Source organism: Haliotis cracherodii, unplaced genomic scaffold (assembly GCF_022045235.1).
Source record: "Haliotis cracherodii isolate W230 unplaced genomic scaffold, xgHalCrac1.p SCAF_2, whole genome shotgun sequence".
Taxonomy (NCBI): Eukaryota; Metazoa; Mollusca; class Gastropoda; order Lepetellida; family Haliotidae; genus Haliotis; species Haliotis cracherodii.
The window spans coordinates 11,536,538-11,592,695 of NW_027266275.1; the positions used below are offsets into that span (position 1 = coordinate 11,536,538).

General features: G+C 39.6%; 1 protein-coding gene and 5 pseudogenes across 1 annotated transcript; 1 reads left to right on the forward strand and 5 right to left on the reverse strand.

Annotated features, from left to right (window-relative positions):
- Positions 1-1,938: 1,938 nt before the first annotated feature.
- Positions 1,939-13,203, reverse strand: LOC139467436 (toll-like receptor 4). The gene is made up of 4 exons (XM_071248993.1): positions 13,159-13,203; positions 12,763-12,829; positions 2,739-3,632; positions 1,939-1,991 (listed from the first exon to the last, which is right to left on the reverse strand). The coding sequence occupies exons 1-4, from the start codon at positions 13,201-13,203 to the stop codon at positions 1,939-1,941; spliced, it is 1,059 nt and encodes a 352-aa protein (XP_071105094.1).
- A 794-nt stretch (positions 13,204-13,997) lies between these two features.
- Positions 13,998-26,895, reverse strand: LOC139467437 (E3 ubiquitin-protein ligase Midline-1-like; annotated as a pseudogene).
- A 1,265-nt stretch (positions 26,896-28,160) lies between these two features.
- LOC139469773 (toll-like receptor 4) lies at positions 28,161-34,451 on the forward strand (annotated as a pseudogene).
- A 5,721-nt stretch (positions 34,452-40,172) lies between these two features.
- On the reverse strand, positions 40,173-42,043 carry LOC139467438 (toll-like receptor 4; annotated as a pseudogene).
- Positions 42,044-48,946: 6,903 nt separating this feature from the next.
- Positions 48,947-49,892, reverse strand: LOC139467419 (uncharacterized; annotated as a pseudogene).
- Positions 49,893-51,002: 1,110 nt separating this feature from the next.
- Positions 51,003-53,240, reverse strand: LOC139467439 (uncharacterized; annotated as a pseudogene).
- Between the last annotated feature and the right edge of the window lie 2,918 nt (positions 53,241-56,158).

A 56,158-nucleotide genomic window follows, 5' to 3' on the forward strand; every position in this document is an offset into this window, starting at 1 on the left:
TCCTGTGACTGATATCATGAGCATCGATCCACGCAATTGGTATCGATGTCATGCACCAACCAAGTCAGCGAGCCTGACCACCCGATCCCGTTAGTCGCCTTTTAAGACAAGCATAAAGTGCAAGAATTGGTAACGAATGGCCTGCATTGTTTAATCTAAAGGGTTTTTCTCAACGATTAATTATAAAAAAATAAATTATTGTATACAATGTTTATCAAAATTTGGATCAATGTATCCGTAAACAAAGTAACATTTAAATTAAATCGATATAGCTAACGCCTGATACCAGCACCATGTAAAACAAACAACCTTCCTGACATGCATTTGAGAGTTTTGTAATGATATATCGACACACAAAGCTTGAAAGGAGTCGTTGGGTAGCCTAGGGTAGCCAGGGGTCACCAAAGCTGACAATTCTGATTCGTATACCCCAAATGTGTACAATGTGTAAAGGGGGGCACGGGTGACCCAGTCGTCTAAGGCGCCGCGATTCGCTGTGCAGAGTTGCGTCCCTTGGGCACGCCAGAAACCTATGATTGTGGGTTCGAATCCCGGTTCGCCCCGATTATGTTTCTAGGTTTTGTCAGCACCATACCCGTGCTCGTGGGTCTGAGACCATCACTTCGGGCTTTCCTCCCACATTAAGCTGACACGCCGTGATATAACTGGAATAATGTTAAAAACGGTGTTAAACCCAAGTCACTCACTCAATCAATGTTTAAAGTCAAATTTCCCGTACTCCGTCATAATATTTCTGGAATATTGCTCATCGATGTGATAATCTCACAACCTCTTTAACTCAAGGCGGAGTTTAAAATTAACACATGGCCGTGTTAAGGCATGTCGCATGTGCTTTAGTATACTTGGTGTCGATATACGTCTGTGATGGTGACTCGGTGATGAAAATTCATGTCGTACATCTTCCGTTGGGTAATTATTAACTATTCTGTGTTGCAATTTATCCATTATTAGGTACATACAATAATATCGATCAGTTGTGAAATTTTAATGACTCATAATCAGTTTGAAATGAAATACAATTCATAACAGCGACGAAAATGCTTTGATATAACCTGCAGGGCAAAAGAAAGTAAACACATGACAATTGGATTTGACATAAACAAATGTAATGGTTACAAGTCTAAAACACTTATGTTGTGAGATACGCCATAATATGATGCATGTAATATCTCATTTTATACCTGTATCAAATGCATCACCATCGAATAACCATTTCATGTTTGTTTTTTAGCCACCATTAGGCATGAGGGTGAGGTGAGATTTTGTTTTACGCCGCTGTTAGCACTATTCCAGCGATATCACGGCGGGGAACACCAGAAATGGGCTTCACACATTGTACCCATGTCGGGAATCAACCCCTGTCTTCGGCGTGACGAGCGAACGCTTAAACCACTGGGCTACCCGACCGCCCCCCATTAGGCATGAGTGAATACTTTCTTTTGTCGGGAAGTAGCATACAACTAATACAAATACAAAGAAATAGTTATATACAACAGTTGTGTATATTAAACATCGGAGTACATGGTAGAATCTTTACATGCACATAATTCAAACTTCACATGGTACGACAAGTACTAGCCTTCCCAACAATCTATTGCTGATTATAAGTGGCGACTAAACTAAATCCCATGGTCAGGATCCTTGACTTGGCGGATGCACGGTAGGCCCAGTAGCCAAAGTCGCCGTAATTTGCTGTGCACATTTGCGTCCTCTGGGCACTCCAGAAACCTTTGATAGTCGGTTCGTATCCCGGTTCCCGTCCTCGTGGGTTTCACCAAAGTGGAAAACGTCTGAGACCTGCATCACCTCGGGTTTTCCCCCACATTAAGCTGACACACGATGATATGACTGGAATACTGTTTAAAGCGACATTAAACCCAACTCACTCACACAGTCCTTGACTTGACTAAACATCCGTCATGTAATGCTGAGAGCCTGGGCGGGGTTCATTCTTTCAGCCCGTTGTTTTCCTGCCAACATTTACAGGTCACAAACAAAACAGCCGCATGAACATAATTGATTAAACCTGCTCATAGTGAATCGTATAGCCAATTCAAGCAAACGTCAAGTACATATATATCGTGGCGTTGTCATCTATTACTTACATATATATAATGCACTGTATAATTCCACAAATTAAACTTATAAAGTTAACACACAAGAGCATACTAAATTCCAATCATTGTTACATGTATCACGGCGTTATCATATATTAATATAAAATCTATATACTGCATTTTATATACACTATAATATTTCACAAATGTACAAAGGTAACATTCAAGAGTATAAACAAAGCTCATCACTGACAAGAGGTTCCCAAATATAAGGTACATACTTATATAGCACCTTTTCACAAAGGAAATTCCAAAGTACTTCTAATAGTTGTTACACTTGGCTGAATATGCCATAACTGTGACTCAGTGCATGGTCTTGTTGACTTCTGTTTCCAATGACATTTTGAGGATATTAGAGGATTTCCGCTTCTGTGTGTACCTGCTATATCTACACGTGCACTCAATAAACAATAATGTAAATAGTACCATATCCGTTCCATTATTCCTTGAGGGAATCAATGAGTCTTCTCCAGAACATGTCTTTCTGCCCTTCCAATGGATATTCTAAATAAGAATCCGATTGTATATGATACAATATTTCAACTGGAATTTTGTTTGTCGGAATGTGCTCCATCATCACAATCAGCAACACATCCCTACCTGTAGACACACTCTCCATGTGAGCCATCAGAAGCTCATGGACACACCAGTGGCTCTTTAAGAACTCTCTTGACAAGATAACCAGCGTTCGTTTGCTGGTTTTGACAGCTTTGATGATGTTGTGAGCTATAGGACGGCCAGGGGTGAAGTCCCTCTGATGGAAGTTCAGTCTCATGTCTGACTCATCCTCTAGCTTCACCAGGAGCTCATTGACAACAAAATCACGGTCTTCTTCTGCGAAGGAAACAAAGGCATCGAACACAAACTCATGGCTTGATGGGCCCTCTGTACTGTATCTGTGTCTTGCTGCATAGTATACATATCTTAACTTCCAACGAAATCTATACATAAGTGAACACGCTAACAAACCCAGACAAACAAATGCAACTGACGAGATACCAATAAAGAACCCGGAATAATTATAGCATGATATCTCTAGTTCTCTCACAACTTCCTCAAGATTATCAAGTTTCACACTATGATCGTCCTCATGAACACAGTCATACTCTGAAAGGTTTCCAAATGATATTTTCCCGTTTAAAGTTGATGTTTTCATCCAAGATAGAAACAGCAGGTTATGGCACGTACAGGCAATAGGGTTCTGAGATAAGTCCACTGTTATATTATGGTCATTCGAGATTTCGTCAAGGTTTGCGCGGAAGCTTTGCGCTAACCATTGTATTTGATTCTTTGAACATCGTAGAAGTTGGAGGTTTTTCAAATGAGTGATGTCAAATGACAAATTTTCAATGCTATTCCTCGAAAGGTCTAGCTCGGTCAATGATGATAAATTCGTAAAGACTCTAGTTGACAATTTAGTTATGAAGTTTTCTGACATCTTCAATGTCTGAAGTTGATCCAAGTGGCTGAATATGTTCCCATTTGTTCCATTGGCTAAAACAACCCCCAAGAGGTTACGTGAAATGTCAAGATATTTTAGATTTTTAAACGACTGAAAGAAAACCAAACTGACATCATTTGCAATGTTTCTTGAAATGTCTAAATGTTCAAGTTTTTCAAATCCAGAAATAGTGCCCATCCATTTTGTCAAAAGATTCCTTGAAATATCAATTGTTTTAATGCTATTGTTGCTTACTCTAAGATTGGAGATGTGGGCATAAATTTGTGAAGATGTAAACGTTACGTTCTTCAGGTTTGGGGGTATACTGATTTTGGCGGCATTATGCTGGGCCTCAGATGAATATTGCGATGAATGTTCATCAGGCGCATATACATAATCTAACATTTTACAACCATCACATGCTGCCATTTGCATAAGCTCCGATGTGTGTGGAAATGGCATAATCGGGCTGTATGGGCCACCTAAGTGAACCTCTTCTAATCCTGTTAAAGATGCAATAGACCCGATGTAAGTATTATATTGAAACCTGTTTCCCCTCATAAATACCCTTCTAAGTGACTTCGGAAAGAATGGTAGGGCAGTGGCAGTGAAAATAATCACCCTGTTGTTCTCCGCGTGCAGTTCAGTAAGATTGGTGTGTTGGAGATTTTTGCAAAATTTATCGTCAATTATAACACAAAGCGCATATGATGGAACTACTTCATTAATAATTAATTTCTCAAGTGACGGAGATATCCCCTGTGTTGCATTTGTGACACCTTCAAACTGTAGGTAATAGTTGTTTGAAAGATCTAAAATCTTAACTTTCCGTTGGAGAGCAAATGCCCCTTGCTCAACTGAATTTACGTTGCAATTGACTACCTCGATATGGTCAAGAAATAGTAAGTATCTAAATGTAGCATTACTTATAGAGTTAATGTTGCACGCGTTACTGCTACTACTTACTGTTAGTCTTTTAAGATTTTTTAGTTTGGAAAACCCTTTACCAAATACCTGATTTCTCAGACCATCAATCCACAAACATTTGAGAGATTCAAGCTTCTCTATTGCTTCAACTGGGTACTTTGTTATATCATCAGGTGAATCCATATTGTTATCATTGATTTTCAAGATGACTAGATGTGTCAGATTTTGAAACACGGACGATGGAAATGTTGTTTTTGTGTATCTTAGGTTATTTTGTCTTAAATCTAAAATCTTTAAATAAGTGAGGTTTTTAAAAGTCGTTTCCTTGAGTTTGCCCAAATTGTTTCCACAAAATAGCAACACACTCGTCAAACGTGGGATCGATGAAGGGATTTCTGTCAAGTTTCGATTCATACATTCTGCTGTAATGTTTCCATTCACAGAAGAACACTTGCAAGGTGGGCAGTCAAGAGACTCCAAAACCACACCCGGAGAAGCAAACATTGTAATCAATATCATCAACACCTTGGTCAATAGATCCATGATTGAACCAGTGTTAATTTTCAATTGAAATATTTGCTAATAATCGTCAGCATGTTAGAGAAGAAACTGGACAACTGAAAGGAAAGAAAAAGAGGTGATTAATGTTAATATAAATAACCACATTTGACGATTCCACTTTAAATTAACAAAAGATTAATTATTCAAAATGTTTGTTTCCAGGTCAAATGTTAAAAAATATTGATAGGCATCCGCTCCCTGGAAGCATGAACAATGTAAATATTTAATATCACATAATGTTAAGGTTTATAGGCATATACTCCAAACATAACGACACAAGTTAGCTAAGTAACTACAATATCAAATGCATTTTTTAGAATAGTTGCAATTAAAAGAATCAGAAAGGTGAGGTGAAAGTGGGGTTAACGTTCAAAATAACTGCACTTTTATCGTGATGTGCATGCATGCTGTGCATTGCGGCTTGTACTAGCCCTCACTGAAACCGGTTTTACAGTGCTTACCCACTAACATTATACTGCACTAATCAGTCGTTGTTTTATCCCTTTAATGCCGAGCGCCAGGCAGGAAAACAAAAACTACCATATTTGATCTTGTTTGGCATGACACGGTCATGTGACTCACTTTCCGCTTTCACGGCAGACATTTCCCATGTCAAAATGGAGACGAGAAAATGTGAGAATACTTCTCAGCTAACAATCAACTTCAGACAAGTTATTTGCAAAAGTATGGAAATGCACATGTGAGTGTCCATAACCACAGCATTGCAACAAAGGTTCATCAACAGATCCCGCTGTGCGCGCTCTTGGATCTATCAGCAGCCTTTAAAACGGGATGACAGCTAACTATGTTAATTTAAATATTAGCAAAGCTGAATGCTTCACTATAGGATCAAAAGTGCATCTGGACATTCTGTCAAAAGAGGCAATTATGAAGTTTCTGCCTGAGTGAAGGGGGCACAGGTGGCCCAGTTGTCTAAGTCACCGCCATTCGCTGTGCAGAGTTGGGTCCTTTGGGCACTCCAGGAACCTGTGATTGTGAGTTCGAATCCCAGTTCGCCCCGATTATGTTTCTAGATTTGCAAGAACTAGACCCGTGCTCGTTGGTTTCATCGAAGTGGTAAACGTCTGAGACCCGTATCACGTCGGGCTTTCCTCCCACATCAGGCGGACAAGCCACGATTTATCTTGAATACTGTTAAAAACAGCGTCAAAACCCACTTCACTCGCTCACTCACTGTTTTTGTGAGACTCCATGGAGTTATCTTTCAATCAAGCATTTCACTTGAAGAATGCGTCAGCAAATCAATCTGGAAATCTTGTTTCGTTCACATTCGCATAATCAGAAAAATCCGTTGCATGCTGGACAGGCAGATAACCAAACCTCTCAAAACGAGATGACAATTTATTCACTCTTTATCAACATTTCTGGGTCACTGCTGACCAACAGCAATTCGTTGTGAATCCCCAAATCCGCCAAACTGAACATATCTCACCCGTTTCACAATCCCTTCACTGGCTCAGACTACTATTTGTGGCACATACGTCAATACTTGATGATAAAGCATAAGATTATCTCTGAAACTCACACTGGTCTATGGAGCCTGCTTGCTCAGCTGAGCACCAGAACCATAACGGGACACATTTCCCAGGATAGAAGCCTCAACTAAATGGCAATCGCGTCACTTGCATCTTTCAAGAGAGCACAAACGACACAACTCTTCAATAATGCTTGAAAGATATATCATCGCATTTAACTCTAATGCACATCGGTTGACGTGTCCCCCCTTTCTGTGTATATATTGCATATATTGTTAGCGCAATTGAGTACCAAACGATATAAAAATCGATTCATATCATATTATTTAGTATGCATTGCACGATGGTAGCTAATGTGTTCAAACATACAATACGTATACAAAATCGGGATATTAGCAAAGACAGAAAGTTGCTTGGATATATTCTTTTCAGACTACCTCTATTCAGCAGCTTTGTCGGTCGAATGATTCCATTGGTATCTTTAATAAAATATAAGGTGGTATAAACCGCTACTGTCCTTCAGGAAAGGAAGGTTTTAATGCATGTAAAAGTTGAGCAATACTTACCAATGACACGTTTTTTTGGTCTATTTGTGATCCAAATGGATAGTTGTTCTGCTGCCACAGTGACACACGCTGCTAGGGTGGACATCGTATGTTGGTGCTAGAAATCCTCTCCCGTTAAGTCTCAAGTTCAGACAGGAGCAAGCCAATCAAAAGTCAGCACGCCATCTATAACAACGCATTGAACTTCCTTATCGTTATTTTACCTGGTCGATTTAAATTTTAGATGAACAGATTGAACTACTCTACTACTCTTCCTCCAACTATCGATTGCTAGATAAGCTAATAAGGAAACCCTTTGCGTTTGTTCAATGGATTATTGTAGAACGCCTTGTCGATAGTTAGACTCTTACAGACACAAGTTATAGTTATCCATGTTACACCGGCGTATGTTATATTCGCAATCCTTGTCATCGTGCCCCAGTTGCGAAGATCGATGCTCATGATTTCAGTCACTGGGTTGTCTGATCCAGACGCGAATGTTTACAGCCCGCCGTCATATAGCGGACAACAAACAAATAAACCCGTAGCTGTGTGTTTAACAAGCTAGCATTGACGCAGTGGTAATAATTATGCATTATGCAGCATTTACCTACAAACCATTGTTGTAATGTTTAGTGACCGAATACAAGTTTGGATGCAGTATTGCGGAAAATTCGATTTTACTCTGCGTTTTGTAAAATGTCATTGCATCAGTTCTTCCACTGATAAATCACCAATACATATGTACATTTATATAGGGTATCCACATATACGGTACCTGTCAACGCTCCATGTCCGACATGTGAAACGGGAAAATTGGAAATAAGATTTAAAAAATGATATTTACAGTGATGGATATATCTGTGATATTGTTACGCAGTCTGTAGCCTCAGACTGCTTTTGATTGAACATATCAACTCAAGTCCAAAATTCTTGAGTGTGCGAAAGCAACAGGATGGCCAGAAATACCACGAGTAAATAACTATTGAAGCAGCATTGGGGCAAAGCCATGTCAATGTATGCACACCAGAATATTCGCGACCAGCTCCGGTGACTGAAATCATTTGCGCAATGGGCCTGATTGGCTTACTGTCAACATTCGTCAGGCACCTTTGCATGAACCCTCCGTTCCAACAGTAGACATTGTAGACCAGACATTGCAAATGAACGTCTCCATTAATATTGTTATCCTTAAATTACCTGCAGTTGTCACTGATGATCCACAAATTGGGCTCACAAAATGAAATCCCTGATGTTAGCCTCGAAGATTTTGAGTTTCCTTTCGATTCTGGCCCCTCTTCTGTCAATGATCTTTCTGATGACCCGTTGTATATTTTGTTAGTTAATGATCAAAGCTGTGATTTACCGATTACCGAGGCCAATTAAATAATGTAACCAATCATTTCCACAGAATGACTTTGATAAGTAAATGACATTATTTCTGTCACTCTCAATGCGGACTTTGCGTTATGCTGCTGCTGAAACACTGGATGAACTCCATACAATTTCCTAAGATGAACAATGAACCCAAAAGGGGAAAAAACAAAATCACCAAAGGAAATCCAGGTTCAATCAAAGGGGCAATCAAAGTCAAAACATCAAAAATCAATTTTTGAAAAAACGGAAAACAAAATGTAGGACAACAAAAGAAACAAATCTCAATCAAATTCCCGATTCCCCGAAAACAAAGATAAACATTTAAACAGAAAGGAAGAGAAAGTGAGACAAGAAAAATAATTTTATAAAACAAAATAAGTTTTTTAAAACTGAAGCTGAAGTTTTAAAGGCAATTAAATGCAACCAATGCCATTGGTGAAAAAGGACCCACCATGGATTCCAGTGAAAGATTTCGGAAACAGTTGTGGTCTATACCCAGCAACTGTTACCTCGAGGAATAATGGGTAGAGGATTACAAAGACAAGGCTTATGATTCTGTACCCCATGAATGGTCTTTAAAGTCACTGGACTCCCTGAGCACAGATCCTCAACAACTCTTACTCACCTCCTATGTGGGATGACCTTGAACTTCTTGGCGAAGGGTAACCCACACCGAAAAAACAGATTCTCCTTTTCGAGTCCTTTTCTAATAATACTGACATAAATGAAACATTCTTCATCTGAAACCTGGAAAGGTAGAAGAGAGAGGATCGGTCAGCTTACTTTGGAGAGTAGTTGTTGACCATAAGTACATACTTATAGATTCCGCGACCGGTTAAAGACAAACTCAAGAATACCCATATCGAATACTAACTTCCGATAGAATGCAAATGTAAACTAAAGAAAATATAGAGTTGAGAGCTGAACGCTCGCAATAAAGTCAAAGCCACAAATTCTTATGCTGTACACGTCCTTTCGTATTCTCAATCGCTTATATACTAAACAACAAAAGTTCCTGTGACATTGAATAAGATTTAATGCATAGTTATGTTTTTTACCAAATCTGAAACAATTTCGGTTTGCAACAGATAAAAGACTCCTGTAAGTGTTCAAACGGTATCATTTGCCATACTGACTTCAGAAAATGCGTGATTTAATAAAAAAAACATGAACATGCCAAAATGTCAATTTACAAATCAATAATGTGTGTGTCCACCTCTGGTTGCGATGCAAGCAACACATCTTCGTCTCATGGAATGGGGGAGGGTCGGGTAGCCTAGTGGTTAAAGCGTTCGCTCATCACGCCGATGACCCGGGTTCGATTCCCGACATGGGTACAATGTGTGAAGCCCATTTCGGGTGTCCCCCGCCGTGATATTGCTGGAATATTGCTAAAAGCGGCGTAAAACCATACTCACTCTCATGGAATGGACCAGGCGTCGCACAAAGTCCTGTGGGATATCTGTCCATATCTCGAAATTCCTGGAGTGTCTGTGGAACAAGTGGTTGACGTCGAAGGCGCCGATCCATCTCGTCCCACATGTGCTCGATTGGGGAGAGATCAGGGGCGCGAGCCGGCCAGGGGGGTGACATTTATGTTGTTTTGTTGAAGAGAATCCTGAACAAACCGAGCAATATAAGGGCGGGCGTTGTCATGTTGAAAGGTAACGCCTGGGCCATGACGACGCAAAAACGGTAGAACAATCTCGTAGAATGATCTCGTCGCGGTAGCGCTGTCCATTGAGATTTCCCTCTACCACTATCAAACGGGTCCTCTGTCTTGCTGTAATCCTACCCCATACCATAACGCTGCCGCCCCCGAACTAATCTTCTTCAATGACACAATGATTGACGTAACGTTCACCTCGACGTCGGTACATTCGAATCCGCTGAGGTGAAAACGAGACTCGTCAGTGAATAGAACTTGTCCCCACTGCATGGTCGTCCAGCGTAGACGCTGTCTGCACCACTGAAGACGTGCTTGCCGGTGGTTTCCTGTCAAAATGGGACGTCTGGCTGGTCTTCTGGCGACAGTCCCTGCATATCTGAGGCGGCGACGTACGGTTTGTGAAGATATTCGCCGAAGGCCAGGGATCCTTCTTGCAGTCACTGTTGCTGGCTGGAATCGATTTCTTAGGTGTGTTGTTCGAGTCCAGTTGTCTTGTTGATTATTGGTTACTCGTGGCCTGCCACTCCGAGGATAGTCTTTGACTGCATTCGTCTGTTGCCAACGTTGCCATAAACACCAAATGGTGTTTCTGTGGACGTTAAATTGTCTTTCAACATCACGTTGACTCGATCCTGCTTGAAGCATACCAATGGCTCGCAGACGCTCATTTTCGGACAAGCGTGGCATTTCGTAATGTTGAATAATTGGGTAATTTTGTTGTTTTTCTGAGTGGTCGTTGTCAGCACGATGCTAAACAATGCATGTGGATTCCCATTAACGCACATGTTTTTTATGCCCATTCTTGGGTAATGAAATGCATGGGGCTTGCATAAAAGTCAACTTTTGCATGGAATGCATGCTTTTCTGTAGCAGTTGATTCCATACATGTACTACAATATTGAAAACCAAACTTGTTTGAAAAAAACACTAAAATATTGGTGTCACAGAAACTTTTGTTGTTGAGTATTTTCCTTCCAGTTGATCGCGAGTACCAGACACTATACAATGTTGACTACGAGGTACTCGCAGCAGATCAAATGGAAAAAAATCAGCAATCTTATCAAATTGATCAATATTTTATAAAACCTGTTAATAGAAAGTGCTGGCCATTTAACACACAATACGTAATTTTTCTAAATATTCTTTTGCGAAAACGGAGAAAGATTTTATTTCGCTCAAGTATCACCTAGTTTTCTTTTAACTGCGGTACACCTTGTGGAGAATGGACTTCTACTGGGTCATAGTGGGTTGCATGTGTAGGTCAGGGGCCAAAATTATCCGGCTGTGTTACATTGTGGAAAAGGTAAGGGATCCAGATCGACGTATTCGTATTAATTGTATGAGCCACACGGAGTCGGCAAACACTTCCTCCTATCTTTAAATGAGATGTCAATTGTCCCAGTAGGACTTTCGGCGTCTGGTGTAAACCTGATGTCATCTATTCGGCGTGTTTCTGTTGTGTCTGTGTCACTGACATCCCCCAACTCTTCAGCTCCCGACATATACCAGATACCAATGCCTGGTCAGTGAACTCACAGTGTTGTCTGTACATCTGCATCTCAATGTCTTCAAGCTTTGTGTCAGCATGGGTACCAATCACGTTTTTGAACATTTCTTGCTTTGGTTGTTAACATATATACAGTTGCGTTTCAACAATTGCTGATACCTGCCATGCAAAGGATTCCAGGATGTCAGTCAGCACCTGTAATATTATCCTGCTGGGTGTGATGATGATTGAAGTTGATAAATATAGCCGAAAGCGAGGGTGTCGCCTTTCCAAAACCTGAACCTGTTTTACGTTTTCGTCTCTTTTTAAAGTTCACTTTATTATTTTATTTGTTTCTTGTTTAACGCCGCACTCAGCAATATGCCAGCTTTATGACGGCGGTCTGAGAATAATCGAGTCTGAACCAGAAAATCCAGTGAGTGATATCATAAACATCCATCCACGCAATTTGGATCGATGACATGCATCAACCAAGTCAGCGAGTCTGACCACCCAGTCCTGTTAATCGCCTCTTACGACAAGCATAGTCGCCTTTAATGGCAAGCTTGGGTTGTTGAAGACCTATTCTATCCCGGATCTTCACGGGTCTAAGTTCACTTTAGATGAAATAAAGCATATGCGCTCGGTGGTACGTGATTACGGAAGTGATAGTATATAGTTTATAAAATCATTACCAGCCAGACGGAGATGTAGATGTGTGTTGTAAATCCATCAGTAGCCCTCAGCAGTTACATACAGGAGCTCATGACAATCGACGGCTGAAAGGGTTCACGGTTATCGCAACTACCCAACGCACTATTGCATACCGATTTTGTTTCATAACTGTATCCAGGGAGGTAACCAATACCAATAATGCTTTGCTTGAAATGAAACACAAGTGGTAAATGAATCCGATCTGTAGTTTATTGTTCACAATGTGCACCAAGCACACTTAACGCTATGACAGACCTACCATAGAGACTTACGATATTTTTGAACATGTGTATCACGTGAAATTGTGCCAATGTTCATGATCATTGTGGGGAAGGATAGGTTCCCGGAATTCCATACTTGCAATCTAAAGAGAATCGGATTGGCAGACTCTATGAAATGGCTGCTTGCTTGTTATGGAGTGCTTCTCAGGCTTCCTGATACTGATACTGATACTGATACTGATACTGATATGAAACTTGACGTTAAAGATATAATTATGAATTCTTTTGATGGGTTGTTTCGGAAACGTCGCCAAAATCTGGGAATCATGCATGCCATTTCCTACTGCACATTTGATAACGTGTAAAATGAATACGACATCACGACGATAAACCTGAACCATTTCCAGAGTTGGTAAATATATATCAAACACGCCAATATCGGGTTATTCGCTCGTCAGACATGGAGCTTCAAATGTAGGCACTGGATGTTATACTAAGGAAGGGAGGACCCATTCTCCGATGTGAAAATGGAGGTGATTTATCTTGAAAGTCACACAGGCAAGTGTTATCATTTAACAATTACTGTTTTTAGTTGTGACTGGTCAATGCGTAGTTTAGCACTCAGCATTATTCCAGCTACATTTATATGACGGCGGTCTGTAAATAATCGAACCTGGATCAGACAAACCAGTGAGTGATATTATGAGCCCGAAGTGGACCTTTGCTAACTCGAAATCTCTACAACCGGGATGATTCAGATACTCTGGCGATCATTTCACTGGGAATGGCAACGGCCTGAAATGAATTACATGCATACACAACAGGATTTCCTTAAACATAAACTTTAATTGATTTTTGGGGGAGAAATTAAGAAAAATACATAAAACAAATATGAAGAAGAAATGCTTTGTACATTGTGAATCTGTATAGTGAATTGATGATAATCACAAAACTGTCAGTCATCAATATATTGTTTTCAAAACAAATGATTAAAGTTACATTACATACTGGATACAAACAAATAAAACAACATTGAACACGTCTGGAAATGAGAAACCAACCTTGTGAAGGGGCAATTGGATCTGTCTGTACATGGTCATAAATATTAAAAGTGAAGTCAATTCCCACTTTTGTTCACATGTTCACATGTCTTAGTATTGACGAGTATCTCCACCATATATCATAAGACCCGTGAAGATCCGAGGTAGAATAGGTCTTCAGCAACCCATGCATGCCGTAAAAGGCGACTATGCCGTAAGAGGCGATTAAAGGGATTGGGTGGTCAGGTCGCTGACTTGGTTGATGCACTGGATTGTCTGGTCCAGACTCGATCATGTACAGACCGCCGTCATATAACTGTAATATTGATGAGTACGGCGTTAACCAGTAACAAACAGATATCATAATTATAATATGACATGGTTATTCAACGTGTTGTTGATCAGATGAACTGTTTATTGTACTTCCATCACAAACATAAACGGAATCATTTCTATCGGCATACACCCCAACAGGGTCGTTGTTTCTATCCTCTGTTCTCGTACAAACTGGACAGGTGCGGCAAGCTGAATTATGGTGGTTGTGTCCCTGTCTGCAAGGAGGATATCGCCTTCGTTGGTAGTTGTAATACCACTAGGGTAACTGAGAGATCGATCCCCCTTGGGAACGTATCTCCACACAACATCCCCCTCTGACGTCAGACAAGTTACTGATCCCTTGTCCCAGTCAGAAACAAGAACCTGGCCGCTGTTGTTCACACAGATGTAGTTTGGGTAACTGAACAGGTCCACGTCATTGTGGTACAAATCTGACGCTATGTATTTGTTTTCGTTCTGATTTGCCTGTTTCTTGTACCCTGTCCTCTTCCGCCCCTGACTCCCAGGCCTGACAAGCTTCATACAGGTCCATCTCACTGTCCGAGACAAGGGTCTGGTCAATGAACTCGCCATGTTGTTTGTACATCTGCAACTCAAGCTCTGCCTGTTTCACATCAGCCTGTAACTCAGTGATCTGTGTGTCTGCAATGTAATCCAGTTCTTTTATGAGTGCCGTTTCCTTCTCCTCCAAACGGGCGATGATCTTCTCTGTTGATGACTGAATCTTTTTTGTTGCCAATACTTTTCATCTTGTTAATTTTCGATTTGCATTTGTCGATCTGTTTCGATATGTCATTAAGATCACTTTGTATGGTGAGGCCTTTGGTGCGCAGAGATGACTTCATCCGTGACATCTCAGATTCTAGTGTGACAACAGAATCGCACTGCCTGTGGTAGACCACGGAGCAGGACTGACACAGTGGCTTGTTGCAGTCTTTACAGAGATATTTCACTTGCTCATCTCTGTGCTCTTGACACATAAGCACGCGTTTCTTTTTCTTCACTTCCACCTCACTAGACCGATCACGCAGTTCATGGCTCCGAGAAGCTGGATTTGCACGATGCATCTTGACACATCTGTCACAGAGAGCTACCTCACACTTATGGCACCAGAAGGTCACCGGAGTTGTCTCCCCAAGCTGTTCACACACAGGACAATTCTGGGAGTTTGTATCTGTATCTGTCAAGAGAATATTGTCTGTAATTATAGAGGGGTTTAACAATCTGTACCATGTCTTTGCTAAACGTATGTATAAACACCTTTCGAGTTACAAAAGGGACATTGGGTGGCTCGGGACAAGGTTTTTGTTATATCGTGGGTTCGAATCCCAGATTAATCTGATTAGTTGTTTGGTCAGCACCATAGCCTTTCTGGTGGGTTCTGCCAAATTTAATTAGTAAATGTCCAAGACATGCATCATACAAAGCCAGACAATCCGGAATGAAATAGAAATACTGTTCAAAACGGAGTTACACACAAATCACTCAGTTAATAAACCCTCGCCGCTCTTCATTGTTTTAAGCAAAAGCATACCGATCAAACATGACACACGTTTGATTTCACACATGGGGTGTGAGATGTGTTTATGACAGTGATATTACTGCGAAACAGATGTAAGCAGCACATCCCCACTCACTCATTATCACGAGTTCATGTTGATCACTCTGTGCCGTCATGTGGACGGTTAGGTTATCCGGTGGCTAACACGTTCCATCACTCGGTAAACCTCCGGGTTCAAATCTCCAGAAGACCGCCTCCGTGGTCTAGAGGTAAAGCGTCCGCCCGCAGAGCGGAAGGTCCGGGGTTCGATCCCCGGCCGCGTCATACCAAAAGACATTGAAATATGGTACTTGTTGTTACCCTGCCTGGTGCCCGGCATAAAGGGGCTAAAACAAGGACAGGTCAGCTCTGAGTCAGTATACTGTGTCTGAGTGAGGTAATTATGTGAAACTGCGGCAGTTCACTAGCACTATGAAATCAGCATTAGCCCGGACTAGTACAAACAGCCACATACACACACGTAAATGCACATTGATTTATAAGAGCATCGTTAAACCCCATTTCACCTCACCTCTCGTTTTGTATCGAGCGTAAAATATTCTTATCTGTCATATTTTTCCTCTCTCAAAACGAAGTTCGTGATGAGGAAGTTAATATTAATTCAAAAGCCCACATCAAATACATTTAACTTCCTTAATTTCTTAACAGTATAAACTTCAACATTGGCAAAACTAAGGCTATGGATATGGTGCACAAAAGACGCTGTGTGAAGCAAACACGCTCCTAAACTGCCTCTATGTGAAAACAACAGGGTAAGTTTAATGATAAACGCACTTAAGATTGTTCATTACTCCTCAAGCGAACTATGTGATAAGTAGGCTTGCAGTTGGTTGGCATCAACGTACGTCCTTGGACACCAGTGTTGCTGAATGTCTGCTTGTTATGTTATTGTATTTTTTATTACTTGTCTATACTTAATTTTAAACTACTTCGGGTTTTAGTTACCTCATTATTAGTACTGAAGCATAATATTTAATACTGGATTTTCCTTTGTATGGAACACACAATACACTTGTGATGAAAAACTATTTTTCCATACATTTAAACAAAGATTATTTGATATATTTCAGCAAAACTAGCACCAACAAGTTTCATCTTCACATTTTCTCAAGCATTATGCTAGCATCAAATCAGTATTACAACTAGAAACATATTTAAGTATATTACAAGATAAAGCTCTATTGAGAGCTCTTTGTAAATTTAGAATATTTCTCCATGAATTCCTTGTCAATAAATATCGTAGAACCAAGGATAGTGATTTTGTAAATTGTATATGTACTAACTGTACCAACCAGGACATTATCGACGAGTTTCTGCCTGTATTAGTACGGACAAGTTAGAACCAGTCCTGCTAGCTTGCTTCTATTCGCCTGTTTAGACGCATTCACACTGTGAGTTCTACTTCCAACTGTTTACGAAATAATTAATGATTTAGCGTTGCTGAATTTCATCCAGTGTTAAGTTAATAAATCCTTATATATGTCAATGCGCCTAAATGCAATATATATTATACATAGAATGTATTCCTGTAACCAGGTTTGAATCATCTGTCTTTGATGTCATTGGTCACAAAAACGTTTTGAGCAATGAGGATCTGTTAAGGCTGTGTGCATAACTTGTCGCAGCTACAGTGGTGTGTGCATTTCGGAACTATGCCTGTCGCTCACATCATTACCACGTCAAGTCTTCGAGCTGGAGATTAAGTTATTTTAAGCAGTTGCTTGATGATGTTCCTGGATACGACGAGTCCTGACATGCCTTTGTAGCTGGACCTCACATATATGAACCGGTAGGCATAGTAGGTTGGTATTTGAACTATTGCAGTAAATCCGTAAGATGGGTATAGCCGAAATGAGAAATTCAAACTTATTTGACACTAACCTTTCAGTTTTTGTATGGTGTCAACTCTAAATGTCCTACAAATATATTAACAATATCAGTTAGTTTGAGGTCTCTTGATCAGAGATATTAGAAATCATTTTAAACATATATAGTGTTTAAACCATGATGAACGACGTGACATAACTGAATTACTGTTCAAAGAGGTGTTATATCCAACTCATTCACCCACTTATGCCATTATGACTTCGAGTTTGGACCCGTTCCACACAGTGACCTCTGCCCTAACACTTTTGTACGTCATTGTTGGGAGCTGTGGTTGAGGTAGATTTGGGTAACACTTTAATGTAAATATACTAGTCTCTCTTTTGTCTTTTGTACATTTCTTTTGTTATCTTTACACTCATTTTCTTTACTGTTTTCCCTGTACATGTGTACATGCTTTTGTAAATACCATGGAGAGGGACTTCTAATTTGGATAACTTGTTCCCAATCCATTTCAATCTGAATAAAATATGTTTCAACTAAATGAAGGAACAAAATTAATGTGTTTAGCACTCAGCATTATTCCAGCAACATTTGTATGACGGCGGTCTGTAAATAATCGAACCTGGATCAGACAAACCAGTGAGTGATATTATGAGCCCCAAGTGAACCTTTGCTAACTCGAAATCTCTACAACCGGGGGGATTCAGATACTCTGGCGATCATTTCACTGGGAATGGCAACGGCCTGAAATGAATTACATGCATACACAACAGGATTTCCATAAACATAAACTTTAATTGAATTTTTGGGGAGAAATTAAGAAAAATACATAAAACAAATATGAAGAAGAAATGCTTTGTACATTGTGAATCTGCATAATGAATTGACTATAATCACAAAAAACCTGTCAGTCATAATATAATTTTTTTTAAAACAAATGATTAAAGTTACATAATTTTGGTTTGGTTTGTTGTTTAACGCTGCACTCAGCAATATTCCAGCTATATGACGGAGGTCTGCAAAATAATCGAGTCTGCACCAGACAATCCAGTGATTAATATCATGATCATCGATCCACGCAATTGGGATCGATCACATGCAGCAACCAAGTCAGGGAGCCTTATCACCCGATCCCGTTTTACGACAAGCATAGTTGCCTTTTACGACAATCATGGGTTCGCAGAGATGACTTCATCCGTGACATCTCAGATTCTAGTGTGACAACAGAATCGCATTTCCTGTGGTAGACCACGCAGCATGACTGACACAGTGGCTTGTTGCAGTCTTTACAGAGATATTTCACTTGCTCATCTCTGTGCTCTTGACACATAAGCACGCGTTTCTTTTTCTTCACTTCCACCTCACCAGACCGATCACGCAGTTCATGGCTCCGAGAAGCTGGATTTGCACGATGCATCTTGACACATCTGTCACAGAGAGCTACCTCACACTTATGGCACCAGAAGGTCACCGGAGTTGTCTCCCCAAGCTGTTCACACACAGGACAATTCTGGGAGTTTGTATCTGTATCTGTCAAGAGAATATTGTCTGTAATTATAGAGGGGTTTAACAATCTGTACCATGTCTTTGCTAAACGTATGTATAAACACCTTTCGAGTTACAAAAGGGACATTGGGTGGCTCGGGACAAGGTTTTTGTTATATCGTGGGTTCGAATCCCAGATTAATCTGATTAGTTGTTTGGTCAGCACCATAGCCTTTCTGGTGGGTTCTGCCAAATTTAATTAGTAAATGTCCAAGACATGCATCATACAAAGCCAGACAATCCGGAATGAAATAGAAATACTGTTCAAAACGGAGTTACACACAAATCACTCAGTTAATAAACCCTCGCCGCTCTTCATTGTTTTAAGCAAAAGCATACCGATCAAACATGACACACGTTTGATTTCACACATGGGGTGTGAGATGTGTTTATGACAGTGATATTACTGCGAAACAGATGTAAGCAGCACATCCCCACTCACTCATTATCACGAGTTCATGTTGATCACTCTGTGCCGTCATGTGGACGGTTAGGTTATCCGGTGGCTAACACGTTCCATCACTCGGTAAACCTCCGGGTTCAAATCTCCAGAAGACCGCCTCCGTGGTCTAGAGGTAAAGCGTCCGCCCGCAGAGCGGAAGGTCCGGGGTTCGATCCCCGGCCGCGTCATACCAAAAGACATTGAAATATGGTACTTGTTGTTACCCTGCCTGGTGCCCGGCATAAAGGGGCTAAAACAAGGACAGGTCAGCTCTGAGTCAGTATACTGTGTCTGAGTGAGGTAATTATGTGAAACTGCGGCAGTTCACTAGCACTATGAAATCAGCATTAGCCCGGACTAGTACAAACAGCCACATACACACACGTAAATGCACATTGATTTATAAGAGCATCGTTAAACCCCATTTCACCTCACCTCTCGTTTTGTATCGAGCGTAAAATATTCTTATCTGTCATATTTTTCCTCTCTCAAAACGAAGTTCGTGATGAGGAAGTTAATATTAATTCAAAAGCCCACATCAAATACATTTAACTTCCTTAATTTCTTAACAGTATAAACTTCAACATTGGCAAAACTAAGGCTATGGATATGGTGCACAAAAGACGCTGTGTGAAGCAAACACGCTCCTAAACTGCCTCTATGTGAAAACAACAGGGTAAGTTTAATGATAAACGCACTTAAGATTGTTCATTACTCCTCAAGCGAACTATGTGATAAGTAGGCTTGCAGTTGGTTTGCATCAACGTACGTCCTTGGACACCAGTGTTGCTGAATGTCTGCTTGTTATGTTATTGTATTTTTTATTACTTGTCTATACTTAATTTTAAACTACTTCGGGTTTTGTTACCTCATTATTAGTACTGAAGCATAATATTTAATACTGGATTTTCCTTTGTATGGAACACACAATACACTTGTGATGAAAAACTATTTTTCCATACATTTAAACAAAGATTATTTGATATATTTCAGCAAAACTAGCACCAACAAGTTTCATCTTCACACTTTCTCAAGCATTATGCTAGCATCAAATCAGTATTACAACTAGAAACATATTTAAGTATATTACAAGATAAAGCTCTATTGAGAGCTCTTTGTAAATTTAGAATATTTCTCCATGAATTCCTTGTCAATAAATATCGTAGAACCAAGGATAGTGATTTTGTAAATTGTATATGTACTAACTGTACCAACCAGGACATTATCGACGAGTTTCTGCCTGTATTAGTACGGACAAGTTAGAACCAGTCCTGCTAGCTTGCTTCTATTCGCCTGTTTAGACGCATTCACACTGTGAGTTCTACTTCCAACTGTTTACGAAATAATTAATGATTTAGCGTTGCTGAATTTCATCCAGTGTTAAGTTAATAAATCCTTATATATGTCAATGCGCCTAAATGCAATATATATTATACATAGAATGTATTCCTGTAACCAGGTTTGAATCATCTGTCTTTGATGTCATTGGTCACAAAAACGTTTTGAGCAATTAGGATCTGTTAAGGCTGTGTGCATAACTTGTCGCAGCTACAGTGGTGTGTGCATTTCGGAACTATGCCTGTCGCTCACATCATTACCACGTCAAGTCTTCGAACTGGAGATTAAGTTATTTTAAGCAGTTGCTTGATGATGTTCCTGGATACGACGAGTCCTGACATGCCTTTGTAGCTGGACCTCACATATATGAACCGGTAGGCATAGTAGGTTGGTATTTGAACTATTGCAGTAAATCCGTAAGATGGGTATAGCCGAAATGAGAAATTCAAACTTATTTGACACTAACCTTTCAGTTTTTGTATGGTGTCAACTCTAAATGTCCTACAAATATATTAACAATATCAGTTAGTTTGAGGTCTCTTGATCAGAGATATTAGAAATCATTTTAAACATATATAGTGTTTAAACCATGATGAACGACGTGACATAACTGAATTACTGTTCAAAGAGGTGTTATATCCAACTCATTCACCCACTTATGCCATTATGACTTCGAGTTTGGACCCGTTCCACACAGTGACCTCTGCCCTAACACTTTTGTACGTCATTGTTGGGAGCTGTGGTTGAGGTAGATTTGGGTAACACTTTAATGTAAATATACTAGTCTCTCTTTTGTCTTTTGTACATTTCTTTTGTTATCTTTACACTCATTTTCTTTACTGTTTTCCCTGTACATGTGTACATGCTTTTGTAAATACCATGGAGAGGGACTTCTAATTTGGATAACTTGTTCCCAATCCATTTCAATCTGAATAAAATATGTTTCAACTAAATGAAGGAACAAAATTAATGTGTTTAGCACTCAGCATTATTCCAGCAACATTTGTATGACGGCGGTCTGTAAATAATCGAACCTGGATCAGACAAACCAGTGAGTGATATTATGAGCCCCAAGTGAACCTTTGCTAACTCGAAATCTCTACAACCGGGGGGATTCAGATACTCTGGCGATCATTTCACTGGGAATGGCAACGGCCTGAAATGAATTACATGCATACACAACAGGATTTCCATAAACATAAACTTTAATTGAATTTTTGGGGAGAAATTAAGAAAAATACATAAAACAAATATGAAGAAGAAATGCTTTGTACATTGTGAATCTGCATAATGAATTGACTATAATCACAAAAAACCTGTCAGTCATAATATAATTTTTTTTAAAACAAATGATTAAAGTTACATAATTTTGGTTTGGTTTGTTGTTTAACGCTGCACTCAGCAATATTCCAGCTATATGACGGAGGTCTGCAAAATAATCGAGTCTGCACCAGACAATCCAGTGATTAATATCATGATCATCGATCCACGCAATTGGGATCGATCACATGCAGCAACCAAGTCAGGGAGCCTTATCACCCGATCCCGTTTTACGACAAGCATAGTTGCCTTTTACGACAATCATGGGTTCGCAGAGATGACTTCATCCGTGACATCTGGCATTCTAGTGTGACAACAGAATCGCATTTCCTGTGGTAGACCACGCAGCATGACTGACACAGTGGCTTGTTGCAGTCTTTACAGAGATATTTCACTTGCTCATCTCTGTGCTCTTGACACATAAGCACGCGTTTCTTTTTCTTCACTTCCACCTCACCAGACCGATCACGCAGTTCATGGCTCCGAGAAGCTGGATTTGCACGATGCATCTTGACACATCTGTCACAGAGAGCTACCTCACACTTATGGCACCAGAAGGTCACCGGAGTTGTCTCCCCAAGCTGTTCACACACAGGTCAATTCTGGGAGTTTGTATCTGTATCTGTCAAGAGAATATTGTCTGTAATTATAGAGGGGTTTAACAATCTGTACCATGTCTTTGCTAAACGTATGTATAAACACCTTTCGAGTTACAAAAGGGACATTGGGTGGCTCGGGACAAGGTTTTTGTTATATCGTGGGTTCGAATCCCAGATTAATCTGATTAGTTGTTTGGTCAGCACCATAGCCTTTCTGGTGGGTTCTGCCAAATTTAATTAGTAAATGTCCAAGACATGCATCATACAAAGCCAGACAATCCGGAATGAAATAGAAATACTGTTCAAAACGGAGTTACACACAAATCACTCAGTTAATAAACCCTCGCCGCTCTTCATTGTTTTAAGCAAAAGCATACCGATCAAACATGACACACGTTTGATTTCACACATGGGGTGTGAGATGTGTTTATGACAGTGATATTACTGCGAAACAGATGTAAGCAGCACATCCCCACTCACTCATTATCACGAGTTCATGTTGATCACTCTGTGCCGTCATGTGGACGGTTAGGTTATCCGGTGGCTAACACGTTCCATCACTCGGTAAACCTCCGGGTTCAAATCTCCAGAAGACCGCCTCCGTGGTCTAGAGGTAAAGCGTCCGCCCGCAGAGCGGAAGGTCCGGGGTTCGATCCCCGGCCGCGTCATACCAAAATACATTGAAATATGGTACTTGTTGTTACCCTGCCTGGTGCCCGGCATAAAGGGGCTAAAACAAGGACAGGTCAGCTCTGAGTCAGTATACTGTGTCTGAGTGAGGTAATTATGTGAAACTGCGGCAGTTCACTAGCACTATGAAATCAGCATTAGCCCGGACTAGTACAAACAGCCACATACACACACGTAAATGCACATTGATTTATAAGAGCATCGTTAAACCCCATTTCACCTCACCTCTCGTTTTGTATCGAGCGTAAAATATTCTTATCTGTCATATTTTTCCTCTCTCAAAACGAAGTTCGTGATGAGGAAGTTAATATTAATTCAAAAGCCCACATCAAATACATTTAACTTCCTTAATTTCTTAACAGTATAAACTTCAACATTGGCAAAACTAAGGCTATGGATATGGTGCACAAAAGACGCTCTGTGAAGCAAACACGCTCCTAAACTGCCTCTATGTGAAAACAACAGGGTAAGTTTAATGATAAACGCACTTAAGATTGTTCATTACTCCTCAAGCGAACTATGTGATAAGTAGGCTTGCAGTTGGTTTGCATCAACGTACGTCCTTGGACACCAGTGTTGCTGAATGTCTGCTTGTTATGTTATTGTATTTTTTATTACTTGTCTATACTTAATTTTAAACTACTTCGGGTTTTAGTTACCTCATTATTAGTACTGAAGCATAATATTTAATACTGGATTTTCCTTTGTATGGAACACACAATACACTTGTGATAAAAAACTATTTTTCCATACATTTAAACAAAGATTATTTGATATATTTCAGCAAAACTAGCACCAACAAGTTTCATCTTCACATTTTCTCAAGCATTATGCTAGCATCAAATCAGTATTACAACTAGAAACATATTTAAGTATATTACAAGATAAAGCTCTATTGAGAGCTCTTTGTAAATTTAGAATATTTCTCCATGAATTCCTTGTCAATAAATATCGTAGAACCAAGGATAGTGATTTTGTAAATTGTATATGTACTAACTGTACCAACCAGGACATTATCGACGAGTTTCTGCCTGTATTAGTACGGACAAGTTAGAACCAGTCCTGCTAGCTTGCTTCTATTCGCCTGTTTAGACGCATTCACACTGTGAGTTCTACTTCCAACTGTTTACGAAATAATTAATGATTTAGCGTTGCTGAATTTCATCCAGTGTTAAGTTAATAAATCCTTATATATGTCAATGCGCCTAAATGCAATATATATTATACATAGAATGTATTCCTGTAACCAGGTTTGAATCATCTGTCTTTGATGTCATTGGTCACAAAAACGTTTTGAGCAATTAGGATCTGTTAAGGCTGTGTGCATAACTTGTCGCAGCTACAGCGGTGTGTGCATTTCGGAACTATGCCTGTCGCTCACATCATTACCACGTCAAGTCTTCGAGCTGGAGATTAAGTTATTTTAAGCAGTTGCTTGATGATGTTCCTGGATACGACGAGTCCTGACATGCCTTTGTAGCTGGACCTCACATATATGAACCGGTAGGCATAGTAGGTTGGTATTTGAACTATTGCAGTAAATCCGTAAGATGGGTATAGCCGAAATGAGAAATTCAAACTTATTTGACACTAACCTTTCAGTTTTTGTATGGTGTCAACTCTAAATGTCCTACAAATATATTAACAATATCAGTTAGTTTGAGGTCTCTTGATCAGAGATATTAGAAATCATTTTAAACATATATAGTGTTTAAACCATGATGAACGACGTGACATAACTGAATTACTGTTCAAAGAGGTGTTATATCCAACTCATTCACCCACTTATGCCATTATGACTTCGAGTTTGGACCCGTTCCACACAGTGACCTCTGCCCTAACACTTTTGTACGTCATTGTTGGGAGCTGTGGTTGAGGTAGATTTGGGTAACACTTTAATGTAAATATACTAGTCTCTCTTTTGTCTTTTGTACATTTCTTTTGTTATCTTTACACTCATTTTCTTTACTGTTTTCCCTGTACATGTGTACATGCTTTTGTAAATACCATGGAGAGGGACTTCTAATTTGGATAACTTGTTCCCAATCCATTTCAATCTGAATAAAATATGTTTAAACTAAATGAAGGAACAAAATTAATGTGTTTAGCACTCAGCATTAGTCCAGCTACATTTATATGACGGCGGTCTGTAAATAATCGAACCTGGATCAGACAAACCAGTAAGTGATATTATGAGCCCCAAGTGAACCTTTGCTAACCCGAAATCTCTACAACCGGGGGGATTCAGACACTCTGGCGATCATTTCACTTTCGAGTTACAAAAGGGACATTGGGTGGCTCGGGACAGTTTTACAAGGTTTTTGATTATCGTGGGTTCGAATCCCAGATTAATCTGATTAGTTGTTTGGTCAGCACCATGGGTTCTGCCAAATTTAATAAGTAAATGTCTAAGACCTGCATCATACAAACCCAGACAATCCGGAATGAAACAGAAATACTGTTCACAACGGAGTTACACACAAATCACTCAGTTACAAAACCCTCGCCGCTCTTCACTTTTTCAAAACAAAAGCATACCTATCAAACATGACACATGTTTGATTTCACACATGGGGTGTGAGATGTGTTTATGACAGTGATTATGCTGCGAAACAGATGTAAGCAGCAGAACCCCACTCACTCATTATCACGAGTTCATGTTGATCACTCTGTGCCGTCATGTGAACGGTTAGGTTATCTGGTGGCTAACACGTTCCGTCACTCGATAAACCTTCGGGTTCAAATCTCCAGAAGACCGCCTCCGTGGTCTAGTGGTAGAGCGTCCGCCCGCAGAGCGGAAGGTCCGGGATTCGATGCCCGGCCGCGTCATACCAAATTACGTTAAAATATGGTACTTGTTGTTACCCTGCCTGGTGCTCGGCATTAAGGGGCTCAAACAAGAACAGGTCGGCTCTGAGTCCGTATACTGTGTCTGAATGGGATATTCATGTTAAACTGTGGCATGGTATCTCAGTGGGTTTGCACTATAAATCGGCATCAGTCCGGACTAGTACAAGCAGCCACACACACACACACACACACACACACACACGTTCATGCACGTCGCTATATAAGTGCAATAATCTTGGTAGCGACGTTAAACCCCATTTCACCTCACCACACCTCAAATCCCCAGAATGATTCTACGATATGCGAAGCACATTATCAACCTTTTCAAAAACACGTCACAAACTGTACAGAAAACTCAATATAAAAGTATATAAATAAATGCAAAAACAAAAGTCCCCGTCAGAGTAGAACGAATGTGTTCACATCGCCTTAACTCGTCTGTTTGTTCTGCAGTTACTGGTGATAATTAACTACCTGGTATTTTTTCATGTTTGAGTGTGTCTGTTAGTCCCTGTATAATGATGCTGGGTTTGATCTGCCCCACCCACTCCTCAGCCGGTAAGCTTGGGTTAGGGACCTTGGTATCTTGTCGACAGCAGGGACAGGGGATCGTCTTGGACTGTACAGCATCTGGTCTGGTTTTGATGTATGCAGTGACACATTTCCTGCAGAATGTGTGATCACACCTCAGTGTACATGGGTCTGTGTACAGTTCTTGGCAGATCCCGCATGTCAGAAATTCTCTCACCTTCTCCATCCCAGCTGTCGCCATCTGTGAATTAAAGATTTAAGGTGTAACAAGATATGTCGATTATGTCCCATTAATTCTACATTCTTCACTAAAAACTAGTAAATATGAGCTTCATTATGTTAACATACACTATATCTGGGTATCCGGAATGTAAGATAAGGGGGACAGTGAAATATGAAGTACAGCTTCTGTGTTTTAGTTATGAGCTCTAGAATTGTGATGCGCCATGAAATAAACTCACTGATATATGATGGACAGTTAAAGCTGCTTCATTTGTTACATCCAAACACGTTGGAATAATTATCCTTCTCTGTGGAATAACTGAAAACAAATATCAGTCCTAACTGATCAGGGATACCCGCCAGTAACTAGGATATTGAATCGATTAGTTTCAATCTTGTCTCCAAATTCAAAAATGTGTAAGTGGGAATTTTAACTGAGTGGACGAGAAACATTCGATCCTACTGTAAAATATGTGCCTCCTGACACTCATCGTTTCTTATCTCATCCATGAATAAAGAACAATCTAGTATGTGTTCAACTGCGATCACTCATGTACCGATCTTTACATGCAATATTTGAAATTTCACGATGACGCAACCGTTTGAGATGACATATACATAGACAGGAATCTTGTCTCATGTTTTCGTTTGAAACCTCTGAAACCTGATACATTTTGGTTCTAGTAGAGATTTAAAGCATGAATGAATAATGATATGTTTCACTTTTCATTTGGATTGTATACTTTTGGCAGACTGATATGCGATTAAAAACACCATTCATATATTGCTATGGAAGACTTTAACTCAGTTTCACAATTAATAAGAATATAGTACAAATTAATATTCCACAATAATTATATTGTTTTAAACTATGTCCAAATACGACGTACAGTTGATCCAGTATACACCCTGTCGATAATGCTGTGACACCGCGATTGCAATGGACTGGTGAACGCGGCTACCGTGATAAGAATGTAGCACAAGTGGATCAGAAACGTCCGCCTATCTCACACTGAATGTAACGGGTCTTTCGCTTGATAAATAAAATACATAATCTTCTTGGCTGATCTTAATATTGTTATATCGAACCTTCAACTCCATAATCTCGTTGGTCCTCTTCCTTATGCCCGAAATAGTGTCTTCCGGGTATGATTATTTTATTTTTATTTTCACATTAAGCCTTATCGGCATGTTACAGATATAAACAGCCCTTCAACCAACTCAGCAAACAACCTAATCTACCGATAGTTACAACTTACTGTTATTTTGAACAAGACCTGTGTTTATCGTGCCTAACGAATGTGTGATTGACGCCTCCTCGCAGCCATATTTGAAGAGAGGTAACTACTATATGACTGCTGTGAGATATACATTGGTGACAGGGGAGATTTGTACCCACCTTTAGGTACACAGATCGAACCGCCGGCGTTAACAATAAACCAACCATCCAACCAATTACGTATATCGGTGCATATATATTGTATGTCAATCACTGTATTGTCTCGTCCAGACTCGATCATTTGCAGACCGCCGTCATGTAGCTGGAATATTGCTGAGTACGGCGTTAAAAAACAAACAAATTTAAGTAGCCTTGTATATACCTTATTATGTTAGAAATATTCTCCGGACTGACAAACGCTTCAATGTAGCTCTGTGTTCCACTCAAGTATGAGTGTATGTTGGATGGTTAGTGGAGGGGTGGATGTGTATCACTATTGATGTTAAAATGACGATATGTCGACTTTATAAGTACATTTCTTAGAACTGAATCCAGAATGTTACATAACTTTTTACAGTACTGGCTACACATGTGCAACAAGGAACATAGACGTTTAATGAAATCCTTCCTGCTTTTAAACCTTTCCTCGTGACACAGGGGGTGGGGGTGGGGGTGTGTGTGTGGGGTGTGTGGGGGGTGGGGGGGGGTGGGGGTGGGGGGGGGGGGGTGGGGGTGGGGTGGCATTTTGAAACTGAACGTCTTCTTTACAGTACTGGCTACACATGTGCAACAAGGAACATAGACGTTTAATGAAATCCTTCCTGCTTTTAAACCTTTCCTCGTGACACAGGGGGTGGGGGTGGGGGTGTGTGTGTGGGGTGGGTGGGGGTGGAGGGGGGGGGGGGGGTGGAGGGGGGGTGGGGTGGGGGTGGGGTGGCATTTTGAAACTGAACGTCTTCTTAACAGTATGTAAATAATGCATATCTGGCTATATCTGCATTTTCTTTAGCAGATATATACGGACTCTACTTTTGGAACTAGTCCTGTGACGAACAACATACTTCTGAAGGTAAGACCTATGTTTGCCGCAGGTAACAATGCAAAGGAGAGTCAAATTTATCTGAAGTTTGTTTTCATGAAGTGACAGCATTGGATGTAGAATGTTTCTGTACGTATTACAGTAAACTACGTTTATAACGAACACGCTTATAACGAACTGGCCGATATAGCGAACTTATGGTTTAGTCCCGGCCATGTGTTGCATATAAGCTGTATACATGTATAATTCTTATAACGAACTACGGTTATTACACAAATATAATGAGGATCGATCTACGCATTTGGGATAAGATGACATGCATCAACCAAGTCAGCGAGCCTGACCACCCAATCTTGTTAGTCGCCTCTTACGACAAGAATAGTCCCCTCTTACGGCTGGCATGGGTTGCCGGAGACCTGTTCTACCACGAATCTTATATGAGATGTTAGGCCATGTATTGAATGTACGCATACAGCAACGGTTACCTCATTTACATACCGCAACTCACATGGCTCCGAATACAAAAGTGTAGACCTATTCTTACCCGGATCTTCACAGATCCCCAGCAGTGAATGTGTACCCGAGAGGGTGAGATGGCAATATGACTGTTGACATTCTTGACGTGCATACTCCGTACAGGGAGCTGTGAATAACATCGAGTGCACACTGAACCACTGTCCTTGGTAATAATAATGTAACACATTGAACATACTCTGTATTGTGTTGAAATATGGCGCAATATTAATATATATGGCCCATTATCATTAGTTTGGGTGATGACTCGTTTCGAAATTATGAAAGTGATAGGACAATTGTTATGTGTCACTGTGCGGAGTGTCAGGGATGTACTCTATCGTATTCTCTAGTGTACTATAGTATACCTAAGAGTATGGGAGGGCAATACACCCGCGAAGTTTCTGCGTTCTTGGTTGACGCAGCAAATGAGAACTATGAAATGGTGACTGGAACAAGCATGAGTTTAAATTTCAATGAGTGAGTGAGTATGGTTTTACACCGCTTTTATCACAGCTGGGGACACCAAACATGGGCTTCACATAATTTACCCATGTTGGGAATCGAACCCAGGTGTTCGGCGTGACGAGCGAACGCTTTAACCACCAGGCTACCCGACCGCCCCTAAAATTCAACGAGAAGTTCCTATGGATATTATCACAGTTAACAAGTGACTATAATACTAATTTATGTGAGTGAGTTGGTTTCAACGCCGCTTCTAACAGTATGCCAGTTAAATCACGGCGTGTCAGCTTAATGTGGGAGGAAAGCCCGAAGTGATGCAGGTTTTAGACGTTTACCACTTCGGTGAAACCCACGAGCACGGTTATGGTGCTGACAAAAAGAGATACATAATCGGGGCGAACCGTGATTCGAACCCACAATCATAGGTTTCTGGCGCGCCAAAGGGACGCAACTGTGCATAGCGAATCGCGGCGCCTTAGACGACTGGGCCACCCGTGCCCCCTTCCTGATTTATGAAACTCGTCGGACGTGAGATATCATTTTTTTGTGTAGACACAGTCAATCTATATACGCTGTTAAAAAAAGTCATTCGTAATATTTTAGTTCATTTTTTCAACATCAAAAGTGAATGTATTTACAAATTCATATTACTGTAAAATAAGTCCGTCTTAGGAAAACGAAACTGGAGGAATCTGTCTGTGTCGCTGGCGTGATCAACACGAATGTTGTTTTGCCTAAAACCCGGATGTAACTGTAGTCTGGGGCAAGTAAGAGCACGGATGCGAGGCTAGGGGAATCTATTTTGAGAATGTAGTTTCGATTTGCAAACAATAACATAATGAATTAGCCAATCTGACTCGCGGAAAGTAGGATAACACACACACTTTGTAATTATATTTTACTTTGTAGATACATACGTGAATGTGAAACCCCTGGAACTATTTTAATTGAATGATGTGTTTCAAATAAAACACACATCTGAGATGTGTTCACATTGTGCGCCATAACGAACATGACGCCAGATATTTCGCGCGAAATCCGAGCTTTTTGTACCCTCCACTGCCTCTATGTTTTGGTTTGGTTTGGTTTGTTGTTCAACGCCGCACTCAGTAATATTACAGCTATATGACGGTGGTCTGTAAATAATCGAGTCTGGACCAGACAATCCAGTGATTAATATCATGAGCATCGATCCACGCAATTGGGATACGATGACATGCATCAACCAAGTCAGCGAGCCTGACCACCCGATCCCGTTAGTCGCCTTTTACGACAAGCATAGTCAACTTTTACGGCAAGCATGGGTTGCTGAAGACCTATTCTACCCCGGAATCATCACTGGTCGCCTCTATGTAGAAATATCGAGGCTACACGTCGGATACATTCCCATGTGTACTGTTTCCATCCGTCCCGATGATCATTGCTAATGGTATAACAAATTGAAAAACACGCCAGTGAGAGGTTAGAAAGCTTCAGTTCCAATCGTGTTTATGCCTTCTGAACTAGAATGTTTGCGTACTTTGAAACATAGTGAAACAAGTAGGTATTTGGGATGAATGAAATGTTAAAGAAATTTATTGCACACAATGATACAAATTATTCCAGATGTATTACATTTTGTCGCTGATAGCACATTAACTGTCAAAGTGTACTTTTCATACAGGTAATATGAATACATTTACGAGTACAACTTTTGAAAGATGACTTAATGATGAAACTTCATTTGCAGGAAATGGAGGGACTCCTAGTATTCACAATGACAATGACGATTTGGTCAGTGATGATGCATAACATCAGTGAAGACGAAGGATGCAGAAAGGTAAACGTTACAATGAGAAGGTGCCCAGTATTCGACTGCTCACACAGGCATCTGAAGACAATACCACAGTCTCTTCCCAATGACACATGTGGACTTCTTCTCCGACGGAACGGGATAAAATTGTTCCGCTCAGGTTGCATCAAACGATACCGAATGTTAACCCTCTTGGATTTATCACAGAACAAGATTCAGGAAATTCAGGAAGGAGCTTTTGACGGAGCTGATGAGCTAGTGACACTGTTTTTACATGACAATGCTCTGCATTTTTCAAATTCTTGTGCCAAGATATTTAAACCCCTTAGAAAACTAGAAAAACTAACTCTTCATAAGAACAAGTTGTTGGACTATGCTGATCAAGTGTTACGCGAACTAATTTCTTTGCAACATTTAGAAATGGATGGAATAAAAAACGGATCCTTTGGCACTGGATATTTGAATCTCTCACTACTCCGTCACCTGACGTTATCTGGTACCTCTGGTAGATGCAACATTCAATGGTTAACCAATGACACTTTCAGGAATGTAATATATTTACGAAAACTTGACGTTTCATTTTGCAACATAACCACAGTTGCAGCGGGTGCACTCACACCCTTGAGGGACCTAACAACGTTCGACATATCTGGAAATGATGCCTTAAAACAAGCAGGTCTTGAAAACATCACATATGGCTTAAAGGACTCATTCATTCGACGTCTTTTTATCAATAACATATTGGATTCCTGAACGACTTGCAACTTGATTCAAACAAAACACATAAGGTATCTTCAAAATACATCATTATTGGAAATCCATGCAAAAAGTAATGGTCTTTCAGGATTTGGTGACAAAACGCTTGAAGTATTGCCAACATCACTTAAACGTGCTTTCCTGCAATATAATCGTTTTTCCTATGGCCCTTACGTTCATGACCTTCAAAATCTGACTGGGCTTCAAGTGTTGATATTGAATGGTAAACCTGTAAACTATCACATAATTCCCTACAGCAGATTTTCGGCGCATAGAGCAATGTACAAGAATTATATGCTTAGCGTATCCAATGTGAATACGATACAACAAGAATGTGCTAATACCTCTGACAGTGCCCATCGTCATGAGGACGGGTTTCTTCAAACCTTGCCCTCAGGATTTCAACGTTTAAGAACCGGTCATACGTGTTCCCTTCCTGTCCCACCAAATTTGACAAAAGTTGAATACACATATTCCGAACTGTCATTCTGTATTTCAGAGATTCACTTTGGAGAAAATAACTTAAATTTGATCGACATGTCAAGTAATGTCCTGACAATATGGCAGGGCCCCTTATATGGCCTCCATAAATTAACTCATTTGAACCTTTCAAACAACATTGCTCATTTTGTCTCTAAATACTTTTTTTCAGAATTATACCAACTCACACACCTAGATATATCTTTAAATTACTTAGAAAACAGTATTTCGACGGATTCTGAAGGAGAATTGTTTGAAAATTTAACCAACTTGCAATTCCTGAATTTGAGCCGTAACAAAATTAGTTTTGTACCAAAGCAATTGTTTCGAGGACTGCAGTCATTGAGAATTTTAGATCTGTCTCAGAATAGAATCAGCAATGTGTCATTTACATGTTGTTCTGTTGTTACTGTGCCGCTTAGTGACCTCTTCTTAAGCCAAAACGAAATAAGAGTAATAAACTCTCATGATTTGGCATTAATTGACAGAATAGCCACAAATCACAAGTTTAGCATAGACCTATCACAGAACCCATTTTCATGTGTTTGTGAACTGATTCCCTTCCTTAATTGGCTTGGTACTACGTCAGTGCATAAAAATAATTATGCCAGTTATAATTGTACATTTAAAGGCTCCAACCTGAACATAGAAATGCATCGAGTTGACATTGTACACACATTAACTGAGACATGTGGGAAATATTTCAGTCTTGTAATTAGTGTCCTTCTGTTTTTCTTTTTAAGCTTAATAATAATATTTTCAGCAGTAGTATATCGTTATCGGTGGAAACTTTCTTATTTGTATTATGCAACCAGATTACGGTTCAAAGCTGATAAAACCGTTCAACTTCATTATGACTATGATGCATTTGTATCGTTTGCTGAGGAGGACAGATCTTTTGTTCTTGAGGAATTAGTGCCAACGCTGGAGACAGAGAAGGGATTACATTTGAACATTCACTGTAGGGATTTTCTACCAGGACATCCTATTGCCGAGAATATCATTGATGCCATCCAGAGAAGCCGGAAGACAGTTCTGGTACTGACCCCGGAGTTCCTGGCGAGCACCTGGTGTAGGTATGAGCTGCGGATGGCCAATATGGAAAGTGTTACAGTTGGTAGAGATGTGACGGTGATTCTTCTGATAAGACACATTCCAAAAAGTGACATTCCACCTGAAATCCTCTACCATTTACACAATAACACGTACCTAGAATACCCGGACGATGGACAGACTGACATATTCTGGACGACTTTGGCACATTCGATCTCAACCACCTGAAGTGGTTTAAGCACACAATGCATGCTGATCACTTACATTATATGGTGCAGCAGTGTCACTCAATGTACATGTTAGCGCGTAACACCATCTGTACCCCTAGTGATACTGCTACAATGAATCTATCTTGTCGACATGTTTCAATCTACCATTGTAAACATATTAAAATGATGGAAAAACAGCTGTTCGATTGAGCTGAGATTAAGTTTGTCACGTGCCTTTCAATGACTCGTAGTGAAAGAAATGCATTGTCCCGCTCAGAAATCCACGTGCAGTCTGTTTTCTTCGTGGCCTGGTATAGGGTATTTATTCACACGCTCAGAAATCCACGTGCAGTCTATATTCTTCGTGGTGGGGTATATGTTATTTATTCTCCCTCTCAGAAATCCACATTCAGTCTGTTTTGGGCATAATGTATTTACTCGCAGCTCAGAAATAAATTTCCCTCCCATCGGGATACGTAATCCTATTTTATCAAGTTCACGTGAACCAATCGATCTCGACATTCTAACATGAGTGTAAGATAAGGTTAGCTTTTGCATATCGAATTTAACAAGTGTTATTTCTTTACTTCATTTCATATATATATATTTTTTCCATATATATGTGTGTGTGTGTGTGTGTGTGTGTACAACCTATCTAGTTCCATTTCCCTATGTGCATGTATGTATATATATGTGTGTGTGTGTTTGTGTGTGTGTGTGTTTGTTTTTGTGTTAATATGCACTGCATGTGTATAATCAGCCTTTTAACAAGTAGTTACGTGTATATAGCTTGAAAGTCTTCATACTGAAATAAATAACTATCTTTTTATTTCATGTACTTGTCGTTCTTGTTTTCCTTCCATTGAATGAATTATTGATACTTTTTACAGAGAGAGACGTATATTTCATGACGACTAACGGGATCGGGAGGGTTTGTTGATGCATGTCATCGTATCCCAATTGCGTGGATCGATTTTCATGATGTCAATCATTGGATTGTCTGGCCCAGTCAAATAGCTGGAATATTGCTGAATGCCGCGCTAAACAACAAACAAACACACAAACAAACTACACTACCACAACACCAGTGGCAACACTTACTAACAAATGTCCATGTCACTTTGTTAGTATCTGTTTCCGGTTTCAGCTATTTAATACATATTTCATATCCTATACACGTGTCTAGTTCTTTGGTACTTTGTACACTGACTGATCTTCCCAGCAAACAGAGAATGTTAGTTAGTGTAACCCTAAAGGCTACCCCAACAAAATTCGGGGAGGTTACACATATATTGTACAGTGTCGATCATGTAACCCTCGTCTTGTAAGGTCCTGTGGTAAAGTTTGTTTGTTGTTTAACGCCGCACTCAACATTCCAGCTATGTGACGGCGGTCTGTAAATAATCGATACTGGACGAGACCATGTTGTTGACAATGTGTGTTGTTCAGTTCTTTGAGAGAACGAAGTCCATGCATTTGAAATCCTAATTCGCTGAGCGAACTGTTTTCAGCTCCCTATGAGACACGGTAACTCTATACACGATTTGTGTTTACTTTCTCCATCTTTAAATAACTAGGTGTTCGCAATGGTTAACGGGATTAATAGACAAATACAAGAGACAAAACTCTTTCCATAAACATAAGAAATGTCTGCTGAAACAATATAAGCGACGACGTGTCTATGCAAAACTACCAAATAGTGATGATACCAGGTGTTCGCGAAAAGGTGAGCGTACATACCCCTCCGTGAGTACCCTTCGCACAGACATGCAAAGGCAAGTTCATTGTTCACCTGAATAAACACGGGAAGACGTTCTCCATACGTCTACCACAAAACGCTTTGAGTGAGTGAGTGAGTGAGTTGGGTTTAACGCCGCTTTTAACAGTATTCCAATAATATCACGGCGTGTCAGCTTAATGTGGGAGGAAAGCACGAAGTGATGCAGGTCTCAGACGTTTACCACTTCGGTGAAACCCACGAGCACGGGTGTGGTGCTGACAAACCTAGAAACATAATCGGAGCGAACCGGGATTCGACAAAACGCTTTGAAAGTTTACAAAGTGCTTGAATGTGAAATGTAGACACCAAAGGATGGTGCTGTTGGAATACTGTTCGACATAAAGGGAATGTTTACTATTGGAAAGATTTGAAGTAATCTCTCTTTTCATGCAGTCTTGTGGATAGTTTTTAGGTAATATGAATATTCATGCATAGATCTAAATATAAAACAGATAGGTGGTTTCACTGGTCTTTTTATTCTTAGCTCAGGTAGATAAATCAGTGAAAGAGAATTAGCTATTTGACAATTATTGAACAATATCAGATCATCGTTTTTCCCTGAATGCTGAAGAAATCTTGATGTATGGTTAACTCTCATTACGTTATTGTTGGCGATGGGGTAGTTTAGCCTGGGTTCGATTCTGTAAAAACACACACCAAGTACTTCAGGTTATCCATACAGGCACATTGTTTAGTAAATATAAATACAGGCTTGTTGATCTCTTTAACCCTCTGTGCATCAATGAAACATTGCTACGAATGTCCTATATATTTACCTCAAGCATGACTCTTTTGAACCCTTTTTATTTGAAATAAGAATATGCATGATAATCTTAAAGATGTATTTACGTTTTTCAAATTCAAAAGGTACCAATATCTGTTTTACTCTCTTTAAGTATATGTTCTTGAATTCACCAGTCCATACATACTACACTATTTCCCAACATCTTCCAGGTTTTGACCCAGCGTTGTATTTAATCACTTGCAACAAGGGCCAACTAATTCCTAGTTGAAAGCTGTGTTGTATGTGAAATCCCTTTCCATAGTCATAAGAAATCTCTGGCAAGACAGGGTCGACTGTACCATTCCTGCTATATTATGAGCATGTGTTTATTAATCACTATAAAATATTGATGATACCAGGTATTCCCGAAAAGGTGGGCGTATTATCCCCCACCGGGGGAGCAGCCAGAAACACAAATAAATGCAAGTCAACTGTCTGTGTAAGTCAAAACAGAGAATTGTATCGGACATCATGTTTGGCAGTAATGCGTAAGATTTGGAAATGTCCTCAACATGCCTAACATAAAACATTCAGTAACCTTGATCAAACACCTCGAAAGGTGTGATATTTGGACATCAAAGGCTACAGCAGCTGGAATATTGCTCGACATAAAGTGGAAGCTGACTGTTGGGAGGTAGAAGATATCCCTCTTGTCATAGGGGAGCACAATTGGTGCACATAGGGGTGCCAACTTCATGCCAAAATGTCTTAAATACCATCTTATAGTAAAAAATATACTTTTAGATTTAAAATGTCAGCTGAATCAGGAGATCAGTTGCATGCAGACGATTAGAAATCGTCTGCTCAGTAAAGTGAATTTCAATGGCCTGGCACAAGAAAACAGCTGTGCCACTGCATTAAAGCAAGAGTAAAGAGCTTATGTATTATTGTGGAAAAGGAAAATCATTCAAGAATACGACTGGCACAGACATATTTGACTTGGCCAAGACCTGATTATTAACAGGGCGTTATGATATAGCGTGAATAGTGCAGATTGTGGCTTTTGAACCGTAATTTCCTTTTCTCGCTCTCGAAACAACTCGACTGAACTTCCTCATCACATGTTTCACATTTGCACAAATTACTCTTTGTTACAGCTACACTGTACGGATTTTCATTCTCCTGTTCTCCCTGTACGCTATACTTTTCGAAAAGCCCACTAAAAAGGAGATCGCTGGCTGCTCGTGAGTCGTCTTGTCCTGGCAACATCAGACATTGAGCAGACTGGGTTATTTGAAAGACAAAATCCTGAAGCAAAATACGCTTATTTCTAATGTACGAATGGCAACACTTTTGGTCTTTGATGTACAACTTGATTGATCCGTTAACACTGACTTTAAACCCAAGTTTCATTAAAAGTCTAAGGTACTGACAACCTCAAATATATTGCAAGAATGAACAATTCAACGTTAACATGCTCCGGTAAAGCAGTTTGTCTCGTACCTCTGCTCACTTTGATACACCTGGTCATGATTGCCGACCATGACAAGGAAGTGTCTTTGTCTGCCATGTGTAAGGTGATATCATTCATCGGATACAATAAGTACAGGTTATTCATAAACATTCAAACTAAATACAGATAGCTGCTTCACTTAACCGTTTACTACCAATAAATTGTTCTTGGATGAAACAGTACTGACTGATATGATCAATAATAGTCTCCTCGTTAACATTTTATGTAAATGGTTACGAATCTGTAACCGTCGTACATATTCTGATGCATATGGATGCCATGATTTGTTGGTTGGTTTGTTGTTTAACACCGCACTCAGCAATATTACAGCTATATGACGGCGGTCTGTAAATAATCGAGTCTGAACCAGACATTCCAGTGATTGATATCATGAGCATCAATCCACACAATTTGGATGGATAACATGCATCAACCAAGTCGATCCTAACCACCCGATCCCGTTAGTCGCCTCTTACGACAAGCATAGTCGCCTTTTACGACAAGCATAGTCGCCTTTTACGACAAGCATAGTCGCCTTTTACGACAAGCATAGTCGCCTTGTACGGCAAGGATGGGTGCCATGAAGCGTTGGCTCAAAGTACACCTGCAATCAATAATTACCTTCTTCAGCACTGCGTTTTCTCCTTTTGAGTCCCAAACATACACAATAACATGTCGTGGAGGTGCACCATTTTATTGATACAACAGTGCAAGGAACATTTCACACGTAAGCGGATAATATATACAACTTTCTTGTACACAAAAAAGGTTGCCATAAACACTCATGCAACATAACAATGTAAGTAAGGGTAAGTGAGTGAGTGAGGGGGCGAGTGAGTATGGTTTTACGTCGCTTTCAGCAATATTCCAGCAATATCACGGCGGGGGGACACCAGAAATTGTACCCATGTCGGGAATCCAACCTGGGAAGTAAGGGTAGGATATATATGGATAAAGAACTTTTTTATGGTTGGTAACCATGTGCGAACCTACACCGAAACGTCGCTCCTAGTTGAATTAAAGAAGTTGTCCATCCGTATATCTTACACCTACTTAGTACTCCAACTTCTAAATGCCACTCAAAGAAGTGAACATAAATGTGTAATCAATATTTTACACGCAATACGGAAATAGAATTGATCAACTTCACCATTGATTGAAGGAAATTCAACAAATATGATTGTTATAAAGAATGTGCCTGCAATCATCGTTACAACGATATATGCATACAATCAAGAATGCTTGTTAAGATAAGATCTTTAACCTTATAAATAACAAATAATTTCCTTATGAGAAATATTTCAACAATGAGATGGACACTGAGATATCTAAATTGGTTTTCTTGGGTGCTTAGATCTTGTTCTTGAATTCACCTGTGCATACATATCAAATAACACAAGTCACTCTCTGCATTATTAAAAGGATGCAAGGCACATGTTATTTTGATTTCACTATCAGTTACAATTGTGCGATACTATAGATAACTATCTTTAAAAGAAAGGTGATGTTTAATTTCTTATAAGATACACTGCAACTCCCTATCAACATTCAACTTTACACGAACTGCTAAAGCCTTCTACGGTTAATGAAAACTGATATAGGGGAGGAATCCTCTGCAAAAGAAAAATATGAATGCTTTGCATACATTTCACGTGAATTCAAACAGATTCGCTGAATGTTGATTAATACATGCTTAAATATTTAGGTATCTATACAGCACACACACAATTCAAAGGCATCCCAACGTGCAATTTTATTCCCTGAGACAGCCAATGAGATTTCTCCAGAACATAAGCTTTCCCCTTCTTGTGGATATTCCAAATACGAATTCGATTGTATATGATACAATATTTCCACTGGAATTTTGTTGGTCAGAATGTGCTCCATCATGATAATCAGCAACACATCCCTGCCTGCATACACACTCCATGTGAGCCATCTGAAGCTCATAGACACACCAGTGGCTCTTTAAGAAATGTCTGGACAAGATAACCAGCGTTCGTTTGCTGGTTTTGACAGCTTCGATGTTGTTGTGAGCTATAGGACGGCCAGGGGTGAAGTCCATCTGATGGAAGTTCAGCCTCATATCTGACTCATCCTCAAGCCTCACCAGGAGCTCATTGACAACAAAATCACGGTCTTCTTCTGCGAAGGAAACAAAGGCATCGAACACAAACGTGTGATTGGATGGATGTGTTGTGGTGTATCTGTGTCGTGCTGCATAGTACAAATATTTCAACTTCCAACGAAATCCGAACAGTAGTGAACAAATCAGAAAACTAAGAGTTACAAGGACTACTAACGACATTCCGACCAAAAATAGGAAATGATTTGGAAAAGATTGACAGGAGATGTTTAAATCTGCCACAGAACTTCTCCAGGCCATCAAGAATCACGCCATGCCCACATCATAAAAGCAGTCATACTCTGAAAGATTTCCAAACGAAATTCTGCCTTTAACTTTAGCTGTTATCATCCATGAGAGAAAAGGAAGGTTGATGCATGTGCAATGGATAGGGTTTTGTGATAGGTCCACTGTCAAATTATGATGATCCGAAAGTTTGTCAAGGCTAGTTTTACTGAAAGAACTGAAAAATTCTGAAGTGGCATAATTCGCAATGTTATATGAAAGGTCTAAGTATTCAAGTTTTTCAAATCCATCAATTTGTCCAATCCATTTTGTAAAAAGGTTCCGTGAAATATCAATGTATGTAATGTTGTTCTCAGTAACTGCAAACCGTCCGATATGAAAGTACAATTGTGAGACTGAAAAATACACTTTCTGTAGGTTTGGAAGTAAATGAATTGTAACTGGAGAGTGTTTGTTGTAAAGATAGGATGAATGTTCATTGTACAAGGAGGTGGAACTTAGGCGTTCACTTACAACATTACAGTCAGTCCAAGTTGAAGTTTGTTTGAAATCGGCCAGAGACTGAAACGGCAGTTTCTTATTGGCATAACCTCCTAAATCCACTACTTCTAATCCCACTAAAGATGGAATATAAAAAATGTTAACACTATACCCAAATCTGTTTCCCTTTATATACACCTTTTTTAATGATCTTGGGAGAAGTTGTAGTGCGCCTTCCTGAAATACTGTTAATCTGTTATTTTTGGCGTGCAATTCAATCAATCTCGTGTGTTGAAGATTTTCACAAAAGAATGTGTTAATGACAACGCAAATCGCATATGCATGTACTATTTCATCTATGAATAACCCTTCAAGTGATGATACTATTCCATGTGTAGCATTTGTAACACCTTCAAATGTAAGGTCATTATTATAAGACAAGTTCAACGTTTTAAGATGATGTTGATAAGTGAAAGATCCCTGTGCAATAAAGTGAAGATTACACCGAATAATCCTTACATGTTCAAGATAGGGTAAGTATACTGAACCAAATTAAAAACTTCACAATCCTAAGATTTAAACATTTTGACCAGTTATCATTGTGTGCCCTTATTGTGTATTTAAACAGTAATGGCCACGTATTGTCTTCAGATAACAACCGTTTTTGTGCAGGTGAATCGATCAAAATCATGTGCACAGCAATTTAGTGGCAAAAGTGTTTTTTCACGTGCAACTGGTCACGTTGCAATAATACCGCACGTGTTTTCAGCCATACTTGTTGGCAGTCATTAACATATATATATATATATATATATATATATATATATATATATATATATATATATATATACATACATACAAACTGAAGTTTACTTAACATTAGACGATAAACTACCAACCTAAAGCATTAAGGCTTCCGTAAACAATTTATAATGGAGCTCACACAGTGTGAATACGTGAACAAGCTAGCAGGACTGGTAATAACGTGCCAGTACTAATTATGACCTTGAAGGTAACTAAAACCAGAAGGAGTTTAACATTAAATATACACAAGCAATAAAACTTCAAGGGGGTTGTCTCTTAATATTGGACCCTGTCAACATAACATGTAGACATTCTGCGACACTGGTACCCGGATACATTATTTCAAACTAACTGCAAGCATACTAATCACGTTGTTTATTACTCCTCAAGCGAACTCAAATGCATGTATCATTAAACTTACCCAGTTGTTTTCGTGGCTGGCTCTATATATCCTTAGCTTTAGTTTTTCCAATGTCGAAGAAATTAAGGAAGTTAAAAGTATCTGGTGTGGGGTTATGAATTATTATTAACTTCCTCATCACAATCTTCATTGTGAGTGAGGAAAACTATGATAGGTTTGAATATTAATAACGCGCTCTTTGCATAAAGTGAGGTGAGGTGAAATGAAGTTTAACGTTGCTTTCAAAATTATTGCTTTCATTGTTTGTACTAGTCCGGACTAATGCTGAATTTATACTGCTAGCCTACTGATAATACCATGCCGCATTTTAAAATGAATATCCAACTCAGACGCAGTATTCTGGACTCCGTGCCGACCAGTCCTTGGCCCCTTCTGGCCCCTTAATGCCGAGCACCAGATAGGGTAACAACAGGTGTCATATTTAAACGTTTTTTGGTATGACGCGACCGGGGATCTAACCCCGGCCCGTACCTTCCGCTCTCCGGTCGTACGCTCTAGCACAAAACTACGGAGGCGGTTTCTTTACAATAAATTTGTGCCACTAGCACAAACAATACTTAAAGCATATTATATTTGGTATTATCTTATTCAAATGTATCCTTTGTACGTTACACTGTCCTGATGAAATGAGTGAATACAACGCCCATGCCAGGTTGAACTTTGTTGCAAGAGTAAAGGACCCGGATGCAGTGGTAACATCACCATTTTCTCTTTAGTCAATGTACAATATAGACTACATGCGCATCTAGAAACACCGCTGAGGCTTAGGTCACCTGAATACATATATAATATATTATATTTTTGGTATTGTTGTTGGTGAAGTAATATATTTTCCGTGAACCCTGAGGCAAAAATATATTTTTTCTACATCTTATGCAAAATAAACCCATTTTATCCTTTCAAAAGGAACTCAGCCCGTGCATCATCACTTTTGTGGTTTACGTGAGTTACTTACTGTGAACATGAAATTATTATCGAAATATTACATTTAGTGTGAGATGACAGACATTGTCCAATAAAAATAGACAGACTGCCTTTAATAAGTATGTGCATGCCTTTCACTAATGTCCATATGCATCAATGTGACTTCCACTGAGCTAGAAAAACGGTCCAGGAGAGATAATAGTGTTGTATGTGGAATCCCAGAAAAGACTGGTGACGAGAAAGAAACCTGGGCAGATGGTGAAGAACAGGTTAGAATATTATGAAAGACAAACTGTAAATGGAAAATACACAGGATGAGAGTCAAGTTGTGATAGACAGAGTCCCACAGAGTGCATAGGAAGAAGTCTCGGGGTATGTCGACCAACAGAGGTTAAGCTTACCAATAATAAGACCAAGTCAGACATTCGCTTCAGTGCCAGGAGCAAGCTGACGCATTCAAGATGAGTGAGGACTCCAGCTTCACAGTGAGACAAAAGAGGAGGAAACTTATCCCACATATGATTGATGCCAGGAACGACAGCTGCTTGAAATTTGCTGTATACATTGTGTTCGTTTTCTAAATGGCAGATGTTCTGGACATAAGGTTGGCATTTTTGTGAATTGAATAGTAACACTAAGCTTAAGGACGTTTAGAGAGATACTTGTAGCTGTCAAACATCTTTATAAAATAATGACTGATGATATTTTAAAATCACTGATTGAGGATATTATTGCTGAAATATATAAGGATATTGATAGCGCCGTGAATAAAATATCCAATCTTTTCGAGCGGGCAGCAGCTTCAATGAGCAAACATGGGTCATGTGACTCTATACCCGCTCAGGGGGCACGGGTGGCCCAGTCGTCTAAGGCGCCGCGATTCGCTGTGCAGAGTTGCGTCCCTTGGGCACGCCAGAAACCTATGATTGTGGGTTCGAATCCCGGTTCGCCCCGATTATGTTTCTAGGTTTGTCAGCACCATACCCGTGCTCGTGGGTTTCACCGAAGTGGTAAACGTCTGAGACCTGCATCACTTCGGGCTTTCCTCACACATTAAGCTGACACGCCGTGATATAACTGGAATACTGTTAAAAGTGGCGTTAAACCCAACTCACTCACTCACTCACTCACTATACCCGCTCGACAGCCCGCGTGGTGGAACATGCAGTTTGAGACAGCCAAGCGTAAAAAAGTATCGGGGGTGGACAGATTTAGATTAACTGACGATTGACTGACGTTATAAACAAAAGAAGAGACTATTTAAATCAGTGTGTCATGATAGTTAATCGTATTTCCGGCAAGGAATCAGAGATAAACTTTATAGTATTCGTGACAACCCTGATGAGCTGTGGAAATCTATTAAATCATTTTAAAAGACCAACTCGTCTTCTACAGTTGGCACTGAATGACATAGTTACTTCAAACAGTTGCTGAATACAGGTCAAACCACCTCGATTGTTACAGATAAAGATAATCAACATAAGCATGATGCACACTGTAGTAAATGTAATGAAGGACTACCTGATCAACTTAATAGAGACTTAACCCTTTTGGAAATTACAGAGACAATCCGTTATCTTAAATGTCATAAAGCTGAAGGTTGCGATAGAATTACTTAAACATTTTCAATTCAAATATCTCCTATATTAATGAAATTGTTTAATGAAATAATCAAGACTGGGAATTTCCCGATTGATTGGTGCAAGGCAATTATATGCCCTCTAAATAAACAAGGAACTTTATCTGATCCCAACAACTGCCGAGGAATCAGACAGTTATTTAGTGTGCAAGGCCATGTGTCCCATAGTACAGTTCAGTTTTAACAGATACATAAAAATCAACGTGATCTTGAACATAACAATAAATTCACCTGAGTATAAATGTATGTTTTAAATACATTGCCAAAGATTTGATTACATCTTCTTTGTTCGAATTCAACAAATTGATCATTAATTCATTGTCTTTCTGCGTAATATCTAAATAAGATAGAAACATTAATATCAACGTTTTATAGTTGTTGGTGCCAGTTTTGCTGAAATATACCTAATACTCTTTGCTTAAATGTATGTCAAAATAGTTTTTCATTACCAGTGTCTTGTAAGATCCATACTAAGGACAATCCCGTATTAAGTAAAATGCTTCTTACATCAGAACCAAATTCCTTTTCCCTTCACCATCTAGTTCCTTTGTAACATTGAAATGGGTACCTTTGAGCTTCCATTTGTAATGATTTTATCCAATATTAAACAACACGCAACTGGCTATTAACATATATACTACAGCGACCAGTTTCACCAAGTACTGCCTTATTTGAAGCATATTTACCAATGCATAAAAAATGCTGAAAATACAAAGTGCGAACTTTCTCATTGGATTCAAAATATTTAATGCCCCATACTTCCGAGCCATATAACAAAATGGGTAAAATTTTACCTTCAAATATCAAATCTGCTGTGGAAAATGAGATATATTTGTTTTCCTTGTATAATATATAAACAGGAAACATTGCCTTAGATGCCCGAAGCACTAATCTCTTAGAAGCCTTGGACCAATTTAGGCTTGAGGACATTAATAGTACTAATACTTAAACATTTACAAATTGCAAGTATGTCATCATATGTCCCATTTTCATGCTTCCATACCATTTCACCATTTCTAAATAGTATAATTTCTGGCCTAATATCTATAATGTCTTGTTTCACAAACACACCATGATGACATTCTTTGTACATTTCAGAAACAAGTTCGTTTATAAAAGAGATGAATTAGACTGAGTTTTACCCGAGTCAGTTTTAATACATGCTTTGACTGAGGCATACATATTCTTAAGAACTATTGACAGTTTCCCATGACATCCTTTAGTGATCAATAGGTACAGCAGGTTTTTTTTCTATCAAGGTAATCAAAGGTTTTGCGTAAATCAACAAAGGCGCAATAGAAACGACCTCTAGCTTTATATAAATATTTGGACCAAAGTGACTGTAGAACCAAGATATTGTCAACTGTAGAATAGTCAGAGCGAAACCCTGCTTGAGCTTCAGATACCATATCATTTACTTCAAGCCAAATGCTAAGTCGTTATTCACCAATAAATGCAAACAAATTTTCCATGACATTCAAAACAGATACTCCTCTGTAATTGTTTGGTTGACTGACATTTCCTGATTTGTATAAAGACACTATCATTCCAATATCCCATGCATCGAGGAAAATACCTGTATCAAGGATTTTATTGAATAAAAGCAACGAATATGGTATTAAAAAGTATCCTAATATTTTGTAAAATTCTGGTGGGACTCCATCAACACCTCTCGCTCTACCATTTGTAAGGCTTTTTAATAATTCCCTCATTTCTTGTTCTGTGATCTCACCAGAAAACAATTCTTCAGTGAATGGAAGATCGGTACATTCGTCACACATATGAGTATCTAAAAAACCCAGATATTAATAGATCAAATTCTGTTTTTCTGTCATGCACATTGGATTCAATAATCCTGAAAATAGGGAAGCCATGTACATTAGGAGTTATAGAACTGTCTGGTGATGTTTTATGTAACGACTTCTTTAGTATTTTCAAAAACGTTTTGCAATCTCCATAATGCGCCGATAACTTAATTTCTTCACTCAAGTTTATGTCATATAGTTTTTTCTTACGTTCACATATCTTTCAAATAACACTTATGATTCCTGGAGTTGACGAGACATAAATGCTTTCTAGATTTCATATTCTGACGCTGTCAAAGCAAGCTGGCCGGGATACACGATACTTACTGGATCAAGAACAAACAGCGCCAGCACTTGTAGCACAACATATCACAATAATAGTGAGCTTAGTAACTGCTGCGTTAAGGTTATCCTTCAAAATGACTGCAAGCTCATTAAACATTACTCCACTTAACGTATTACCGAGATGGAGATGGTAGGGAACAACTTGCTCGGGAGGAAGTCTATATTTTGGTACAGGCAGATGCCGTGTTGACATTATTATTTTGTTGAAAAGAACAAGGAGTAAGATCTTTGAATAGGCAAGTGATATGAGTCGGTTCGTTCAACCACTGACATATCTGTAATAGATTCAAATAAACTCGACGAAACAATAGAATAATCTACAGTTCTACTTCCTGTGTGAGAAATGAAAGTAAGATTACCTGGACTACTAGTATCTGTGTTTGTCTTGCCATTAACGATGAACCCCAAGTAACTTACACAATTTAAGTAAGGCTCTACCATAGTTATTTTTGTACTCAAAAACCCTTAGACCCGAGAACGTCCAGTTCATTTGTGGCAAAAAATACAGACAATTAAAATTGTTGTTTAGGCCCGCACAAAAGGCGGACAAATTTATTACAAGGTATATATAAACGCCTAAGCGTACAATCCGAAATTGTATGAAATAAGCCACAAAGGTGGGGGAATGGACGCCACAATAGTGGAACACTATGCCCCCACCCGACGACGGTCTCGGGACGAGTTTTATTCACGTATCAATAACATTTAAAGCAGCTTCCTCCTCCCTAACTCTATGCACGAATATGATAAATGCAAGCTATTAAATTACGTATGGAATATTTGTGAAAGTTTATTGTCCACTGCCTTACAATGCCCGCGAAGAGTCCTGCAACTTTGATCAAGAATGTTTCAGGATTCCAGGAATATGTTCCATGTAACTCGATCTGCATTGATTGAGTATCTTTGATACAAACACACAAACATAACACAGAGTTCCAGGTCCATAGAAAGTGTTATGTATTGACCGGTTCGCCCGAGTCTCTTCACTTCCACCTGGGGATTCGTCTTCGGTATCGTCTGTTGCCTGCAAAAGTAAATCCTGGTGTCAGTATCTCTTATCTAGCTTATCATAAAATATTTTGTATCATGACGTATTATATAGGCCTATATTTCGTAAACAATGTAATCTAAAACAGCTGTAGTTAATTATTGGTGCGGACCAATACTTGAGATAGCCCGCATTGGCATGAAATGGAAATCGTAAAAGATTCCTTGATGGAACATGAAATTATTAACATTAATAATTCTTAGAATTAAAATATGAAACTCATTGAGCAAATTGCCTGACCCTGAGGCATAGTGTCTGCTCATGCGAGACACCACACCCCTGTCTTAACACTTATTATAAGGGTAAGGTATAAGAGGCAAACATACAACACTCAACTCTACTATGTAATTTATAAAGGCCCCTAGTTGGGACGTGTAAATATTTACATGTAGCTACTCAAAAAATAGTTAATGACAGACTTTAATTGAACAAACTCGCCTGACCATGAAGCATAGTGTCTGCCCATGCGAAACACCACACTCCCTGTCTTGGCATAATGAACCATAACAAGTTAACACACATTATAACATAGTAAGTGATACATTGAACAACAGACTCTACTCTGTTTTTCCCTACATTTAAGTGATAAGTAACAACTCTAGATAGCCAAACTGCCCTTGCTAATTGGTCCTATTCGGCGAATAGGTTCTTTTTCGGCTGAGCTACGCTACCGACAACAACCCTTATTCTCTACAGCTGAACACGAATGTATGCTTTAAATGTATCTGAATTCCACCGGCCCCTTTGCCGATTTTTTGCGTCAGACCAGCCTTTCTTTGCTGCCGAGCATGCTGCACCAATACGGAAACTGTGTCCTTTGTATCTAGTAGAATCTAGCCTTAAGAAGTTAAATACAATTCTGAGTGCTTCGTTAAAGGAGGATCTTGTTACCGGTTTAAAACATCCGTCACAAAACAGAGGGCCTGGGAAGAGAGACCTTTGTCGTAGGTAACGTTTGAGCGCAGCAACTGGACATAGTTTACTGTCTAACTTGTCTAGTGTGACGATCTTGCTAGCTTTACCGCTGTTGTGTTTATACGTCGATGTGTTAAGATAGGCCGCGGACCTGGAACGTGAAACGTCCTGCACCTGCAAGGCCGCTTCGTCATCCGAACTACGCACCGTCAGTTCACCAATCCGAAAAAAATCCGTGAAAGGCGACTAAAAACATTGTGTCATAAAATAGTCTGATTGAAGGGTTGGAAAACACCACAGGTAATGAGTCAATCATCCTGCCCAGTATGTCCTCTGTGATTGGTAGACGCTGGTCTACTGAAGAGTTTAGACACTTAGCCCCATGTAACAACTTCTGAACTTGAAAAGAATTTGATTTGTCCTCTAAACCGCGAATTTTATGAATGTAACCTAACGCTGAAATGTAGGTCCTCATTGTTGAAGGTGCTAACTTTAAATGAAACATATACGCCAAAAATAGTGCCCAGTTAGGTGTTGCTATCGGTAGCACCGGCGAAATACCTAGACAATCCCGGGTGAATTCATTGTACAAATTCCACGCTCTGGTATATGTAGCCTGACTATTCTTACATAGAGCTGCCCCTTATAAAGTATCTAAGTGAATAGATAATTCTCGGGTTATAGGGGCGGAGGAATCCGCGTTTCCTGCTTGTCTGCCCATGGTGCCTGACTGAGAAATTTTGATATCTGTAAACGAGAAAGTAGGTCTGCCGACTTATTATGTCTTCCCGGTATGTGTTCCGCTCTGAAATTTATATCCCGTTTCAAAGACGAAAGAACAAGGTCCCTCACCAAGGACATCAACTTGACGTCTTTAGACTTTTGCTTGTTGATAACGGACACTAAAGCTATGTTGTCTGTATGAAACAGAATACATTTTCCTCTTAGCCCTTCAGCCTATAATCTAACTGCCAACACAATGGGAAAAAACTCTAAGACAGCTATGTTAAACAACTTCCAACAGCCTGGCCAAACTCCATACGCCCATTTGCTTCTAAAAGCAATTCAGTACCCTAACGACGTTGCAGCGTCGGTAAGGAGATGAAGCGCACTATTCGACAACCACGCCTGTTTCCGCAATACGGATATCCCGTTATACTGACCTAGAAATTGCAGCCACAATTTAAGATCCTCCCGAGCTTGCTTATTTAACCGTATCCGATGATGGGGTCTCTAGGTCCCGACAGTTAAATCATACAATTTCCTAAGAAAAGCCCTACCTGGTACCACAACTTTACAAGTGAAATTAAGGTAGCCTAATAAGGATTGCAGCTCACTAAGTCTAACCTTCTTCTTCTTGTACATGTCAGCGGTCAAGCTTCTAGCCTTAACTAATTTGTCTGAAGGTAACCTGGCTTCCATAGCAATAGTATCTATTTCGATTCCTAGAAACTGGAGACAGTTGGCAGGCCCTACTGTTTTTTCCGGCGCAAAAGGAATCCCAATATCTCCGCATGTGTTTAAAAATGCTTCAAGTTCTCCACGACACTTGCCCCTGCCCTGAGAAATAATGAGGAAGTTGTCTAAAATATGCAGCATATGTCCTATCCCGAGGTGGTTAATTGCGATCCAGTTCAACGCAGTGCTAAACGTCTCGAAAATTTTTCATGCTGACGAACAACCCATTGGCAAGCACTTATCGAAATAATATTCTCCTTTCCAGGTGAAACCAAGTAGGTGATAATCGTGAGGGTGAATAGGTACAATTCACAAACCTGATTCAATATCGCACTTCGCCATATAAGACCCAGAGCCCATCCTAACAATAATGTCAATTGTGCAAATTTGAAGTAATTGCACTAAACCATAATTCCCAGTGTACTGTTCCCCAATCCAAATTGTTTTCTGACCTCAACTTCCGAAATTTTGTATCATAGGCATACCAGTTACCCCCTTTCTGGGCTAGCTCTCTGATTGTACTAACACACTTTAACATCGCCTGAACATCCTCAGGATATTTCTGAATGTGAACCGACATAATAATGTGGAAGGCAGAAACCCATTTGTCAATAGACAAAAACCTTTTCTTTGATGAATCAGAGACATTGACAGATTGACCATTTACATTAATTGTAAGATTTTGGTCGTGAGTATCACCTGACAAAAGTGAGGACATTTCAACGAATTCGTTTTGCCAAATTTATAGAGATAATTCTCGGGTTATAGGGGCGGAGGAATCCGCGTTTCCTGCTTGTCTGCCCATGGTGCCTGACTGAGAAATTTTGATATCTGTAAACGAGAAAGTAGGTCTGCCGACTTATTATGTCTTCCCGGTATGTGTTCCGCTCTGAAATTTATATCCCGTTTCAAAGACGAAAGAACAAGGTCCCTCACCAAGGACATCAACTTGACGTCTTTAGATTTTTGCTTGTTGATAACGGACACTAAAGCTATGTTGTCTGTATGAAACAGAATACATTTTCCTCTTAGCCCTTCAGCCTATAATCTAACTGCCAACACAATGGGAAAAAACTCTAAGACAGCTATGTTAAACAACTTCCAACAGCCTGGCCAAACTCCATACGCCCATTTGCTTCTAAAAGCAATTCAGTACCCTAACGACGTTGCAGCGTCGGTAAGGAGATGAAGCGCACTATTCGACAACCACGCCTGTTTCCGCAATACGGATATCCCGTTATACTGACCTAGAAATTGCAGCCACAATTTAAGATCCTCCCGAGCTTGCTTATTTAACCGTATCCGATGATGGGGTCTCTAGGTCCCGACAGTTAAATCATACAATTTCCTAAGAAAAGCCCTACCTGGTACCACAACTTTACAAGTGAAATTAAGGTAGCCTAATAAGGATTGCAGCTCACTAAGTCTAACCTTCTTCTTCTTGCACATGTCAGCGGTCAAGCTTCTAGCCTTAACTAATTTGTCTGAAGGTAACCTGGCTTCCATAGCAATAGTATCTATTTCGATTCCTAGAAACTGGAGACAGTTGGCAGGCCCTACTGTTTTTTCCGGCGCAAAAGGAATCCCAATATCTCCGCATGTGTTTAAAAATGCTTCAAGTTCTCCACGACACTTGCCCCTGCCCTGAGAAATAATGAGGAAGTTGTCTAAAATATGCAGCATATGTCCTATCCCGAGGTGGTTAATTGCGATCCAGTTCAACGCAGTGCTAAACGTCTCGAAAATTTTGCATGCTGACGAACAACCCATTGGCAAGCACTTTTCGAAATAATATTCTCCTTTCCAGGTGAAACCAAGTAGGTGATAATCGTGAGGGTGAATAGGTACAATTCACAAACCTGATTCAATATCGCGCTTCGCCATATAAGACCCAGAGCCCATCCTAACAATAATGTCAATTGTGCAAATTTGAAGTAATTGCACTAAACCATAATTCCCAGTGTACTGTTCCCCAATCCAAATTGTTTTCTGACCTTAACTTCCGAAATTTTGTATAATAGGCATACCAGTTACCCCCTTTCTGGGCTAGCTCTCTGATTGTACTAACACACTTTAACATCGCCTGAACATCCTCAGGATATTTCTGAATGTGAACCGACATAAAAATGTGGAAGGCAGAAACCCATTTGTCAATAGACAAAAACCTTTTCTTTGATGAATCAGAGACATTGACAGATTGACCATTTACATTAATTGTAAGATTTTGGTCGTGAGTATCACCTGACAAAAGTGAGGACATTTCAACGAATTCGTTTTGCCAAATTTTAGCTTTAAGTTTGTCTCCTACCCCAAAGCCTAAGGGTATGGACGTAGATTTGAATTCTTGCATTTCAGTCTGGTTTAAACTATTGGACGCAAAAGGATTAAGGACCGCCTCACCCTGTCAAATATTAATGTCATTGATAGCTGAGGTATTAGTCCATTCTTCCGGATGCTCGGTCACCACCGCCCGTCCGCTCCGCCGCTGACGATTAGTGGGTCTCTCGGACGAACTGACACCTGCAAGCTCACCCTGGCAGAGGTCCACGTCGCCGACCGTGTTGTTCGGAGTCTGACTGGAACGTTTCCAACTTCTAGCGGATAGGGGCATCTCAGACTTGAATGGACCTTGGAACGAAGTACAAAATCCAGCAAAAGTTTGCACAAAAGAACTAATACCGTGAGTTACTTTATTAACTCACTATTATAAAGAGAACGCTTAGCTAATCGCCCACAACAAAGTAACTCTGACTTATTGTAACTTGAGACCTTTTAACTAAATTATGTTTTACAACGTGAATGTGATCAAAGGCATTTAAGAGTTGCTACCCTGTATATTAAAATTTAGCAAAATCCTTGAAAGACAACGTAAACATGTATACTGAAGTAGGAAATTAGAATAATATTGCCACCACAGGACAGAAAAATGCATCAACCGCCGGGTAGCATTCTAGCGACAACACTTCTGCTATCCCCCACGAACACTAAATAGATTGTCAATCAACAATCTCAACCGCGAGAGCCAAAATATACACACTGTCACTACAGGACAGATTAAAAAACAATGCCACCACAGGGCAGAAAAATGCATAACCACAGAGTAGCATTAGCGAAGGACAACACTTATGCTATCCCCCGCGAACACTAAATAGATTATCTTTCAACATTTTAACAAGCAATGGTAAAATAGTAAAAAATACAGGTATGCTTACTTCTGCTAGTACAAATTCATTGCCAAATACGGCAAATACATCTATGAGCCGTGCTCTTTCAGTAAAAAATGTTAACTGTTAAAAGGAAACTTATCAAATTTGTCTTACAAATATACAAATATCGCGACTTCGCTTTTATAGCCATACTTAGCTAAAACCCTTCAGATCCGAATATGCAATTATGCAACCGCGCAAACTTCTATACAACTTGTAATTGCCATCATCAGTCAAATGTACCCCATCCTTCCGGAAAATAGACAAGGAAGAATGAAAATTTTTCCAATGTTTCCAAAAACACATGCCTCTCTCCGGTAGCATAACACTCAAGTACTGGTTAAATTGCAGGCGTTTTCTCTCATACCCAACTACAACAGCGTTATCGGAAGACCTAGGGAATTCTTTGCAGATGACAAGCTTGATGATGTTATATTTTGATTTTATCTCTTGGAAAAACTCCTCGAACTCCCTAGCGAGCAAATGAACTTTCACGTTATTCTCCCTAAATTGCCTGATGCATTTGTCACTGATGACCCAGACATGGGCTTCATAAAATGAAATTCCTGATGTTGGCATCGAAGATTTTGAGTTTGGATTCAAGGGAAAGGGTTTGGAAACAGTTGTGGTCTCTACACGGGAACTGCAACCTCGAGTAACAATGGGTAGCGGATTACAAAAATAATGTACAGGACAAAAAAAAGTCACCATTGTTATGCTTCATTACGCTCGGTTGCCTGAAAAAGGTAATTGAAAAGTCCAAACCTAATACAGCGTCAGGGCCTGATGGTATTCGAAACCGATTTGGGAAACTGTTCCCATGCGTCCAAAAACCATTACTTCTGATGAAAAAGACAATTGTGCAACAATTGGCAGTGATGGGAAAGTTTAATCTTTTAACATTGCAAAAAAGGATTCTCATTGTCGAGTCCGTTTCTAATGATAAGACAATAGATCTCATAACTCTCGCGCTTCCCTCAATCGCTTGTCTTTACCAATCATAATGGAAGGGCGTAGTTTGATTACCGAGGGGGCACTTCATGATAGAATTGTATTGTGCACTTTTGAACATTTATTTGTCTGATGCTCCTCTTGTGAAGCATGTCAAGACTCGTGATGAAAACAAGGCATACCATTATTTTCTTAAACGAGCCAAGTATGTGGGACATAATCTAACTGTCAATGTTGATTTTGTTGATGGTTCTGTGCTGCTGGACGGTACAGAAAGGTTTGTCAACCAAGTGCCATATCAAATCGGGCGTGGCTAGCTGAACTACAACTGCATCGAGTTTATGCGCAGTGTGTTGAGAAGATCAGCGACCCAGCAGAGTCCTTCGTTTGGAATAAATCAGCTGGCCTGGAAAGTGAAACAGATGGCACGAAATATAGGTTCTATACATTTTCCTAAATTAAACCATTATGACAATCTATCTTATAATAAAGCAGGAAAACCCATTCCATGTCCAATGTAAATCTCTGCATAAAGCAGAGTCGATTGTACGATTCCGACTATATCATGAGCAGGTGTCTATGAATGACTATAAAATGTTAATGATACCAAGTGTTCGCGAGCGTTTTCGGCCCCACCAATGGCACCCGTCACAAACACATGCAAAGGCAAGTCAATTGTTCACCTGAATAAACACGGGACCATATGGACCATGTGGACTATGAATTTAGAAATGCGGATAATTCGATAAATGTTAGAGTTCCCAAGGCAATTCCAGTGTTCAAATCCAAGAATGTTAACGGTTTTGTTACATATTGAGACTATACGTTACTCAATTTTACGGTACATATGAAAATCCGCAGAAATTATTTGGTCTTTAAAGGTAGAAATATCAATTCCTTGCAAAGAGGTTGTTTTCAATACCAGGAAATGTAAATATTATGATCTCGTGATCATGTCTTGAAAGGGTTTTCCTATGTGTGTAGACCTTTTACGGTACCGGAGCGATACATTTGCTCTTCGCGTCATGCATGAACTCAGACATGAATACAATCCTTGAAGGGAAAAAAAATAACAACATTAATCAAAACGCGACAATACGACAACATGGCATTTTGACAAAATGCAATAATTTATCATTTATTTTTACCGAAGGGGGATGAATATTTTCTCTGCTGGCTTGGTTTGCAAGGCCGACAATGCGACAAACTCCCTTTCCTTATCATTGATGTTGAATGTTTTCATTGCAAATATACTTGTCTGCAAGGAGGTTCACAGAAAATATGGTTGTTGTCACATCATGTGCTCTTTTGTCATTACTTTAGGGATGTATTTTGATAGGGATAGATGTCAGCCTTAATACTGGAACGGGTC

Excerpts from the sequence above, each read along its gene's own strand:
- LOC139467436 (XM_071248993.1), bottom strand. The coding sequence starts at position 13,203 with ATGCTGAGTGCTAAACTACGCATTGACCAGTCACAACTAAAAACA. Across the intron at positions 12,830-13,158 it reads ACCAGTCACAACTAAAAACA|TTTCATATCAGTATCAGTAT; the intron begins GTAATTGTTAAA and ends TTTAACGTCAAG. Across the intron at positions 1,992-2,738 it reads CATGGAGAGTGTGTCTACAG|GAAAACAACGGGCTGAAAGA; the intron begins GTAGGGATGTGT and ends AAATGTTGGCAG.